This window comes from Pelecanus crispus, chromosome 1, assembly GCF_030463565.1.
Source record: "Pelecanus crispus isolate bPelCri1 chromosome 1, bPelCri1.pri, whole genome shotgun sequence".
Classification (NCBI taxonomy): Eukaryota; Metazoa; Chordata; class Aves; order Pelecaniformes; family Pelecanidae; genus Pelecanus; species Pelecanus crispus.
Genome location: NC_134643.1, coordinates 157,356,628 through 157,428,716, shown reverse-complemented (window position 1 = coordinate 157,428,716; position 72,089 = coordinate 157,356,628). Strand labels below are relative to the sequence as shown.

Sequence of the window (72,089 nt, the reverse complement as noted above, 5' to 3'; positions counted from 1 at the left end):
TTGTGGGTTGAGCTAAAGATAGTTCAATAAGTAAAGCAAAACCCACACATGCAAGCAAAGCAAAACAAGAAATTCATTCACTACTTCCCATTGGCAGGCAGGTGTTCTGCCATCTCTAGGAAAGCAGGGCTCCATCACACATAATGGTTACTTGGGAAGACAAAATGCCATAACTCCAAATGTCCCCCTTCCTTCTTCTTCCCCCCAGCTTTATATGCTGAGCATGACATCATATGGTATGGAATATGCCTTTGGTCAGTTGGGGTCAGCTGTCCCAGCTCTGTCCCCTCCCAGCTTTGTGTGCACCCCCAGCCGGCTCGCTGGGGTGGTGTGAGAAGCAGAAAAGGCCTTGACTCTGTGTAGGCACAGCTCAGCAGCAACAAAAACATCCCTGTATTATCAACACTGTTTCCAGCACAAATCCAAAACATAGCCCCATACAAGCTACTGTGAAAAAAATTAACTCTACCCCAACCAAAACTAGCACAGATTTCCTTTAACAGCCTCATATCCTTAAGCTTCTATATAAGCAAGAGTTGTTGTGGAAAAATGCAGGGCATCTGGACTCTGTCTGGCATAATGCAATTTTCTTTTTCTTCTAAGGTCAGATGAGTTCATTGCAGAAAGCCAGCCCAGCTATTAGCCGTTGGGAAGATTATTGTGTGACTCCGGGTCTTTCAGGAAAGCATGAAACCAGATGTCAGCTTCTGGAAATGTAATGGGTTAAAATTTAGTAACAACCTTTTCTTCCTCTCACTTTTTATAAAATAATAGAGCTTATAAGCAAAGAAAACATCTGCATTCTCAGAGAGGGCAGCAGCACAGTCACATTTATCATGTCAGTTTTCTCTGAGACGTGCGGCTTCCAATAAATTTCATGTGCTGTCAGTGTGGAGGATAATGTGTCCCTGAAAGAACAGGTATTGTAGAGCTGAAGAGCTTCTCCTCCAAGAAGCATAAAAACCACGCTGAGTTCAAGATAATATAAAGCTGTGTTTTCAAATGTACAAGTTCTCTTGAGGGTATTATTAGGCAGAAAAGGAAAAATGCCTTTAGTATTTTTTAAGTTACAAAATTTATTGAAATACAGAATTCCCTAGGCATAGAAGTCTAAGCTTGGTGGCTTGGGCAAATGCAGCTTTAGAAGTAACTCTGAACAAATGTTAAAGAGAGAGCTAGCAAAGATGACTACCCCCAATTTCCCTTTAAGACTTTAGATACATTATTAACACATTATTAAAAGACATTTAGATACATTATTAACACTGAATAGCATTACCTGGAAGTGGCAGATACATACAGCCTTTACACCAAAAGGGAGTATGTAAAGACTCAGGATTTTCATGTTCTTTTTAGGGTAAAAGCATAACACTTCCAAAACTCATCCAAAGGATCCCTTTTTGCAAGGGTGGAACTAGATTCAACCTGATAAGGTGGGAGTGGGCAAGAAAAGACTCTGTACATTTGATCAGGAACCTCCCCAGCTCATGTTAAAAAGTGGGGAGAACTGACATGACTTTGTCACCTCCTAATTCCTGCCTTCCCCAAATTAAGATGTTGACTCATGCTCCTGCCTATAAACTTGCTTTACCTTGCAACCATGTCATACTTCCTTCTTGTAGTCCTGTTGGTATGTGTCAGACCTCTGTGCCTGTGCTTATATCACAAATAATTTGAACCAGTGACTAATTCTTTATTCATACCTCTGAAAGCCATAGGTTAGTGTTTATTAAACTGTGTGAGACATTGTCAGGCAGTGTGCAGCATGACTGAAGCAATAGTAGTAAAAAGCTCTACATGTTTCCATATACGGAAACTTATACGCAGGTAAGCTAGCAGATGTAGGCAACATATGAACTTTAAAAATTAAATCTCATCTCCCTTTGGTTGTAAATAAAAACTACAGAGACATCACAGCATAAGATGGCCTATGCAATTTTCGTAAAGATCAGTTGTCCTTCTAATTAAAAGAGATTGAGAAGCACTGTGCTAGGTGATACTTAGGCAACCAGAATGAGTAAATCAGTTCTCTCAATGTAATTTATATTCTTAGTTAATGTGATTGTCTGTGAACTGCCTATTGTGTGTTTTAAGACATGTCGTTTGCATAGGCTCTTGCTGTAAAAAGATGCCCAGCCGTTAAAGCTGTGAGTAGAAGCTGAAGCAGTGGGAACACGCTGAGTGGCAGGATGCAAAGACTGGAGCTTTGAGACATTTGAGAACTCTAGCTTCAGAGGAAGATTTGCTGTATTTTGATTATTATGCAAAGTTTATTAAAATGGGGAATAAAGCAGTAGTCTCCTGTACTGCAAATGAACAGTGCCTATGGAGAGGTTTGAGGAGCTTGTGTTTTCAGCATGTGGTGGTTTGGTCCAGGTATTTTTGTGTTCAGTATGAATGAGTTTGCTTAAGCATCAGTTCCAAGGCCAACAGGTCATTATAAACCCTCCAAAACACTTGTGGCTCACTGCTGGAGAACTGACAAGTTGCTATATTACACTGCTCAGTATACCTTATTAGTAGTCCTTGGACTACCAGTTGTTCTCTGACCACGGTTTAGTCACCACTACTCATCACTTTCAGTTGGAGGCTTGAGAAATTTTTAGTTTAAATGGATGTTTTGAATGTTTCCACACACCCAAGGGCTAAAGGAGATGTGATATCAACAGGTGTAGATATTTGCTCTGTAATTTTCAAATCTAGAGTACATGGACTGTGTTTATGGGCTTGTAACTACCTGGTGGTAGTCATGAAACTGGTTGAGTTACCGAGGTGCTCAGTGCATTCAGACAGAGTGGGAATGTGTTCTTCCTGTTATATGTTTCTTATTTTAAGAAAACAGATATTTATTTCATTGAGAATAACTTCAGAAGTTTTTGATTCTTAGCAAAAAGCACAAGAATTAAGAAGTTAATAAAAGAGCTTCTTATAGGAAGCTTAGCAATCAAAAAATAACATTCTAGATACAGAACACTTGTTCACATCATCAGCCACGTAATTCCCTCCCAAAAGTCTGAACTGGAGTGGATATAAATAATGGGCTGCTGTAGATACCTTGATGAACAATCAATAGCAATTTTTTGCAGGAAGCAAAATCTTAAGAGCACAAGAAAATCACCACATTCACTTCTGCTGTTGTTATTGTCATTATCATCACAAGGCCTGTTTCAGCTGAAGAAGTGGAAAGCAAAATGAAGAATAAACAGAAGACAAGAAAATAAAGAACACTCCAGGAATCATCCCTAAGGAATGAGAAAGGAGAAATGGAGGAAAACAGACAGTTCTGTTATTATTTAGGGTAATAGGTTCTGGGAATTCCACTTTAATGATGAACCAGGACTGGATAAGGACTAGGCATTGCAGTTCTCAGGCACGTAACAAAAGCAGAAGGAAAATTAAGACAAGTCTCAAAGTCAGGCACATATATATGTGTCATATAATTTATGTGTATGTAGACCAAAGATGTCTGTGAAAACTGGCTCCAATGCACATGAAGCCAAATCAGGTAAACAACTGGCCATATACACAAACCATATAATGTGTGTGTACACATACACGTATATGTGTTCACATACTTCTGTAAACACAAAGATTTGCTTGCTTAGTCTGGACCCATGTAACCCCAAATTAGGTATGAAGTAATGTATGAGGGAAAACATGCAGCGCCACCTGAAAATCAGCCCAATATATGCTTTTTAAAGTATACCTGGAAACAGGCAATGACTGATGCAAAAAAAGTGGAGACCAAAGACTGTGAGAAGCACCTTGCTGCTAGTGCAAATGTGACTGTGTTGTGAAAACGATCAGCTGACTTGCAAGCTTTACATGGACATAGTGTGCAAAACATGCTCCCTAGGATTAAAAAAATGAGAACAGTATTAAGATAGGGTAGTAATATTAGGATAGAAGAAAGTGTTACGGGTGGCTCAGGTAAGACGGGAAGATCGCTTAAGCTGTGGTCTCTCTGCCTCTGTTATCATCTGTTAAACAGTAAGGTAGTACCTCTTTTGTTTTATTTGCCTATTTAGATTATCTTTCGCCTTTTGTTACTGTGGATTTGTAGAGCAGGGGCTGCTGTTAGCTATGCCGGTGTCCAGTGCTCCGTGCCTGGTGACAGCAGAGGGATAGCCCTGCGGCACTGCCCTGCTCTCCCCTCCCTGGTGCCTGCACCTTGCACAGCTCTGCGCTGGCCCAGGCAGCTGAATCCCCAGCCCACGCGGTGGTCTCTAATTAATCCTGAACTTCATCTACCGTGCAGTTCCTTCTCGTGTCACTTCTTAACTTCAGCTGTCACGTACAGCAGACCACTCCCTGCGCTGAAGTTTTTAAAGTCCAGTGAGAGCCCCAAATGTCGAAAGCAGAAAACACCCAGCTAAAGAAAAAAATGTTTCTGCTTTTTGCCGTTCAGGCCTCAGTCCATCTGCTGACAGAGACTTGCTGCCTTGTCTCACAGGACAGTGCCTTCACCATCTGAGAGAGACAGGTTTTGTTCCTCATGTTCACTGGAGTCACACCATAATACCAAACGCTGCAATGTGCGTATATTATACAAGCAAGGGACAACACCTATAATCACAGACACGAATCCAGAACTTAAGTACAGAATAAAGGCTCATAGAAGCATAGGGCTTCTGTTCAAGACCATTAACTCTAATGAAAATGCATATTTTTCATTAGGCTCTAATAGCCTGCTGCAAAGTAGGGCAACTGCTGTGCAGTGTTTGTAGAAACAAATTGCTAATCAGTCAATAAGGACCTTTACTGTGCACTCTGCTACAGCCAGCTTTTAAGCATTTTCAGCTACACTGACTTACTTTGACTCATTGAATTGTTACTTAGTGAAAACGAAAATATGTTTTATTTATAGAGTATTCAACGTGGCAATGCAGAGTGAATTTTGCATCTTGAGTCCATTTTGTTAACATTTATACAGGAGATTTATTATCACTTGGATTTGCCTCATGACTTTTTTTTTTGCTAGGGTTCGGCAGGTTTTTATTTTATACTGAAAGCTGGTAATGAATTGAATCAATCATTCTTTTAGAAATAGATTTTATAATTCCATTACATGTGCCCCTTGCACCCTAAATCTTAATGACAAGAGCTGTTGTTACTGGAGCACAAAAGCCCGCTGATCAGTGTTGAGTGAATTATTCACACAGAGAAAATTGCAGGACTAGGATCATATATATATATATATATATATATACGTGTGTGCATACATGCATGTATGTGCATACATATATGTGTGTGCATATATACGTACTATGTATGAAACCACATAGCTGGGTCTTTTTTTATTGGTAAGAAATAAAGTTTAATCGTTTACTTTCTACACCTGATCAGATTCACTCATGTTAATGGTACTAGACACAGAAAGCAGAAATTAATTGTACTTTTCCAATCTAGAATATGCAATAGTTGGCACATTTCTTTCAGCAAGAAAATAGAACAACTATAGCAGTCCTTGCTGGGTATGAATCGATGAAGCCCCAACATTTATGACAAGTGAGAATATGACATAATCTAAAACTGTGTGTTGTTTATGAATGGAATATGAAGAAATTCCTTATTTCTGTAACTAGTGGTAATATTAACAGTAGTGCCATTTCGGATCAAAATGCAGAAAGTAATATTTTAAAGGAAATGAAGTTTCTTGTTGGGGACAAGAAGTACTGAGTTTGAGGGAAAGCCAGAGATTTAAATATCAGTATCTTGGAAAGTAATGCTGGGACCTGGAGAAATAGGATATTGTCTACAAATATTTGAATATTATCAGGGTGAAGGATTGGTCTTATTGTTAGCGTCTGACCTTCAAAGAAGCTTATGTGAGAGACAAATTACTAGTAGGAAATGGGGTAAATCACTAAATATGAAAAATACCCTTGTAAGATAAATGCAAGAAATCTTAGACATGTTTATTTTCAAGGAACACTCCCAGCTGGATCTGTCAGTTATGTTTGATACTAAGGAATAATAGCCTCATGAGTATTTGGGAGACACATATTTGTTTATTAAATAATTTCACCATGATGACTGCAAAGCAACCTGAATTTCACCATGATAAACTTGAGAAATATTTGATTCTCTACATTATGATGGTGTCGTATGTTGATGTTGTGTATTGGATTAGACTGTTTATTACAAAGGTGCATTGTACATAGTTCTCTATAAAAGAGGGTATAAACCTTTGTGTAAAACAAATGGAAACCAGATTGCAAAAGCTAAAGATAAAATGCTTTTATGCATTTTTTCCTTGTGAGTTGTGACTGTGTATTTGTATTCTGAAGTAGTTCAGGAGCTTTGTATTACAGCATGATAAATGGCATTATTATATTGGCTGGATGAATACTATCAAATTAGTGTATCTAATATCTTCTGCTCAATCTGGCAGAGCTACAGGATACATGTAAACCCCATTTCAGTAAAGGTGGCTGATATGATAGGCTTTTGGAAAAGCATTTGACTTTTGAACACTGACAATGAAGTTAATCCTAGTATTCTGAGAAGCACACATGCTAAGAGGAATTGTGAAATACCTCCTTGTTTTGAAGTGAATGGTACAAGCAGGCCACTTAATGCTTCAGGGGTTTAAGACTGTGGGTAACAAGATAAGATGAAGTGAAAGCCTGATAGTTGGCACCTCATTATATTAAGGAGTCTGGAAAAGAATTACTAACACATGGCCTTTATAAACTACCCCCTTTTCCTTTCCTTTCCTTCATTCTCTCATACATATACAAGAGTGGACCCAGAAAAGGAAATCAGTCCAAGGAGTAACAAGTCAAAGATTACTCTAACCCTTGCTGTGCCCTATTTAATGTGTTTAAGAACAGTATCTGCCTGAAACACTCATTGGACCCCCTCAGATCAATATTCATATCACTCAGCCTTGTGTCTGTGGCAATGGTGCTGCCCGTTAGGTCTGTAAATGAATTTAGTGTGATGAACTGCAGATACCACATGTGAGGGTGGTAGTATCCATAGGTCATTAAACTAAGTGCACTTGTTCCAGTATAAATATCCCCACTGACCGACTGGTCACACCTGAACCTTTCTATGTTCTTAAATATATTTGCTTTACACTCAGTTTTATCATAAAGTTATCTTTGTAAGGACTCATTTTTCACTTTAACTTTTCCATCCTCCAGGGGTTTTAGTCTGAGCTGATGATCCTGAGGAGGTTGCACTATGTCTGTGTAATGACTAATGTACTGTGTCCAACAGAATGAATTAGGGAGAGAATAACATTTGGAGTTCCAGCCTTTGGGAGATGAGCTTTTGTGAGTTCAGGTTAATCCTCACCTTATTGGAACAGACTCTCCCTCAGCTGGATTTGAAAGAGACCCAAGGGACTAGATAGAAGGAAGAAATTTTTTACGATGAGGGTGCTGAAACACTGGAACAAGTTGCCCAGAGAGGTGGTAGTGGCCCCATCCCTGGAAACATTCAAGGTCAGGTTGGACAGGGCTCTGAGCAACCTGATCTATTTGAAGATGTCTCTGCTGGTTGTGGGAGGGTTGGACTAGATGACCTTTAAAGGTCCCTTCCAACCCAAACTATTCTATGATTCTATGATTCTATGACCTGACTGGTATGCCTGCATCTTACATCTCAATATTGCAGACAGACACTTGGAGCTCTCATGAGATTTTTTTTTTGCGCCTGTTGGAGGTGTGCAAGGTCTACTGTTCCACTCAACCATCTGGGCTGCTCCATCTCACTATTTCTCCCGTGGGTCCTTGTCCCCTGCCTAACCACAGTCTTGCTTCTTGGGTAATAGTCCTTCTTTAGGTCTGGGGATAACAGAGGGAGATTTAATTTAGAGGTAGCATGACTGCTGAAAGCAACCTTACCCCAGCAACAGGTTTCACTAGCTTGGGCAGTGGACTGTGCAGTTACACCTAGATTTCTTCCGTTACCATACCCATTTGCTTAGGCTATCTGAAGTATCTCTACATATCATCACATTGCTCAAAATAGGCTTATTCAAAGCAACAGGTGTTGGTGAAGTTTTGTTAGGGTTCTGAATTCATGAAGATGCTCTCATGTTCCCAACAATACAGTACAAATGAAGACCTATTGCCAGACCTATGTCTAGACTTCTGCTTGGGAGTGATGCCAACAGTTTGGAAGGTAGATGAATGGAGAAGTTTTGCCCAAGAATAGATTCTGTTTGTTTATTTGAGGCAGACATGGAAAAGTTTTAAGGCTCCCTTAGCTTGTGACTACCTGACAAACATAAATCCAGCCATAGAAATGCAAGTAAAAGAGAGAGCAACAATTCTGTCCCTCATTTTTCTCATGTATCTCACCTAATGGAGTTGCACCGAGGGGTGTCTGCTTTCCTCAGAGCTAATTGTGTTACTCCTTGGGAGCTGAGGCAGAACGTGCCTGCTGTAATGACACCGCTGTTCTTTGGAAACCTGTTGTGGTCAGTGCAGCATCTGTCGCTTTTTCTGGTTGTCTAGGGTGAATTATTGGGATGCTCCTCTCTGCTGGCACTGCTTCTGCTTCCACATGATCTCACACTCACCCTAAGACTCCCAGGACAGCATTTAGATCATAACAATAGAGAAGTTGTGCTGGTTTCTCTCACACTGAAAAAGCCTCTGGCTTGCTCCTTTAACTGTTTCCCCTTCACACTGGAAAATAACAGCTCTTCTAAGCTGCTCTCTTCATGCATACAGAGTGTCTCTGGAGCTCTGTACCACAGAGACCCAAATCTCCAACCACTCTCTTCCCCTCAGGTGTCTTCTCTTCTGTGGGACAGGCAATGTGGACAACAGACTCATGTTCTTTGAAGAGCCCTATATACTTCTAAAACAGCCTTGGGCTTCTTTAATTGCAAAAATTATACATGACAGCTTGTAGAGAAACTGTCAGCTTCTGCTGACAGGTGCTGTACTGTGGTAAAATACTGTCCCTGTTGGGTTTGACATGCCTAAGAGAAACCACAGTCCCTCAGCGTCACTAGGCCCAAACCACAGCTGCAAATTTCCAGGAAAATGCAAGTAGGCAGAGTTCTGGATATCTAGAAGGATATTTGCCCCAGCAGATGTGTGAGGTTTTATATACTTCTGTGTGAAATGCACAGATAAACTGTTAAACCAATAACTGAACACGCAGTAGAATGTATTAGACTCTTTTTTTTTTTTTTTGAGTAGAAAACAGGTTTTGTATTGGTAACTTTGGATTCCAGCTGCCGGGCAGCGGTATCCCACTATTTTGGACAGCAATATGCCAGTGCTTTGCTGCTCACCACACTGCCTGACTGGTTGGCAAGCTATGGGATAGTTCTGATATAGAGTGAATCTCATGGCTACGATGGTCAAGGAACCATGGCTGGCAGGGGGACAAGACAACAAGTGCAATGTTCATTTATTCTTTAGTTTGCTGAGAGGGGTTTTGCTAAGACCTGAGATACTAAGAGTTACTGGAGATACTTGGCACTTTCAGTTCAGTAAGAAGAAATGATTTAAAGAAGATAGAAGGCCTGGCACATGACCAGCTGGCTCTCCAAAAGCTTTGGGCAGCTGTAAAATGGCTACAGAAACCAAATTCCCCAGCCATTAAAGGACATATTGTTTAAGGATGTGCTGTTTGGGCTAAAGCCAACGAGCACATCCTTTTTCTCACCATGACTGAGTGCTGACTATGCACTGAGGTACATCCCAGGGCACGGGGTCCTCAGCTGTCTGGAATGGGATTTGAATGAGAGTATGCCATGGCACCTGCCTATCTTGAGCAATTTGCTTTTCTCTCTGTGGAAACTGGGTATGGTGGAGGGGAAGAAAGAAGGCTGTGTGCCTGAGTCTTGCTCTTATAGATATGCAGGAGCTGATAAGGGCACAGGCATCAGAGCACAGATGCTTGGAAGCGTTCCCAAGCCCGTTGGGTGAGACACAGCCAACAGGACCAGAAGCTTAAATATTAAGAATATTATGCTTTAATGGCTTATTAAACTATTAGTTATACATAGTAAAACATAAAACAAAAGGACAAATGAAAGATACAACCTTTTACGGTGAATGCTGTTTACAGGGGGAAAAATGAGTAAGAGGAATGAACACAGTGGAATAATGCTGTCCAGATGCTGTCTCCCTAGGCACAGCAGTGAGCTCAGTGCTAGATTTTTATTGAAAATACACATGCATACTTTTATCCCAAGGGAACCTCTAAACCAATAAAAATACAGTTTATTGCTTCTCTCCTCTCCCAATTTCTAGTGCTTTGAGCAATAAAGATTGCTCATAAAGCCAGTGCTGTTCCTTTGGCTCTTTCAGTCTGACCTTGGCATTGAGAGACAGTAAAATTTTAGGTGCTAGCTTTTGCATTTTTATTCCAAGTAAGCAAGTCAAAACTACTGTCTCCCATGCAATTTACTGCTGAAATAATGTTTTTGCTGTCAGGGAAAGAAAAAAACCCACCCAGACCATGCAGCATAAGATCAAAACTCCTTTAACTCAGTAGCCCAAGGAAGAACTCAAGTGAATCACTGCCACAAAACACTGTAAATGTATCAGGAAGTAATCTATCTCCACAGATCAGAGAGGTATCTAAAATCTTGCAGATCCAGTTTATCTCTGCTTTCCCTCTTTCCAGCTCTTGTATTAGCCAAAAGTCAAAGCAGACAGCACCTAACTCTTTTTATTCAGATACAATCACCAATTAAGACAAAGTCTTACTGTTTGCTTGATCTTCCAGCACTTGGGAATGTGAAAGATCTCTATACTGTTAGTGTCCCTTTGGATTCCTTACTCAAAGCTAGCTCTAGCAAACTCCATCACTTATGTTTTAGAAGTACTGCTGGGACCTCCTCTTTCTGTGGTCTTGCTCAATGGTTGCTCAGCATTCTTCTGGGATACCCGAAGATCCTGGCCTCTGTGCCTAAAATGGCAGCTCGCCAAAAGGAGAGCATGATGAAAGAGGGTGAATCCATAGTTTTATTCCTGTTTCCACAGTGAACAGTAATAGTAGTTGAGGTATCACATGCTCCCTCTGGTGTGGTTTCACACTTCCTAGTGGCTCCATTAGTAGAGGACAAACAGTAACATCTTAGGCCACCCAGAGTAGACCCTTCATATCAAAGCTTAATTCTTACTTTAGTATAAAGTCTCATAACATGCAGATCAAGAGACTGGGTCCCATTTGAGTTCTGGGGGTTTGATTTATGAGGGGAGATAATAATTGCCATTTTTAACCTCCTCCAGTATAGGTGCGGGGACTGCTCTCTCAGCTGATCTGTCCTCTCTAAGAGGAAGGAGAATTTCATCTTCAGGACTTGTTCCAAGCCCTCTGGAGCTTCTTGCATTGTAGACCTTTTTTTTTTTTCCAGCAGTGTTTCTTAACCCAGGCCAGACCCATTAGGTTCTGTTTTTCCAGACTAAAAAATATACACATACATATATGTACATGTATGCACGTAGGCACATACACACATGCAGAGTACTTAAAGGCACATCTGTTTCTGACGGTGAGCAGCAGGCTGCATGTTTTACAGTAGTGATGTCTCTGTTTCTCCAGCTGATTTCTTTGTGACTTCTTGGATTTCCAGCATGTAGGCACATTTTTTTTACACCAGTCTTTCCTACTCTCTTAGTTTTCAAACTCCTTTTATCACCAGCATGTTGATACGAAAGAGGCATAGAGATCCTTCCCCTGCCATAGACTGTCTGCACCATGATTAGTGGTGTAGGGACTGTCTGAAATGGACACTATGTTGAGATTTCTTTTTTCTTATTTTCCCTTCATGCCCTCCCTAGGAATAGTGAAGTTCTACCTTACCGTCAGCCTGAGCAGGGATTGTTTGAGCTGTACACACTGATGACTTACTGCGGTAAGCAACACTGTCGTTCATCTGCTTCAGTGTTTGCCCCAGGTCCACTTGAGAAACTAATTGGAGATATGCTGACTTGAGCAGTTAATTAAATTCAGGAGGCCATGCAATTTGCCCAGCAATATTTTAGGAAGATCTGTTAGCACTGGTTGTTGAGGGAACAGGCATCTTTATAGAACATAAAGCAGAGATAGAGTCAGAAGTAAACCAAGGTCCCTGGTGTATTATAGCACGATGTATTAGATCAGCAAACAGATATCAATAACTCATTCTGCAAAAGATAGCTGGGATTGCAAAGGTAATGGTCACATTTTTCTCAAAACTGTGAGAGGGATGTGTACCTTTGCTTAGGTAACAGAACTGTTATCCCTGTATCAGAAATGCAACACAGGAGGAAAGCAGGACAACCCTAAGGTTCATTTCATGGACCCATTTTGAGAAGCTGGGATTTCTCTCCCACTATAATCCTGAGAATTTCTTTATTTCAGTGGTCATTGTAATATCCTTCCACAGAAACGCAGAAGAAGAGAGAGGGAAACTAATGCTTTCTTCTCAGAGAGTTATCTGCTGTTTATGCTTCTTGCACAACTTCCTACTGAAATTACATGAAACCTGCAGATTGATTCAGACAGTCAGTAGTAGCAGAGGTCTCTTTGCAGTGACAGGACATGCTTTTGTGACAGCTGTGATGCCTCCATCTTTGCAACTGGGACTTCTGTCTTTAAAGGGGTACTTTGGCAAAAAGCTGAAGACCTTTAAGTGCACCCTTGTTGTCCAGAACTTTCAAAACTGGTGAAAGAGTGGGTTTCTGTTCTGGTGTATAGACAGTCTTCCTTATTACAATGAGCTGATGCATGAGATACAAAACATCTTAATAAAAGAAATCTAAGCTAATACTGCACTTCCAGTCACACTTTTTCCCTAATAATTGCGAGGCATGGATTTCGTTTGTACATGGCATACTCTAAGTCTGCACTAACGCTCTTCCACTGTGATGTTAGAAGAATGATTTAAAAAAACCCCTTGAATAAATGCTATAAAAATTGCCAGAAGTACTTTAAATCAGCTACTCACTGTTAGCCAAATTAACTAAATCAAAATAAATAAAAAAATAAACCAAAACCTCTCTGTATTGGAAAAAATAAAAAAAAACCCAACCAAATATTTTTGCACAGCTGAACAGGGAAAGTGTTTTATTGGATGGGGACAAGAGAAAATACATCACCAGTTTGCAGGATGCAGAAAGCTGAGCCATCCTAGCTGAACCACTTGAGAAAATCTCAGGTGTTCAGCACAATGGCTCAGCAAGATATGTTGCTAGTCCTATCTTGAAAGTGATAGGTACATGAAGCCAAGAGTTACTTAATCTCCTTTCCCAGAAGTCCATCACATTACAAGGGTCCAAGAAGACTTCCTCTACCACATGCTAAATCAGTCTTTATTCTGCTTATACTATTTTGCTTAGTTTTGCCATTACTGGAAGGTCTTCCGTGCTATGCTTCAGCCAGCATAGGTATGCTTGGCATCTTCACAGTGGGATTTTTGGCTCTGGGTACAGACAACAGAGGAGAGGGAGAACACAAGCTACCCTCTAGCTTTTTCAGACCTCTCACATATTGTGAGAATATGAAGACATAAGAGAGTACATTTTCACATCCAATATCCAGATTTGACACTTGGATGTTCCTGTGTCACAGCCCTGATAACATGGCAGGAATATTAATGTTTCTTTAGGCTCTGAATTTATGTGCCTGATTTTAGAAACCTGGACTTGGATGCTTTCATTGGGGAAGCTATCTCTGTATTTGCACCATATGTGCTGTGAAATATGTTATTTAAGCAGTTTATGTAGGAAGTGCTATTGTTGAGGAATGTAGCCACGGTATCCTTGTCTTTCATTGGGATCATAACATTCAACAAAATAGACGACATGTATATATCTTTGTTAGTCCCATTCCTTCACCAGAAAAGCAAAGCAGGCATTCATATCTAGGAAACTCTCGCCCTGAATATTCACTTGAATGTCCAACTATGAACATTGATAGCTCTGTATCCATAGTGTTCTTCTGTATTTCCCTTTTATCTTTATTGATATTGGTGTTAAATGGGTGGTTTGGGGATACTGAAACTGCAGAACTGATTTGTTACAGTGAATTCCTACCTCAGGCAGCAGCAGTTTGAATTTAAAGCCAATCTCTCCTCCAAGGCAGAATGCATACATGAAGACAGATCAATGTTCGCCTCTCCCATTTGCAATAATTCATTTAGTTACGTTAATAAGAGCTATCTATTTGATTTGTCAAATTGCATTACAGAGACTGCTGGAGCTGACAGGAATTATCTTGTCTCCTGCCCTAGTGCCTGGCTGCCAAATCAGGGGGGTGGAGGTTAAGATCAGTTTTGCCACGGCTCATTTACTCCTTCTGTGCTGGTTTATTCCATCTAGCTCTAAGTAGGATGAAGGGAGGCAAGCTGCAGACGATTTGCCCTGTACTGTAATGCCCTGTAATGACTGAAGAGCTATAGGTACAAGTCGCAGAGCCACAGTGAGCTCCTCCAGGTCATGAACTCCAGCACAATGACTACTTCTAAGTAGCATGCTGGACTTTTGCCTAGTTTATGTGAAATCAGCTCCTACAGTTGTTAGTCATTGATAGCTCAGGTCTCCAGCTGGAGCATATAATTGAAATGGTCATAAAAGGAGTTTGAAAACTAAGAGAGTAGGAAAGACTGGTGTAAAAAAATAAAAATGTGCCTACATGCTGGAAATCCAAGAAGTCAGAAAGAAATCAGCTGGAGAAACAGAGACATCACTACTGTAAAACAACACTTTTGTTGTCTTGCTATTCTTTCTCTCTGAAATGCATGTTTGTGCCTACAGTGGTGTTCATGTGACCATTTCGTAGATTGCTCCCTCCCATATATTTTCTTTCTTTTTTTTTTTTTTTTTTTTTTTTTTTATAATCTGACTTGGTTCTCTTTGTAGACAGAGCCTAGTTTGAAATTATACCATACAACCTACAGCTCTATTGTGAAAACCACAGTCTGTTTAAGCTCTTTGCAGGATACTTGACCATACCTACAGACTATAGCCTGGCCATCTCAACAGTGCTCCTGCATCACCTAGCAGGAAGCTGGGGAGCCAGTGACCATCTGCTTGCTCCTAGGTGCCTGAAGTGCCTGTGGGATGCTGACTGTATGGCGATTCAGCAAGATGAGACACCTGCTTTTTTGGCTGATGTCAGCCCCCAAGAAGGGTAGGTATCACGCAGTGAGGCTGAGCAGTGGTGAGATGCCTAAATGGGGCTTTACTATGCTAAGAGTCCAGTAGACAGCAGGAGAATGTGTAGCATGAAAATAAAAGGAAAAGGATTCCGGTCTCTGAATCTTGAGCTGTGGGTCTGTCCTGGCTTTGCTGTGTTATCCACAGATACGTGATGCTGAAGAAGAAAAAGAGCCAGGTGTAGAGTTAGGCTGCAATTTTACCATGCTGCTGGCCAGAAGAGGTCTTGTCAAAGACATATTCTGTGTAGCCACATTTCTTTCCTTAATGCATAGCAGCTTGGGCAAGGGCGAACCCCCTTTCTTGCACTGGCCTAAAGGCTACACACAGCTGGGATTTTGCATTGAAGCCCCAAGACCATCCTCTGTTTTCTGTAGGAGACAGTTTCCCCTTTCGCAAGTCCAGTTACTAGGAAAAAAGATTCCTTTCCCTGCATCTCAATTTAACAATTATCCAGGCTTAATGCACCATCCTGAACATCTCATGCAGCGAGTGACTCACTGAGTGCCTGGATTGCTGAGCAGAAATTAAAAAGAAAACAAAACAAAACCAACTTACGTCATACAGGCTAAACTGGCCCTCAAAGCAACTTCTCTCCAGGTCCTTGAAAGATGTTTAGCAGCATGCCTACAGGACAAGCTTTAAAACATATCCCATTTGTGAGGATAATGGGATTGGTAAGGAGAACTTAAGGACACCTGAAATATTCCAGATTAAAATAGTTTTTTGTCACAGACAAAAACTATGACAGTGACAGTGAGTTATTTAACAGAGACACACATGCAGACTTTTAGTTTTATATGTTTAAGGGCTTACAAATACTTCCCAGAAGCCAATAAGAAAAAAAAGCCAAAACTGTGTTTGATATGTTTTGCTTCCACAGGAAGAATCAAGCTCCAAAATGATAATATTGTGCTTTTATAGGGTTTGAGAGGTGATAAAAGTCAGTGGTTTAGTGGATGTTGTATTTCTGACCAGGCATGGTTAAATTTTACAAACCAAACACTACCCGCTTGCTTTGGTCCTGCAGAGGCACCCAAGATTTCTGAAAGCCATATTTGCAATTAAAGACCAAATAGGATAAACAACTGCAATAGAAGCAGAAAACTTACTGTGTTTGAAGAGTTTGCATTCTCATCCTTTACAGGAATGACTAGAAAACAAAATGTTTCTTTGGGTTAATATAATGTCTTGCTCAGTCTTGCTTTGGTGCACGTTGCATTGTGTGGCAGCAAACATCAGATGAGCTTAGCTGGATGCTAAGCTTGAAGAGAAACGTAACTGCGTGATTCCTCTACCATTCACATTGCCTGTCCCCAGGCAGGTATTCGGGTTTTATAAGTGATGAGCTCATTAAGATTTCTGCTTCTTAAAAGCCCCTCAGGGAGACATTTGTCTGTTTGCCATTCTGTATTTAAAGTCTGTAACTGCAAAAATTGTTGCAATGTCCTCATTCAGTTATCAGCATAGTATCAATACCTTGGATTTATAATGTGCACATCTTCCCATGGATGGTTAATGCTGGTTAACGAATCAGCTTTGGAAAACAAACAAATAATTACAGATCTTTCAACAATATAAACACTTTTGGTTGCACGACAGTTTATTTGCTTTAACAAAATTGCTCTTTTAGTTGCCCATTTGTGAAATTTGCTTGCAAGCCAAGGGCATGCTGAGTACAGTGTTTGCACATGCAGATCACCCATGAATAGCAGTTGTAAGGAGGGATGGAGAGTGGCTTAGAAAATTGGAGCCATGAAAATAAAATAACCAAAATCAGAAACCATCTTGGAAAATGTCTGCAACACAAGTCTTCAGCAAGAAACTTTTTAGGAGAAAACCACAATAGATTCTGGCTTCAATAGAATTTCTGGACACAATTCTGCCATTATTTTAAACCAGGGCACAAGACACATAAATGCCAAGTATATCTTTCTCATGGTATTGCATTTTGATAGTTAAACTGCCTGATTAGTGCAGCCTCCTGTATCAGATGACATTTTCAGCCAGAGAATAAAAGTTTTCCTAAGAAACATAGACAGAAAGCTAACTTAAAAAAAAAAGCCAACTTTATACAAGAAGCATTCCATCTTCCTGTTATTAGTAGTACAGTATGTGTCCAGGACTTTTTATGTTAAGGGATTTGAAAGCACAAAAAAAGGATTTAAAAGCATCCCAACCACAAACTTGGAACAGAACAGCTGTTTAAAGTGAGCAATATATCCAGGCTTGTAGAGCGCCAGAGGATGCAGATACAAGGACCTGTAATAAAGAAGGTTGTGAGAGTGTAACTTTCCCCTGGATGTGAATGAAGCACTTAGCTGGCACTAAAATGGCCTTCTCAAAGTTTTAGGCAGCTTGTCTTTGCTCCCTACAGGACTGGCCTGTAGGAAGGTACTTCTAGTGACATCCATTGATGGGAAAATGTAAACTGCAGGGTTTAGCCCTGCAGAAAACAAAGGCCTCGAGTACGTACCACAAATAACTTTTATGCAACATGACAACCCACATCTTAGAACTGAACTCACAATACCATGCATTCTCAATACCATGTTTTGCAGTTCTGCAGATGTGCTTCAGAGCATCTCCTTCATCAAGCTTTGTAACAGCTTGCTTTTGCAGCTCTGCCTGAGGTGAGCTGATGAAATCATTCCATCCCATTTTGCATGACAGTAGGTCTTTGGAAACAGAACTACCATTCATATTGCTCTCTGTCTAATTTTAGTGACTCTTTTAGAAGCCTTTTTCAAATCTGTGATGAATCTCTGTGTGAGCTATCTAAATGGCAGAGTATGTAAAGTAGGATGGACATATAAACTGCTTTATTTCTTCTGTGTACTGATATCTGAGCATTGTCTCAGCAACTCTTAGGGTCTTGCTAGTGCCTTAAAAAAACCTGATATTAAATATCTTTCCAACTTGAGCTAATAATCCATTTCTGGTTACCGCTAAGAAGCTGTCATAGCTTAGTGTATCTTGGATCAACCAGCCTGGCAAATGGCAAAATTTTAGCAGCATTGAATGATTTTTCTTTTGGTACAACAAGAAAAAGAACTTCAAAATATACTGGAAGCTGTAGGCTGGGAAAAGCTCAAGTGGCTATGGCAACTGTATTTTGTTCTCATGATTTATTACTACTTTGTTATATGAATGTGATGTGATGTGATCTTATACCTGTTTTGTTGTCCTACGTAAATACTGGCATTACAGTACTTTTATAATCTAGGACCTATAAAGGTACAGGGTGATATGATACCTGTGTCATGCCAGGCCTTAACCCTGACAGGCTCCATGTTCTTCACCTGTTCACTGCAGGGCAGCTCCAGAGCAGTAACATAGCTTCACCTTTACTCAATGCTTTATTCAAATAGACATTCCCATTTTCTTTAAAAGTGAGATTGCTGAATTGTTTTGATTTCCTTTTGATCTATTTCAAGTGCCACTGATTTGCTCAGAATTATTGTGGAATTGTTTTGCAGAAACAACCTTAACTTAGACCTGCCTGAGATGTTAGGGTTTGGCAGAGCTGGTTAATATTAGTATGGTCAGACAAAAGCACTGCAGAAACTAAACTAACCCTCCTCAAAACCCTTCATGGACTGGTGGTGACAGCAATGTAGTATGTCAATCAATTGAAGTAATAGTGGAAAGGGACCAATATGCATCTGGGAATTTTATTTATTGGAAGCAAGACCTTCAGCATCTAAGGTTTTTCATTTCCCCCTGCATTGACCTTGCATTGGAGATTTTGACTGCAACAAGATCAGAAATGATGGTGGTGATTTACACTTCACTCTCCCTCTTGATTTCACTTTGATGTCCAAACAAAATTATTGACTTGCAAACTATTTCTTCTTCAGTTGGGTCTTGGAGAGTGAAGACAAATAATCACTCTGTGGGAGCTTTTGCTCTAAGAGCTTTTGCTCTACGAAGAATATCTGTGTATCATCCATATCATTTCGGAGGAAGGGGATATTGCACAATGAAATAAAATGTTTTAACTGTGTGTATATTTACACACAGTATATTTACTATAGAATTCCTGATAGTTGTTGTGAAGGCCCCTCTGACTTTTCTCTTGCTTAACACGTATTGCTCTTCAGATAATTTAAAAAATCTACAAGACACGGAACTACAGCATGAGAAGGTTATGAATGAAATATTTTTGTTCTGTTATTATGAGTCAATATATTTCAAAGATTCCATGTTTCAAACCTTTATAAAAATGACTTAAAATAATGTAGGTTCTAATTGTTCTAATTAAGTTCTTTCTCTATATATATATTTACAAGCTTACATGTATGTATACAATTAATTTACCACTCTCTGCACTGCTTTTAGAATTGCTTCAGCGTTCTAGACATTATATTGCCATTCATCTGCAAAACTCAAGCCAAGGTCTACAAAAAGAAGGCATTAAATCTTAGCCAGTTGGGTAACTAATCTGGGAACCCTGTGAAAAATGCTACTGTATTTAGAGGGTTTTTTTTGTAAAAATACTTGGCTAAGCACAGGAGACAAGTATAAACATAAGTGCCGGTTTAAAGAGCTTACAGTTTAAAGCCCTTCAGAAAATTACTTACCTACATATGAAAAATCCAATTAACATTAAAGTTATGCACTATGAAACCCAATGAATTGTTGCTTTCTAACACAGGATTAGCGTTAACATATGATATTGGCAGCATATGTTTGACAGGCTGTCTAGGACACGTGCTGTTACTCCAGGGTTTCTTTAATAATTAGCTTCAAAGAGACATTTCAGTATTTGAAAGAGAGAACAGTTCTCTATTCCGAAAGTGCCAGCAATGGAACTCAAATATCTACCAGATCAGGTGTGCACAGTAAAACCCTGAGTCTTAGATAATGATACCACAGATAAATTATAAAGCAATAATGCAGACCTTAAAAACAGGCGGGAGAAATGAACAACTACAAAGTTCATTACCTGCTAATCCTGCAGGATTCACATTTCATTAAAGGGGATCATTTCAGGCATTGAGAGAGAGCACTGAATTTACAAGCCTCTAAGATGTTTCTAATTTCCTTATCAAATACAAGAGTGTTGGAAAAGGGTAGGCAGCTCATGTGAAATGAAATGCCTCTTTAAACAAAAATATTATCATAACCAATTAGCAATTGCTAATTTAGTGGTAAATACCGTGCCAAATACAGCATTTGACTGGAAGGCGGGTGTCTTTGCACAGCAACATGACACTTTTATGAATCCTCTACTACAAGAAATTCTTCCACACATTGAGTTGTTAACACAGCATTACATTCACAAGATCATATCAAACCTGCCAGACATTACTCAGAACAAATGAGAGACAAAGAACAGCCAGCTTTTGAATTAATATTGCTAATGGTATTGTACTGGGGAAATGGCTGTCAAAACAGAAGGCTAGGGATGTATTTATTATTTCTATTATTATTTATATTAAACAGTACGCGGGTATTTTAGACAAATTTAGGCCTCCTTAAGCACATTGTAGACACGTAGGAAGAGATGTTGTCTCAGAGAGCTGAAATCAAAACAAGGTAGACAAGATGAGGAAAAGTGAAAGCAAAGAGAGATGCAGTGTCTTACTTCTAGCCAGGCAACAAGTGAGTGATAGGACAGGTCAGGTCCGTTCCCCTTGCATTCCCCCAACTTCACTTGCTCCTACTCTGGCTGCTTGCCCAGCTGGCCTGATCAGTAGCATCAAACACTGATTTTGTAAAAGTGCCCAAGATGGTCTGAGACCCCCAAGAAGACAATTTTGGATGGATCTGCCACCTGTTCTGTTCCCTGGTACTGCAGACAATGACATTCCCTTCCTGGTCCCACTGCTCCTGTTATGTCTATAAGACAGGATACTTAAGAGGCATGTATCCTAAGTTGACATTTATTATTTTATTTTTAAAAGCAAAAATATAAGCTGAACCTCAGAAGTTGTGTGCTTAGCTAGTCTGTATGAATGTTTGCCCTTGTCCTGCCATTTTATCCCTTTTAGCTTTATGTATATTCTCTTCCTCGGGTGTATGTGAGTAACTCTCTGGGATGGGGGCTTTGTCTCCCTACACATTTGTGTTGTGCTTCAGTGCAGTGAAACTGCAGCCATTTGGCCTTTGCAATAATTGTAAAAATCAACATAAAAGCATAAGAAATTATATAAACTATAGAAATGACACAAAACCACTAGAACAACAGTCTGGTGCAAATCTTCAATATGGTAGAACAAATACATATATGTGATCCAAACCCTTCCATTATCTCCTGTCCTTAGTGACAGCTTGGGAGGACAAATATGGGGTAGAGGCTGTGTGAAGATTTGAAAGAAGGCATATGCTTCCACGGACTGCTGCAGCCCGCTGTAATGCATCTTCTAGTGCAATCCAAATGACACTGGCTATGTGAGTCCTATTCTTTTCCTTGTCACAGATCCTCCATTCCTGCTACGTATATATGACCTGCTGGACCTGCATTTAGAAAACCAATTTCCTAATGCCTTAGTGACTGTCAATTACAAGGACTCCACTACCGATCTAGAAGTTGAGTACCTATCCATATGAAATATTTATATACAGACCACTGCTGACTACTGCATAGGTGAGATGGAGTGCAGGACAAGCACATCTAATGTATCTGCTGCTGTCTTCATTTTTTGGAAGTGCCTTGATTTAGAAATCAAAGTTAACTTGTTATTAATGGCTATCATTACTCCCTCCTTGCTCAAGGTTTCTGGATATTTATCGTTTAGTAAGGCACAATATTTTTTGTTTGCTCTTGGTACAGACATTTGTTACCCTACAATGTTCTGTGTGGCTGAAAACCTTCCCAGACCATGCATTTCAAATGGGTTGGTAAATCAGATGTTCGGCACTGATAACATCTGTCACATTGTCTCATTATATGATTAACAAGAATATATTATTAATGTGACTTTTATTTTTGAATATTCAGTTACAGTTTGTACCTTTTTAATTGCATCCCCACTATTTGTTTTCAGGACTACTCTGGCATACAGTGACAGCAGAGACAGGACCATTAGCCTTCATTTCTAAACTGAGTAATGGAAACACTCAGCATAGCCCTAATATTGCCATTCAGTGTCGTATTGCCAAATGCCTATTTTCCTGACATTTCTGCTCATAACTGCAGATACTGTAATTGCTATGAGACCTCTGCATTTTTAGTGTGCTTATTTTTAAATGACAATGTTGTGAAATAAATCTGTTTACTGACAGTTTCTCTAGTCTCATTAAAAACCTTTCCAGTATTCCTTAGGTTGTTGGAAAGCAACATGTCTACAGGAGATGACATGTTGGGAGGGAAATGGGTGAGTGGTGCAACTGTAAATGCTTTACTAGGTTAGGTAAAAGGGAATGACGTACGAAGTCCCTCAGACAAAGCCTTTCCTTCTGAACATATGGGCTACAACACATCTCATTTTTGCTTTTGCCTTGCCCATGGTGCATGTATTTTTCTCATAGTGTATCTGAATAGAAACTGCTTATGAATGAAACTTAGTTATAAAAAGGCAGTGCCAAGTATCCCAGGTTTTGATACAAACATTCATGCAAGATGAGTTAAGCATACATTGTAGTCTGCTGACTGGGCATAGGACTGAACTCTTTGTACAGATGAGATTTTCTTAAGTTTGTATTCTGCTTTGAAGTAGCTTAAGCAGATTCAGTATTCAAGGAGCTAACGTTCAGCTCTTTAAAAATGGGGTCTCCTTAAAATGTTAGCATTGAGATCCTGTGAGAGGTCCTGTTCAGGAATGAAGGCTCCATCTTTCCTTTTTAGAAGGGAAATAAGCTCCTTATGAAAATATATCTTATTTATTCTCTGATTCAAATATTATGTTATGCTGCTAAAAAGACATTTCCATTATGTTATGAGCAATTTTGATGAAGTGAAATCCTTGAGGACCCTTCACCAGAAGTAGAAAAATGGATTTTAGACTGATGGAAAATACAATGTTGTTTTTCAGACCTAAAATTAGGTAACTATACTGGCTCCTCAACATGGACTCATTACATGGATAGCTGCTGTAATGAGTGCATAAACAAATATCAGACACTGCAAATATCACACTAATTTTTGCAGTAGAGGAATACCAATCAGCCTTTGGCAGTAACCACTACAACATCTCTGGATGACTAGAGTTTTAACTTGCTGGGCCCAAATCTTTCTTTCCTTTTCTCCTGAGATAAGTGTTCCTACAACTTTTGCCTCCACAAGTGCAGCTGATCCTGCTCGACGGCATATTTCACATGTGTGGTACCAGGAAGGATGTTCATGGTCTCATGGCTACAATCTTATACATGGCTGTATCAGATGACTTTCCAGACATTTGCAGACGTTATTGGCAGTTGTCTTGACAATATTTGGAGTGAAAAAAATCTCCCATCTTAAGTAGGATTCATAGTTATTTTTCTTTCCTGTTACCATAAGCCAGAACCTGGTGTTCTGTGTAGCTTTATACAGATGGAATAATGCATTTTAATCACTTACCTTAAAACTTAAGGAATAGAAGGTGTCCTGTTTAGGCTGGCTAACTTACATCTAGTTACTGAAGTTTATCACTAATCTGCAATTAGTATATAGTTTTGAGAGTATAATTAAAGTGTACATTTAACAATATCCTGCAGAGAACAGATAACTGATATAAAAGAATATAATCTCTTCAAATATTACTTTCCCGATGGGCAGGAAACAAGAATGAAGCAGAAGAACTTACCAGATCGTTGCTCTGCTGGAACATAATATTTTTTCACAGTCACACAGAATAATAAAGTTTACATAGCTCTCTAGCATACTAGCCATGAACAATTATATTACCTCTGGTATTCAGTTTACTTCTCTGTCATATTTCTGTCACCTCATCTTTGTGTGTAAGAAACAAAGAGGCTAGAAATCTTTTTTATTGTTAATTACTTATATTCTTCTTATATGCTGAGCAACTAGGCTTGCACTTTGTGCGATCACAACAGTAGCTGTTTATCATTACTGGAGTGGGAAAACCTCACTGTGGAGGAAGGCAAATTAAGATACTCTGGATTTCAAAGGTGCTGGTATATAGGACAGAAAAAAAGAAAACCTTAAATTTGTTAAAAGCATAGCTTGTGGAACACCTCACTGTAGCATGCAATTGAACCCAGCAAAACTTCACTGATTTTTTTGTGATTCTGTGGGATCATATGATCTTTTAAAGACGGCTCTCTCCCATTATTCACTGACTGTTGGTATGTAGGCTATATGCAAGTTCATATCCAGACAACCCACTGTGGTGCTGAGGACAGGCTTAATCACTATGCTTGACCATAGACCAGAACAACACAAGCACTAAAGGAGGGAGAGAGAGAGGCAAGACCTAGAAGCTGGTGGGTAGCAGGCACCATTTCATTCCTCTCACCATGGCCATGCTCCTGCCCAAACTTGAAGGAGGACAAAACTTTTGCAGTCATGGCTCTGCAGTGGTTATTGGCATAGCTAACATAAAGTGGACATCTCTGTTGTCAAAATATCATCAATCAAAGATAATCTGTGTCTTACCTAATCATGCTGAAATCACAAGAAGCCAAATAACTGGAGCTGCCCCATTCCTTGAATGGCATGCCCGCAGTGACCCATCATTTTTGGGACCATATTTCCCTTTAAGTCCTGAAAATTGTGTCCAATGCTTTGACTGATATGAACTGCTGACTAACACAAAGTGCAGTGCAGCACTCTAATCTCTGTTATTAATAAGCAGATAATAATTATATTCCATTAGTGAATTGGCAGGATATATTAAATTCCTTTTTCTTGCAGTGAAATTCATTAGTAGCTTGGCAAAAAATTGGCCTTGTCCATTTCCAAATAATTAAGTGAATTTTAGTGCTTCAGTCATAACCACAGAAAACTCTTACTTGTAAGAATTAACAAATGGCTAAGAATTGATTTACTACTGCCATTTTACATTGAAGGATGCCACTTAAACTTACTTCAAGTGTGCTTAGACTCCTAGGATGATGTATATTAGGATCAGGAGCAACAAGGGACTATGACACATCCAGGACCTGACCATCATTGCTGTTTCATTCACAGGATCTATTTTAGCACTACTTCTGCTTTTTGTCTTCAATATTTCAACTATTTCAGAAATTCAATCATGTGATGAGGAATTTGTCTCTAATTCCCATTACAAATCTATTCTATGGTATTGTATACCCATTTTATATTTGAGTTAATATATTTTCAGCTTAAATATCTCCTCTTGCTGCTCTTTGTATATGAAGATAATCTAATCACTCTTGGCTTTCAATACAAGGTTATTTTCTATCACCAATGTGATGTATGTAATGCTGTATTTATGCACTAGGCTCAAAGTTCAAATAGCACTCCTTGTCCATGCATTGACTGTTTGAGGAAGTAATCTATTATCCACAGGACTAAAACTACTTATTTTCTGAGATTATAACAGCCTTTTCCCCCCAGTCTTTACCAAATTTCAAATGTTTACATGATCATGCAGTTTGAAGTAGTATTCCTTTCATTAATAATATTAAAAGTGTGTCTGTCCACATTCAAGGTAAATTCTTTACGCCTATATAACCCCATGTATAACCTCATCAAATGCTCTTTTCAAATACTTTTCCATCTTGAGAGCTATTCTATCATCTTCCCCCTACTCTGTACGAGAGGTTTTCACATCTTGCTTCGGTAGTTCTAGTTCTTCCACCTCCTTCCTCAGGTTTCCTGCATTAGTCCACAAACAACTACATTGTTCCCTTCTGACCTCACAATGTTTCCTAAATCAATGAAATACAGCCAACCTGATAATTTCTTTCACCCACAGAAGTACTTTCTTTTTCTACCCCCCTGCTCTCCACTACCTTATTCTCTAGCATAGCCTTATTCCTGACTACAGTCTCATTTACATTGTTTTTCACCTGTTATTTATTAACATCAGTTGTGGAGACAGCATGTGTCTCTCGGGGTCACAAAACACCCTTTGCAACCTGGACTGATGTTTTCCTTTATCTGTTTTTGTAGTCTTGGTTGCAGAAGGTCAGTGCTCCAGTCAGTCAGGTGCAAACCCTCCCCTGAGAACCATGCTTTTTCTGTGAATGCTTACTAAAAGTTAAATGCCCCAAAGTCCCCCTCCTAGGACTAATTCCTCAGCTATTTGTTTGGCATGATCATATTCATGGCTTCAGCCTCCTTCTCGAGGAGCAAGAGAAAGGAGTGGCCCACATCTCACCAATATTTAAACATCTGTATGGGCATTTCTATGGTGTGACCCATCTCATGGCAGTGTGCGCATTAGGATGAGTATCATGTTTGATAAATGTCAGCTGCTCTCCTTTGACCCCAAAAGAAGCCTAAAAGGCCAGGTCAGGAGTGGAGAACTGCTTTGTTTCTCTCTGAGGCTGTATCCTCACCACTAAACTGAAGATGCTCAGGCACGTTTCTGGGCACTGAACCCATCCGGCGTGAGGCTGCACTTGCAATCTCTGACAGCCTTGCAAAGGGGAGGCTGCTTGCAAAGCTCCTGTTGGGAAAGGCCCTCTGCAGCCCTTGGAGCAGTCTAGCCCCCAAGCTGTGGCTGGGCGCCTGTTTGGGAGATTGACACTTGGCTTGAGCCAAAAGCGGGCTGGAGACCACCTTAATGGCCTGGGAACAATTCTGTGTATTGTTTCATGTATTAACATTGCCTTCTTTAAACCTCTTTGAAGTGTCTCCCAAGCCTGGTGTAATGGTTGCCCAACCTTTTCGGGGCAAGTCTGATACTGTCCCAGCTGGGAAGATTTCAAGGCATTTGGGTCTACCCAAGTTCACTCTTTTCAAGTGGAAAACTACTCAGTATTTGTGGTCTTTTTTGTGGATTTGAAACTGCACTTGGCAACTAAATGTAATTTAAAGAGAGGGACACTTCATACATTCCATGTAATTGCTTGATATTCACCTGCCATCAGTCCTTGCGTGGCTTTGGTGGCAAGTGATTGGTTCAGTATTCAATATTGACTAAAAATGCTTACATCAAAGACCTTAACTTCCTTCTCTACCCGTTTACTTCTCCACTGTTTGTTTTTATGCCTACTGTCCCTTTTGGGAATTTAACAGAAAAATATGGAAAAAATTTCCCTAAGTTATTCTTTACAAAAAATAAGTTATTATAGTTAAAAAAAAAGTTTCAAGTGATTCCTAAATGGAGTCTTCTAAGTAGGGATTTGCTGTGGTTTTGGCCACAGCTGGCCTGCACGTGGCGTTTTTACCTATGATGTCGTGTGGCAAAACTGTTCATTAATGCTTCCAAAGCAATCATCAGTGCACCCTTACTTTGTGCTTTTTCTTGCCTTTTTGAGTCTGCAGGGTTATGGACTTGCTTTCATTCTGAGATACAAGTTACAAGATATCAGGGCTCTTGTCTTAAAACATGCTTCAGTTTTTCAAAGGTGCCAGTGGGGATCAAACTCCTGAATTGCAAGGGAGATGAGAGCATTATGGCCTCGAGGAAATGTCTATGCTATGCAACGTTGCTTGAAAATCCCAGCCTGTGCTTCACTCCATGAGTGAACAACAACTCAGTGCACTGGAAAACAAGCCAGTGTGCCTTATTTTCCCCATCCATGAGTGGACAGTATTGCCCACATATTTTTGCAAAGCATCTGGGGGATAAATACACTGTATATTCGGCATGTGTCATTATAGCAGCATTTGGTTAGACACCCATTTGTGTCTTTCCTTTGGCTTCAATGGACATTAGATCAAACTCTTATTAGGAGGATAAAAGCACAGATTTAGTTTTCAGTCAGCTAAAATTTTTATTTCTAAATGATTGTATTTCTACTCATGCAATGCCCAGGATGACTTTATGTCCCACTGCAAAAGGAAAAAATATCAAACCCTTGCTCCAGCCTGCTCACACAAAAGGTGGAACCCAGCTGCAATCTCTAGGCGTGTGCATTCCTACTCCCGAAGCACATTTTGTTCTCCTTGCCAGCTCTGCAGCCCAAACCACAGCCCCTGTCCCAGTGCAACACCCCAAAGAGAAAGGTCCCTGGCAAGGGGTCTGCAGGAGGGAGTCCCACTGGATGTAGATTCCCCTGGAGCCCAGGGGCCCCTGCTCTTCTTTGTGGCTGTGAGGACAAGGAGGAGATGACTGAAATGAGAGCTCTGTTTCCAACATGGGAGCCAGGTTTTGGGGCAGGGCAGTAGCCACGGTCGCCCTGCTGATCCCCCAGGTGAGGGCCAGCTCCTGCTCTGCCAGGGCCACCTGCCCTGCGGGCCTCCTGCGGGGCTGTGCCCGTGACACAAAACTTCAGGTGACACTGAGTGGTAATAAAATAAACATCTTTATTTTTAATAGATGGACAAAACAGACCCAAAACCAGACAGTACTTTCCTGAATTGCATGGGTACTATTGAATACAATACAAATGAGGTTAAAACATATATATCTATATTATGCTTCCTATCTGCTTTGTTAGGTATAGTCTTAATATAACATTTCTGACACAGACAAAAATATACTTTTTTTTTTTTTATTTTTAACAACAGCCACAAATACTGCCCTGATTAATAGCAAACTTACAATAACTTACTGTCTAACTGCACATGGTACTTGATCAAATATGCTTGAAGGGCAGAAGGAAAAATGAATTAACAGGTTTTTTCCTATGATATTTGTATTTGAAATCCTAAATTGTTTTACTATATGAAAATAAAAGACTAAATCTTTGACTTTATTTGATCCACTTAATGTTTACATTCAGTTCAGGTTCACAAAAGTATGTTTTATTTATAATACATATACCATCCCATATGGACAAATATAGATGACATTGTAACTTTTTTGACATCTCAGCTATGTTATTAACCTTGATTTTATGAACACATCTCATGCAAAGGAGGTAAAAAACCCTGCCAAATAAGTGTTATTCACAAATGTTAAGAATATGAAAGTAAAATGTATGATTGTGATATGAATATTTTACCTGGAAATTGTAGGCTCAGAAACAGTAACCTCAGTGTCTGAAAATGAGCTGTTTGCTTCACTGATTATAGATCCAATTTAGTGCACAGTACTACTGTCTACAAATGGCAAAAGTGGAGAAGGAGCATCTGATGATTCCCATGAAAATAAAGTCTACTTGAAGAATCACGTCCTGTTGGCATTTTGCTTGTGGAATTAACTCATTTGTATTTTGTTCTCTTCTTTCTTTTCTTTTCTTTTTTTCCCCAGCTGTCAATCATAGATATGGCCTTTGGTTATATGAACAGCTTTGTAGAAATTTAATGGTAGGATAGCTGAACTAAGGCAAGAAAACTTGTAAACAGACTTTGCACGGGGTTGTTTAGTTCGGCTCTTGGAGCTGTCCTGTCCGCTATGCAGCCCACCACCGCAAACACTGCAGCTGTTGTTGGACTTGCGCGAAGACACACACAGAGACTTGGTATGTGGAAAGCAGAGTTAAAGTCACACGATGAACAGTCTTCAGTGCCACTTCTCTCCTTCGCATGATAAAGCTTCCATGGCGTGCTAGTTGTAAAAGCGCAATAACCTTTCAGTCTCCACAGACTGGAAAACTTTGCTGGAACTATTTTCCACCAGACAATGGATAGTTCCATCTAAACAGCAATACTTTGTGAAATTACAGTGATTTCACAAAAATATTCGATAGGATAAACAGTATAAAATACTCTGATAATGCTGAAAGCGTCTGGCTTGAAATTTTTGGACTACGCATTTTAATTTTTCACATAACTTTTTCATTTTGAGCATTTTAAAAGCCTTTATGTTTTTTATGGCAACAAGGAAATACAAGGGAAAAGAAAAGATTTTTATTTTTCAATCAAAATGTCTTGAACGATTCCAGCTGAATCCCCTTCTCCTTCCTTTCTCCTCCCACTATTGGGAATTTTGAAATAAATAATACAGAAATGCTGCTGTATTCAAAACATCTGGTCACTATGCAGCTTCTCATAGTGAAATTCTAGCAATACCTAGACAAAACTAAAGTAAGAGAATATTTTCAGAAGACCTACAGTGGCTGTAAGATGGGATCCCCTCACTTAATTTGGAACTGCAGTGTAAGGCATTGGTTATGTAAGCAGACAAAACCATGGCTTGATATTTTCTCATAAGAAGGTATTCAGGCTAATGGATTTGGGCCAGAAATGGATAAGAATTCAGCAGTGGCTCTGTTCTCCCCTCTCTTTCTTCCATACGATCTCTTTCCTCTCTTCTTTTCCATGGTTCATGGGGGAATGAATACCGCTGGGCTTGCGTCCAGTTTGTGAGATCCTCAGCACCCTGAATTTCATTGGTGGCTCATTCACTCACCCCACAGGAATTTTTCATTTCTTTGCTATATTGGCTTTTCTGGGTTTTTAGTACAGATCCTGATTTTGGTTCCCTCCACCCAGAGCACACTCAATATTTGTTAGCACAGTAGTACTGCAGCTCACAATGCGTATTCAGAACTGAGATGCAGTGTTATTTTTAAATGCAGTGTATGGAGAAAAAAAATTAACATCTCTAAAATCAATTTTCTCTACGTATAAAATATATATGCTGTTAAAACTCCACAAAAGGAGTAAAAACATAGCTAAGGATTCAACCTTGTGAAAGTTTATGTCAACAGTGAATGCACAAGTTGATGGCTTCTTCCTTTAGCAGCAAAACCTATTCTTACATCTCCTATCCTCCAGTATAGCTCCTTGTGCTGTGAACGTTAAAGAAGAAATTTCACCAGTGACCAGCAACAGGAGGATATCTGGATTTCAGTTGAACATTTTGCGTCATGCGTAGATATTAAAAAGAATTATTGGAGCATAACTTTTAATTGTACAGAAATCTAGCTATTAGATCTCCCACTGTGAAAGGCACGTACCAATGGGGACAGACAGAATCATCTCGGCCGTGGGCAAATCGAAACGACATTGCGTGTTCCCTGCTGGCCAGGGCAAATTCGGAAGAGGCCTCATCTCCCTGCTTTTCTGCTTCTGGCCAGTGTTGCCAGTCATGAGTGAAGTTTCGCCTGTGCCCGGCTGCTACCGGTGCTCCGCAGAGTCACAGTGACAGCCCCGGAGGATGGCTCTTAACAGAGGAGTCCAGCGTTTAGTGGAAGACACTGCTGTGCCTTTCACTACACTTGTGGTTTTGGCTTTCCTTTCAGTTCCCCTCCAAGCTGCTGCTGCTTTCGGAGGTAGACACTTACAGACGTGGAAAGCTGTCCAGCAAGCCTGTTTTTCCCGTGGGAAATCCATGGAAAATCTACACTGTCCACTGAGTAATCCCAGCAAGTCCTACCCAAAAGAATTTTTGATGTCTTAGAGAATACTTTTTTTATTAAGTGAAAAATGGGAATTTTCCCCATGGAAAACCCTCTCATCTGTTTTTTTCAAGCCTTCTTAACTCTCCTTACTTTTTAGTATTTGTTCAATTGCTGCAGTTGCTTGGTGTCAGACTGCTTTGCTCAGTGTTCATTTTGATGATAAGTCAAGATAAGGCTTCTTTTCTCAACATTGAAAAGTTCTATTTAGTTTATAAGAGTTCTGCAATTTTTCACAAGCCGAGTTTCAACTCCAATTATTGCTTTAAAAATTTTGTTATCCTCCATTGGTGACAGCCACTAAACACAGGAAAAAAAGAACACCTATAGTAACATACTTTGCTTAAGGTCATCTTGCATTAGGTATAGCATCATTTTAAACTGGTGAATTAATTTTAACTTTTTAAATTAAATATGATGTTTAGCACTCCTATAAGGAATTTATTACTATTTGCGCATTTTTCTGTCTTATACAACTAATAAAATACTAGATTTGTATTATTTGAATTTCTTTATGAGGAAAAAAAATGACCAGACCAAAAACCCAGGGAAGTTATCTATCTGTCTTTGCTCAAGCAACTAGCTCTTTAGTAATAAATCACTTATAGCTGTGACAATATATTTTCACTTAATGCCAATAAAATGTCAGCTGATAGTATTTCAGAGTGACTGTATCATAATCTCTTCATACAATGTCCTAGCTAAATAACTTGCACTTTTCCTGCTACATATATTTTCAACTGTAAATATTTTTTTAATTACACAGTATATAGTTCTGGGTGGAAAGAATGGGATCTGAGTATATCTTTTGGTAAACACTCTATGATCTAATCCAACATGTTAGATAATAACAGAAAAGAGTTCCTCCCATGGGATGCTCCTGCTCCTGGAAACAACTTAAAGAATTGTGCAGTGGCATTTTATTCCCAGTTCTTGCTTTTCTTCTGATAAAATGCCTCTTACTATTCTTTGTAGAATATCCTGCTTTGCATGGCTTTGCCTGTGGATACCAGATTTTTTAATTATCTTCAGTGTTGGACAGCTCTGGACTTGAATCAACATAACTGAAAGCTTCCTTGTTCGTGAAAGTTGAGCTCAAAGTTAGACTGTGTCGTGGATTCACAGGTGCAAGTTCGTTTAATACAATATTGTCACTTTTTACAAGAGTTGCTTTGTCCATGTGTTCTCTACTGTACCTGGCAACAACAGCATCAAGGAAGTCCAGCTTTGGTGGCAAAGTCCCACTCTCAAATAAGTATTTGGCTAAGTAGGAGACTATAATGTTAGTAAAGAAGGAGGTAAGCATAGCAAGTGTTTTAAATGGGAATCGCTGGATATAGATATTATTTTCATCTGGATAGCAGCCAGGATAGTAGATCAAGGGCTGAAGGTAGAGGTATGGTTCTCCTCCAGTTATTCTGAGAACAAGGCCAAATAAGTATCCTGCAATGGCACCGTAGGTGTTGGTTCCTTTAATAAATAACACACACAGGAGCTGGGGGAATATGATGATATAAACAAGGTCAGAGCTGAGGTACCACAGGCCGTACACTGAAGAAGCCAGCAGTGCCATTGCTGTTGCTGATGCTCCAAACAGAAAAACAGTAATTCTCATGACCCACACGATTTCTCTGTCTGAAGCCTGAAAAAAAAAGGCACTGTCAGGTGTTTTTTTCATGGCAATATTTGTAACCCTACATTTATGCACACAGTTGATATAAAATACTGCATTGTAAAAGGAAATTTTGCATGACATATTCAATAATATTTACAAACGAATATCTCTGTCTCTATCTCCATCTCAAACGCAGAGAAAAAAACCCAAGGTTGCCATTCTCAAAGTCGTTAATCTTTGAGCATAAGGAAAAGTCTGATAAAGTGGCAAATTAAAAAAACAACAGCAGAGTGTTAGAAATAACTTTTAAATACAAGCACAATATGGCTCAACCAGAAAAACTGTCAGCATCAGAATTTCTTCTCCATTTCCAAAGAAAAACTCCAACTCACTAGCCCATTCTGTTGTCAAATGATTTCCTGATAAATCAATCATTCAGAAAGATGTCTCATTTTGTTGAGGATTTAAGTAAAACTTATGGTTGCAGCAATAATTAGGAGCTGCTTGGATAAACTGCAGTGTCATGAGAACTCTTGAAACCTGCCTCCCCTGAACTAGCTTTTTCACCCCTGTTGTCAGCCACAACCATAAATATTTTTATGACTTTCAGTTTATTCAATATACTGTTAGGAGTGAAATGCTATACTTTTTCTAGTCATAGGCAGGAACGTGAAAGCTATGCATCACCTAGTTAAGGTCTGACCTAATATTTTCTCTAAAAGTAAAGATGAAAATGTAGTCTCACGTTTTGCCGAAAGGAAAGCTGGTAAATGTTCCGAGCAAACATAGAACTTGCTGATAAAATTGAAGAGTCAGCTGACGACATCACGGCAGCAGATACAGCCCCGAGGCCAAAGAATGAGATATAGACTGGGCAAAGGTACTGGAGCACAATCGGTAAGATCATATCTGCTTCTTTTTTAGTCATGGGGTCAGGGACACCATACTCCGTCTCGTTCCAGGCTGCAATATGGACACCAGTATGTTATTAGTAACATTAATAATCATCAGCTACAGTATGCCTTGACTTCATGTGTAGTGAGCTATTTGTATTGCCACATTTTCATTCACATTTAATGACCAAACCATTACTAGGGCCAGACCAATGGCATTTCAGAGAGGCAGTGTCCCACTTATTTCTGTCAGGCAGATTTAATTCTGATCAGCATTTTTCCTTACTTCTTAGTGTCCTGGTTTCAGCTGGGATAGAGTTAATTTTCTTCATAGCAGCTGACATAGTGCTGTGTTTTGGATTTAGGATGAGAATAATGCTGATAACACACTGATGTTTTAGTTGCTGATAAGTAGTGCTTTCTCTAGTCAAGGACTTTTCAGCTTCCCATGCTCTGCCAGGTGCACAAGAAGCTCAGTGGGGGCACAGCCAAGACAGTTGATCCAAACTGACCAAAGGGCTATTCCATACCATATGATGTCATGCTCAGTATATAAGCTGGGGTGAATTGCCCAGGGGGCAGCGATCGCTGCTCAGCAAATGGCTGGGTATCTTTTGTTGGGTGGTGAGAAATTGCATTGTGCATCACTTATTTTGTGTATTATTATTATTACTATTATTATTCTTTACCTTTCCTTTTCTGTCCTATTAAACTGTCTTTACCTCAACCCATGAATTTTACTCTTTTTTTCTGATTCTCTCCCCCATCCCACTGGGGAGGGGAGGGAGTGAGCAAATGGCTGTGTGGTGTTTAGCTGCCTACCAGGTTAAACCACAACACTTAGCTAAGTCTGACCACAGCCTGTGGTTATCCAGGAGGAAGTTTAATATTAAAACTTTGCATCGCTTATAAATGTCATTTTCCTCAATAAAACAAGTCTGGGATCCATGTTTGTTTAACTATTCTCTTGGATTACAGACTCAGAGCTCAAAGCCATGTGTTAAATATTTCTAACAGAACATTTCTAACAGTTTAGCTACATGGTGACTGTGATGGGGATCACTCTCACTATAGCAAAGACCTTGACAAGGATGTTGTGGTCAAGACAAGAAATTCCTGATAAATCATAGAATCATTTAGAATAATTTAGAATCATTTAGGTCGGAAAAGACCTTTAAGATCATTGACTCCAACCGTTAACCTAACACTGGCAAGTCCACCACTAAACCATGTTCCTAAATGCCACATCTACACGTCTTTTAAATACCTCCAGGGATGGGCACTCAACCACCTCTCTGGGCAGCTTGTTCCAATGCTTGACTACCCTTTCAGTGAAGAAATTTTTTCTAATATCCAACCTAAACCTCCCCTGGCACAACTTGAGGCTCTTTCCTCTCATCCAATTGCTTGTTACCTGGGAGAAGAGACCAACACCCACCTCGCTACAACCTCCTTTCACATAGTTGTAGAGGGTGGTAAGGTGTCCCCTGAGCCTCCTTTTCTCCAGACTAAACAACCACAGTTCCCTCAGCCGCTCCTCATTATTACTGTTAGGAGCACATAAAAGTACCAGAATCCAACGCAAACATGAAATAGAAATATTATGTCCCCAGATACCTAGAATGTGCAACATGAGTTAACCTCAGCCACAGGGATAGGAGCAATTTCCCCTGGGAGAAATATTCTGTAATATTATTTTCCAGTGTAGTCTCCTGTTGAAGAAGTCATGAGTTGATTAATGATGTCACCTGGCTAGATTATATCTAACATAAGCTTTGTAGGGTTTTCACAGATTTATTGTACTATTCATTTTACATTTATTGAACTAGTCATTTTTAATCATTTACCTGTAGAAGCTCCAATTGCACCAATGAGTACTGCAGGAAGAGCCATCACAAGACAGCCAAAAGCAGCCAGAAATGACAGAACTTGAGCATATGTAGCAGAAGATGAGGAAAGAACTCGCTGGAAATATGCTTGCCATGGGATTCCTCCTAATGTCTGCAAATACAATGGGCAGCATCCCGTCACTGGGGGCTAACTGGATTTTTTTTCTATCACCATGTAGAGAGCACATATATGCATTACTTGAATGCTGAATGCCGTGTTGGTGCTCTTTCATTCATTTATTGAATATCAGTCAGTCAGTAATAGCTGTAACTTTCATTCTCACAAGTAACGTCAAACCTTTGTAAATCCACTTAAATCCCATTCTTTTAGACAAGTTATTCCTTTGTATAATTAGCAACAACACTTTGCACTTACATAGTCTCTGTAATCCCCAAGTATTTTGAGCTGTATAAATACTTAATAAAGCCTTATGAAAGGTTATAAAATACTATTGTCATATCTCATATTTGAAGAATTTGGCCTCCAATACCCTCCCCTTGCCAAAATTAAATTACACTCTGATAGGATTTGAAAGCAAGATTTTATCTTCCTTTATGAATGTGTGTGGCCATCAAAACAAGGCAGCATGTTCTGTATACATTGAACTCAAGAATCTGAAAAATTATTCTCCCACTGTCTTAAGCAAGTATGACACTAATACAAATTAAGGACAAAGCAGTAAAAGAAAGTTTTATTTTATGGTGGCAACCCTTCTCTTTCTTTGGGTATATAATAGTGAAGATCCTGACTAGACTTAAAATTATGTCTGCAAAATACAACACAAAAGAGTATTATCAAATGCTAAAAAGCCAAGTGCTAACAATTCTGTCTTGAGAGCAGGATTTGAATAGTCTCCACTAAGTAAATAAGTGCATATGACTAAACAGCATGGAAAGAAAACACAGCAAATTGCTCACTAAACGTGCACTGCCCAGTTCTACACACTAAAAGAGGCTGGAGTCATTTGGACCAAATAGTGTGTATACAGGTGTTTCATATATGTTTCATGCACACACAGGGACCGAATGAATGTTTCACAGGCAACTCTGATTTTGACTTGCTGTTTATGACTGTTTTCCTTTGCAGCCTTAATAATGTTCTTTTAACAAAGCTTTCCAAGCATGTGTAAATTTCTTGAGCTACAGTGAAACAAACAAGATGAAAAGAAAATGTGTCACAATTTAGCAACATCAGAGCTTTCCTTTGGTCATCAGCAGAGGTAAAACCTTCAGGCTTACCACACAGAATACAGCCACTTGAGCTAATGTCATACTTGGGCTCTCTGAGAATCTCTAAAAAATTGAAGCTGGGTAAAACAATATATTTTAATAGCCCCATTATCAGAAAACTCTGAAGATTTTTGGTTGAGATTATTTAAAAAAAAAACCAAACCCAAAAACAAGCCAGAGAAAGGAATCCCAAAGTACAACACAACAATAAAAACAGTGTAGAGTTGCTCAGGGACACTGAGAATGGAAAATATTAGTATGTGTTGCTAGATATTCTAATGGAAAGTCCTTAATAACCACCAATCCCATGTGTAATACATGGGTATTAAATAACGAAAGCCCTCAGTTCATTCTGGCATGTGTGCACGTATAAATTCATCCATCCATCCATCTCTGCAAAGCTTTTTCTACATCACCTATACCTAAGGCATATTTAATCATTTGTATAACATATTTATTGCCTTCTGCAATATATAAATTCCTCTGCCAAGAATGACATAGTTAAGTATTAGCTGCATACTTTTAATTAATTTTAGCATAAGTCAACTCTTTCGTCCTGATGATATTTAAATTGCATTCCTGGCAATGCTGACTTTGACAGCTGTGCTACAATATTCTACTGATATTTCACTGAAATCATTCAACTGTGCAGAAATATTGAGCAGGAGTCAAGAGGGTAAAAGTTTTCAGTTTGCTGGAAACTCTTAACTGGAGTGTCTGTTATTTTCAGCTGTTACAGTAACACAGTGTGAGTGCTGAAATGCTTCATTCCTTCATCCAAGCCATCACTTACCAGTAAAAGGAAATTGTCCAGCCATGTGTAAATGTCAAGTGAGCTGATAGATCCAAGCCAAGGTGCTTGGTGCACCTGGTGCACAGCCGTGAGCCCAATGTCTGTCACTGCAGGATGGGACATTGCAAAGGGTACGCTGATCCACTGTAACCAAAGAGTAACACTTTGTTCAGGTCTAAAGAAGGCATTCTAAACCCAGGAAGTTTTCATATTAACACTGATCTGGTTTTCTTCTTCTTGCTACAGATCTAAAGCCAAGTTGCTGAGCTGACTTGCAAAAAAGTCAGGTTATGCGCCAGTGGAACATCTCCAAAATCCAGAGAGCTTGGTAGTGGATAGCTTACCTCTATTCTGGAGAGTGTGAGTATGAGCAGAGAATTAATCAGTGTAAATCACAAAATCAGCAGGAAAGACACATTTATACATATTCATTTTATTTTTCCTAAACTGCACATATATTCTTTACACCCTTTCCTGGACCACACTGTAGAGAAACATCTACATATAAACTTGTGTGCAACAGGATCAGGAGTCGCCAGTATACAGGCATGAGACATCACGAACACACCTGAAGGCTTGGGAATTTGTTTTTAATTCAACACAAAATTATAACATGACAAAAGAGGGGTGCTGTTGGTGAACCCCCATCTCTCTTGCTCCAGAACACCCAGTAGCGTAGTGTTACAGCACTTTTCTACCTTGAGGGCAATTTCACTCTGGGATCTTGACGATTTTCAGTCTCTCTGCTTTTGATCTAGGCCAAAAAAAGAGTTGAGAAATGCTTCCCAGAGACAGTTTTGGCCAGAAGGTTTGTTTCCTTCACAAACTGGCTTTTTGTGCATTTACTTGCCAACTCATTTTGCCACGATGTAACTCACTAACTCTCTATGAGGAGAAGCTCAGTAGCTGCTACTGAGATGAAAACCAGGCTTTGTGCTATATGAAATAGACCATTGCAAGCATGACATCCTTAAGGCTCCAGTGATATCCAAACCACGCAGATTACCACAATCCAACTGATCACATTTAACTGTATGGGGTAACAGGAGCAAGGAGGGGAGAAATCAAACATCTTCCTCTACTTCGTTGTACAATTATTGCAATAGTGTGGAAGAATATATGAATTATTGCTATGTTTTGCTATGCTGCCTATTATTCAGGGTGTTTATCACATTCCATGGTATTCTGTTCTCAGTTACATATTAAACTTTGCCCATTTAAGCACTTAGGCAAAAAGATTCCCTTCTCACTGTCTGCTTAGGCTTTTCTGGGAAAGATCACCAAAATGCTTCAACTGTCTCTAAGATATTTTGAGGGAAAAATAAACATGTTGTCAAAATTAATGGATGTTAATACTCTTCTCTTGGGAGATTCATGGGGAACAAGGATGTCAAATGGATTTTTTTGTTCTTGCTTGTGAATCTTAAATCTCAAATATGTCCAAGTGATGAGCCTCTGAAGAGACGTAGTTTGCCCACAGGCAGCTGAGATTTTCAGTAGGGTAAATTCCTAAAGGTCCACCTGCAGCTTGCATGCCACAGCCCAGGATTTAATAGGGACTGTACTGCAAATGCATTATAAGCTTTTGTAATGCATTCCAGTTCTTGACAGTCACCTAGCATATCAGTAGATAAAACAAGTCAAGACACTTTCTCTGGCCCTACAGTTCACTGACATGTCATGATTTACATCCATACATCTAGACTCCTTTCCCTGCCAAAAAGGACAGCCCTCAGCTGTTCCTGGGAACTATCCGGAAAAGTACTCGTTGGCATGGGCCAAAACAGTGCCAGGACTGTGTTAACAATTAAGCACTACAGATGATCCTGTGTTTTCACCTTGACACTGTTTAACTTGCTTAATATAGACATAGACCCAATTTCTTCATTGAGTCCTTTCTAACCAGAGTAGAAAATTCGCTGGTTTGAATGGAGGGCAAATAAAACCAAGGCTTATGGAAATGAAGTGGAAACTGGGACTTTATGTTGGGACTTGAAGCTCTGGGATGGAAGTAGCAGATAGCTAGAAGGAACTGGATCTCATGGGATTGGAAACCAGAAACAAAAGGACTTCTACACAGTGGCAAAGAGTTTAGAATGGGGGATCAATAATACAGCTGAGATGAAGAGTCAGTAAATAGTGGGGATACAGTGCAGGATCAGGGAAAGACTCACCAGGCAAGATAAAGAGCTAAGGATTGCAGATGTGGGTACAGAAGAGTCAGGAGGGAAGGAAAGAGACTACATGGGATTGTAAGGAGAAAACCAGGGAAGTACATGGAGTGGCTACAGAAGCCTAAGGAAGAAGCTGTGGCTGAACTGAGAACAGAAGTGATTACAACAAGCATCTCTTCTTGGATAAGGAGCAGGAGAGGAACAGACATTAGAGGAATGAGCAGTAAAGCTCTGTGCCAGTAGGAATACAAATTGTTCCAGAGCCTGCAGGAGAAGCTGGGATACCTGAGCCTGTGACATCTTCTGCTGTGACACCTACTGCGAAAGTGTCCCATCTTATCTAAAACTGCCTCACCTAGAGCATGACCATTTAGACACTATCTGATGTTTCCAGCCCCACTGGTGACTCCTGAGGTTATGAATATGGTTCTTGACACCTGACATTATTGCTGTTTATTTTAAATGGGAAATTACATAAAAAGCCCAACCTGAATTAAAAGAACACTATTAAAGCTATAGATCCAACCATTTAGAACACTGCTATACAACCTTCATTTGCTTTCCCTTCTCTGTCAGGTTCATGCTGCCTTTAATACTGGATCACAAGTTGTTATTCCCACAGGATCAGGGTCTATAGCAGTGCATGAGTTGTTCTTGTTGGAAAAGCATTTCTCTATTTTGATTTGGCTACAGTTTCGGGAATTTCCGTACTACACACCATCTGTAGAAACTGCATGATTCACAAATATTAACACGCATGTTAGGGAAGGAGACAGTATTTTCCCCACTGTGCAGGTGAAGAACAAAAGTGTGAGAGAAGAAGATCTGGAATAACTTCTCATTTGAGGTGGGCAGCTGGAACTTGGATTTACTTTTTCAGGGTATTTAGCACCATTCCCATGAAGTCAGTTACAACAGGTAATGCTTAGCACTTCTGCAGATAAGGCCATAGGCCTCGCGGTAGGATGCCACAGAGTGAGAACACACACAGGGTTGGTTAGTGACCACCTGTGTGAGCTCTGGCTGAAGCAATTTCCCTAGAGCTGCACAAGAATGCCGGTGAAAGCAGAGAAACAACTCTGGGTCCCCAAGGTGCCATTCAGTACCTTTACCTTGAGCCACCCCATTTATTTCAGCCTGTCTCAGACCTCTGCACACCTGTGACCATCTATTATTGCCACTGGCAAACAAAGACAGCAGCTTCTTTGCTCTGTGATCTGAGCCCTGTTGCACTGATGTTTTTCAGAGCAGGGCTTAAAGAACAGCAGTAAATAAAAGAAAAGGCTACCCACTAGCATATCATTGATAGGTGATGAGGGGATATTCATACCACTATATTCAAACAGCAAGGTCATCTGGTGAGACTTCCTATACTATGGTCTCCAAGGACAATGGAGGGAAATGAGGGTAAAACCAAGAAGGTGATTTAAAGCAGGAGATTAACTAAGTTGTGTGAGTAGGTGACAGCTACAGGAAAGAGAAGCAGGAGAGTATCAGCTCTGCAGGTTCAATGCCAGAGTTTCTGGACTGCTCTACTGACTGCTTTTTACATCTGATGCCTCCTTCCAGTGCCTCTGTCACATTTCTATGGATGGATAGGGAAGGAGTCAGCTCCAGTCCTATCCTGAGTTAGATATATGCTCAGAAGGAAAATTACAAAAGTGTTTGCACTATCTAACTGGTTGGAAAAAAGCCAAAGAATTGGCCATCTCGGTCAGCATTGTCATCAAAGCACAAGCTGCACGTTGATGTAAATGCAGACTCTCTAAGGTCAGAGCTCTGTGAGTGGGGATATTCCTTTGCCGCGCTTTCAGTGAAGACACAGTTCCAAAACTTAGGGTGGGCAATAGGTCTCAGTAATCATCATAATGCTCAGGGCAAAATCCTCAACAAAGAAGGGGAAAAAAGCCAAACTTACCAGTCCCAGGAAGATGCAGAAGAGCTGAACTACGTCAGTGTAGGCCACAGAATAAAGCCCACCCACAAGCGTGTACAACGTTGCAATCAGGGCAGAAATAATGACTGAAATATTGACATTAATGTCAATGATCACACTTATAGTGGCACCTATGGGGAAAAACAAAGCACTGCGTGTTAGCATATATCACAGTACGTCTGATGAGAAGGCTCACCTTTGTTAAGTTGCATATACAGGTGGTGGTCTGACACTTAGCAACAGCATGAAGATATTCCCCCCCCCCTCTATCTTCTGCACCTTTGAAGGGAGTGGGAAAAGGAAGACTCCTGTTGGTCTGAGTTTAGCATCTGTCATTTTGCAGGTTCTCATGAAATGCAGGAGGGAAGGGTACCAACAGCCTTTCCTTACGTTGCTCAAGCTCTGGAAGGACTACGCTCTGTTCTGTCTGGGGAAAAGCAGCCACGCACAGACAGCTGAAGCCTCCCTGGGTGACTTGCAGCTGCGTGAGAACAAGTGTATCACTGCAATAAAGGCTGTGCCTAGAGGAGGTCTGCTGCAACATATCACACCCTTTTGTGTCTCACTTATGCTCTGAGCTAGCCCCTTTTGACCAAGGAAGGAATGGTAGAGGAGGCATCAGCTACAGAGGCGGTTGTCCACCCACCCTTCTAAAGTGCCCTTGAATTGTTTACATGGGACAGAGTTGGGTTTCTTTGCAAACTGGAGAATCCATCCTCCATTGTCAACCTAGAAACCAAGAACTTTTCCAAGCACCATCAAGCAGATTTCATTTGTAGAAAACAAACCACAATGTTGAGCTGACCAGTCAGTCTCCACAAAACAGGTCATAGAATCAGTTGCTGAGACTGAAAGGCACCTCTAAAGATTTTCTAGTCCAAGTTCCCGCTCAAGCAGTGTCAGCTGGAGCAAGTTGCTCAGGATCATGTTCAGTCAGGTCTTGAATATCTGCAAGGGTGGAGACTCTACAACTTCTCTGGGCAACCTGTGCCAGTGTTTGACCTCTCCCACTGTAAAAAAAAAGGTTCTTCTTAAGTTTGAATGGAATTTCCTGTAGTTCTGCTTGTGCTCATTGCCTCTTGTCCTGTCACTGGGCAACACAGAGGTGAGCCTGGCTCTGTCTTCTTTATTCCATGCCCCTACTGCAAAATCAGATATTTATGCACATGGATAAGAACCCCCTGAGCCTTCTCTTCTCCAGGCTGAACAGTCCCAGCTCTGTCAGCTTCTTCTTATATGCCAGATACCCCAGCCCCTTAATCATCTTTGTGGCTCTTCACTGGACTCTCTCCAGTATGTCCATGTCCCTTGTATTGAGGAGCACTGGATCCAGCACTCCAAATGTGTCTCACCAGTGCTGAGTGGAGGGGAAGGATCCCCTCCCTCAACCTGCTGGCAATGGTCCTTCTAATGCAGCTAAGGATGCCATTGGCTTTCCTTGGCACAAGAACATATTGCTGTCTCATGGTCAACTTCATTGACTTCTAAGACTCCCAGGTCCTTTTCTGCAAACCTGCTTTCAAACTGATCAGCTCCCAGCCTGTACTGGGACATCATGTTGTACCTCCCCAGGTGCAGGACTTAGCACTTCCCTTTGTTGAATTTTGTCAAGTTTCTGTTGGCCCATTTCTGCAGCTTGTTGAGGTCCTGAATGGCAATACAACCATCTGGTCTATCTGCAAATCCTCACAGTTTTTATTTTCTGCAAACTAGCTGAAGGTGCACTTGGTCCCAATCAGCCAGGTCATTAATGAAGACATTACACAACACAGGACGCAGTATTGACTCCTGGGGTACACAGCTGGTGACTGGCCACCCAGTGGCTTACATGCAGCTGGTCACAGCCCTTTAAGTCCAGCAGTTCAGCCAGTTTTCTATCCGCTCACTGTCCACTTATCTAGTCTATATTTCATCTGTTTGTCTACAAGGATATTACAGGAGATGGTGTAAAGAGCCCTTTCTGAAATCGACAACATGCCCTGCTCTCCCTTTGTGAACCAAGCCAGTCAGCTCATCATGGAAGATGTCAGGTTGGTCAGGAATTGTTTCCTCTCCATAAATCCATATTGATTCCTCCTAATCCCCTTCTTGACCTTCATTTGTTTGGAAGTAGTTTCCAGGAGTATTTGCACCATCTCCTTCCCAGGGACTGAGGTAAGGCTGACCAGCCTTTGGTTCCTGGTATCCTCCTTCTTGCACTTCTTGATGATGGGAGTGACATTTGTTTTCTTCAAGAAACATTTCTTCAGGAACATCCCTGATCACCACAGTTTTCGGAAGATTACTGAGAGTGTCCTTGCAATGCTATCAGCCAGCTCCCACAGCACTCACAGGATGCATCCAATGAAGTCCTATGAAACTGTCTGTCCAATCTATTTAAAATATTCCTAACCTGATACTCTTCTAGCAAGCCTTCCTTGCCCTGGACTTCCCTAGGGTTCTCAGGGTCCTGGGAATCCTGAAGGCTAGTCTTATCAGCAAAGAATGAAGCAGAGAATGCACTGAGTACCTCAGCATTTTTTGTATCCTTTGCCACCAGGTCCCCTGTCCCATTCAACAGCAGTCCACATTTTCCCTAGTTTATGTACTCGTAGAAGCCTTTCTTGCTGCCTTTCACGGCCAGATTCAAATCTGGGTGGACTTCGGCTTTTCTAACCCCATCTCTGCATGCTTGGACAGTATCTCTGTATTCCTTCCGGGTCACCTGTTCCTGCTTCCACCTCTTGAATTCTTCATTTTTACATCTGAGTCTAGTCATGAGCTCCTTTTTCATCTATGCAGGTCTCCTGCCAGCTTTGCTTTTTTTCCTGGTTGTCAGGGTGGACTCTTCTTGAGCTTGGAGGAGGAAATCCCTGAGTATCAGCAAGCTCTCCTGGACTCCTCTCCAGGGCTGTCTTCCATGGGATTCCTCCAAGCAGATCCCTGGAGACACCGAACTCTACACTCCTGAAGTCCTGATTTTTGGACCCTGAGCTCCACCATCTCATGAGCACTGCAGCCAAGTCTGCCTCTGACCTTCGCATCCCTAACTAGTTCTTCCTTGTTTGTAAGTAACAGGTTCAACAGAGCACTTCTCTTCATCAGCTCCTTGATCATTTGTTTCAGGAAGTTGTTGTCAGTGCACTCAAGAAACCTCCTGAATTGCTTGTGCCCTCCTGCACTGCCCTTCCAGCAGCTATCAGGATGATTAAACATTTCCCTCAGATGTATTAGCTATTTCAAGTGATTGCAGTGTTTTAAAATCATGTTTAAAAAAAAATTCCTCTCCTCCTAATTAGGATAATTTAAATGAAACATGTTGAAATAACTTTTAGTCCTTGAAGGCATTGTAAATGGATATTCTTGACCACATAGGTGGAAACGTTCTGGCAGTAGAACACAACACAATGCGTGGTATATAATTGCTGCTGGGAGCTGCCAGGTGGCTTTTTGTTGTACAGTGAGCCTTCAAAGTTCATGTGCTTAAGGATTACAAGCTCAGACCACTTTCACAAGCTGGAATCCCTGTCTTCCCCTTCTATAACCCTGCCAAGCAAGAAATCATGAGGAAGATCAAGAAGTGAATAGTACTGGTATTAAATATTCATCAGTGAGGATAGGTGTGCAAATTAGAAGGTATAATATAACCAGATTATTCACAGAACAGTTAAAATCAAAACCCTCAATGACCTTTATAGTCATTGACAGTCTTTAACTGTCAGCTGTTAATATAAACCTACTAGAGAGGTATTCACAGTACTTGCTTTGAAATATCACAGATTAGCTTGTCCTCAATCAAAAAGAAAGTATATTCCTAATACTAAGAGTGTTCAAGTTATTCAACTCCTATCACCTCAGCATGTATTTTGTTCTTAGTCCTTTAAGGATTTTGTGATGGAATCATGGTAAACAAGCTCCCCATTGCTTTGCAGTTCATCAGAGCACAGTTGGAGAGTACTTTCAAAGTTTATTTTCTGCTTAAAATAGCTTGTGCTAGAAAGCATTACCACATGCATGTGCACTATGAGTATGATTAGCTGGTAAAAGTCAACTACTGGTGCTTCAACTCAAGGGCTTTCTCAGTTCTTGAAGGGATTGCTAAATTCAAGCCTGAAATATAATTAAAAACCCTAGAAACTGGTTTTTTTTCAGGACTGAGTAGCGGGGTGATTTTCTATTGAGTCATAGTTCCACTAATTCTCTGAGTCCTTTCTTGAATCCTAAGTATTTTCTTCATTTTGTCAAGTAGAAAGCCATTTAGAATTGAGTAATACTTCAATTTATTGATAGCATCTGTTTTACTTCTATTATTTGTGCTATGGGAAGTTCTGTATATGTAGCTCTCCTATATGCAGGGGATTATTTTGTTTAGATTCATTGGCAATAATCTTTCATATCTTTAAGTGAAATTTTGACTGGCTTGTGTGATCTCAGTGGTGTAAAAGAGAAGCTGGGTCAGTCTTGACATAAAAGGGACACTTGCAATCACTCATGTCACCCTCAAAATTAAAAGAAATTTGTTGCTAAATCTTTCATGCTCTTTGAAAAGGGACAACTTAAAGGTACCTGAAAATGAATAGATACTTTGTGTGTCTTTCCATTACCAAAATAATTAATGGGGTACCATTACCGGGTTTAATTACTAGTTAGCACGGGTCTGAGAACTGTCACACTCTGAATCCTTTGGCCAGGATAGTTAGCATTTGAAGCCAGAACTTTAATGTAGTTCTGATTTTCTTAATCCTTTCCACCTGTGATAAATTAATATTTATACTGCTTATTCCTTACCTAAGGCAGAGAAGATGGCAGCAGCCCAAAACATTTCTCCCATTAAAGCCGGAATAAACAGTAGCCCTCCCATCCTTTTTCCATAAAGCTGCTGAAAAGGGTCTAGCATTGTCACATAGCCTTTAGATCGCATGGGTTTTGCAAAAAAAAGGCCACCTACAAAGAAAAGTAGCATGAGACACCAGCTGCAGTGGAGAAATGCAGTACCATTAAGGGCTAAAATACTGATTGTCAGTTAAGCGTACAAAAATATCAGTATTACTGGGTTTTTTTTTAAAAGAAATACGTACAGTTAAAATATTCTCTAAGAACTCTTACCTTATATCTGTCCACAGAGTTACATAAACACATCCACACCATTAATATCTATGGTCTGATAATGCAAAACAGGTTTGTCTTATTTTGTCTGGTTCAGTTTACTTACTCTGCTACTATGGAGGCTATCAGAGTTTTGTCTAATTTTGGATCAACCTAAGGGAATGGCTTTTCTACCTAATCCTGTTCATTCTTAGAGCAGAATCCAGCATGAATTTTCACATGGCCCTACCCTAAAAATAAAACTGTCTGGGATTCCTGGATCAGAAATACGAGTTCACACATGGTTTATTGTACACACAGCAAATCTGATTCCTTCAGGACAATTCAGATTTATTATGTGTGCTTAAATCAACCTTACTACACCTGCAGGGTAGGTCAGATGCCTTCTTGGCTCTGCAGGTGTCAGGCTCCCCGAACATTTGTCATACACTTATTTCACTTATTCAGCAAATTTTGATGTATCACAATTCTGCTCTGCCTGGCTGGCATAGGGCCTGGATATGTACATAAATGTGCAAAGGCCTCACCTTTCTAATGTACAGTACTCAAATTCTTTCTGGCTGCGGGAAAAAAAGGACATATCTCAGGAAAGCTGGAAGGGACCTTCTGTGGAAACCTGTGTAGCTGAGACCTGCACATGACTATAGCTAACTAGACTGCTACCACAGTAAAACTGCTGAAATGCAATGTATGAGGCACAATAAAAGACCTGGAAAACCAGTCAGTTCCCCAAAAAATCTACTGTACAGTATTTGGTGACCCTTAGTAGGTTCTTCATCACAAGATATGTAATGTATTCATCCTATTGTACAGAAGATTTTCTACATTTCTATGTATTGCCTTATATCACTCATATTTCTTCATTTCATTAAGTTCCGTGAACAGAAGGTACTGGCTTACAAATCACAATTTATTTATGCTGTTTATGTGAACACTGTCTTTAGGCAGGTTTTCTGGATGCAAAAATCCTCCAGCATTTTTTCACCATTCTTGAATTGGTCATGGATCCTGTTCCTATTCTACTTGTTATGTCATCATTACAAAAGACAACTAAAAGAAGAAAAAAAGAGTCACTAGTATTATAATCTATCAGGATGTTCAAACATCTGTCAGAGAAAACAGGGGATATTCTAACCTTTAAAACTAAATTGCTTGAAATATTAGGAAAAGTGGTATGCAGCACAACATTGAAATAACAGGGAGATTATACCAATCTTAAATCCTTCCAGTCTGAAGCAATATTATTTCTTCTAGACTTGCATTTATATTTTTTATTTTTTTTTATTAAAAGAAGGATAAACAACTCCTCCCCCCAAACCTGCCTGTACTGATCACTCCTACAGAAATGCTTTCCTCTCTGTGCTCTGCAGAGTGATGTATAGTCACATGATACAGACCTCTTTTCTCTGCAGTGGCCATTATAATTTCCAGGAAAAAAAGTCTGGATATCTAAAAACAGCTGGAAAGGAGGGGAGAGGCTAACTCAACCCTTTTTGGGCTATCATTAATTTGTGTCAATTCTACAGAGTCTAAGAGTCAGGAAGATCCTTGTGACTACGATCCTAATGACTGCTTAATGACATTGGTGGATCATGACCTTCATGACCTCATAATGACATCGACTGATCTCCAGGCAGACATCTACTGTTATTGTTTTCCTTACAGGAAATAGAGCTGCTCTCAGGGATGGGAACTACTACTGGAACTGGAGCTGGCCCGCATGTTCCAGAGAGGAGCATCTGTGATGGAGATGGTTTCTGCCTGGGAAGAGAGCAGAACCAGGACAGGCCATAGGAAAGCATTTCCAAGGGGAAAAAAAGAGTCAGGAGGGAAACGGAGTTGTATAGGAAGCAATAAAAGGGGCAAGAAGACCTGGATAAGCAACCAAAGGAAACAAGGGGACAGACTAGGTGGGAGGACCATGAGAAAAGACTCAAAATAGACTGAGAGGTCAAGTATTATTAGAAAGGCTAATATACCAGTCACATTAATGAAAGATGAAAAACACAGTATCTTTTATGATGCCTTAGGGACATGATCTGTTCACAAACTGAGAGGATGTAGTTGACAACTTTGTGGTATATTCATCATGGCTCACAAGGCAGTACTTTTGTTGTGAGCTGCTCCATGATGAGACATGGTGAGAAATTTTTTATTGCTATTATTTTTAAGAAAAGTAAGGAAGTTCTGAGACTACATTTCAGGAATTAGAGGCCAGAGCATTAAAAATTGTAATGCTGTCTGTATTTTACACTCTGACCCTGCATATAGCAGGACTGTGTATCTGCATTTTGACATGTGATTTGGAGTTTTGTACTGCTTTTAAGAGGATGCTTGGTCCAATTTTAAGGAAATAGATTGGTTCTACTACACATTTCCTACACAAAATTTGACAAGTTACTTAGACATTTGGTGAAGATCTGTAAGGTGTAAGCACTTCCCTAACCTGAAAGGTTATTTGCCATTTTTGAATTCCAAGATTTATAGGTGCCCTGATACTATCATGTTCCAGAGCATACAGGCACTTAAAGAAAACCTGAATATGTAAAACTTAGTATATATAATTAAAAAAAAATCCCATAACAAAATCTTTCTTATTGTGACCTCCACAGATCACTATGGTTGTAATAATCAAATAGGTCTTGCCAAGGCATTGAGGAGACTTAAGATACCAAACTATTTGTCATGATTTTCTGTTTTTCTTTTTAATAGCCAAACCTATCAACAAAAGGCATCCAGTTTACCTCGGTATCCTTTTATCAGACCCTAGCTGTTTCATTTCAAAGGATGGACTTGTCATCAGAACTGTTTAAAATGAGAGACTAGTAGCTTTAGTTCTTTGCTTACCTAAAACCAGACTAAGGGAATATCCGATAGGTGCCTGAGCCCAAGCTAAACCATAGCCTGGGACGTACACAGCTTCTGCTGTCCCGTTGATGTAACCTCCTCCAACCCATGTGGCTGTAAACAGAAGAGGTGGAAAAGTCTTTAATGTGCACAAAGAAAGAAAACCTCCCATGTTGTGGAATGAAATTGTCATCACTTATAATATTGCCGTTTTTTATTATATGTACTATACAAGTGCCAGACATGGCATCCTTCTACAAAAGATAGTCAAGAAACTTAAAACCTAAGCATGCAAAAAAAGAAGTCAGAAGGACTGAGACAATCATCAAGGTGTCTAAGCATCTGTATAGTCAGTGAAGATGTGAGAGCTGAGTCCCCCACTACTTGTTTACAATGAATGAAGCACATCAACTCATTAACCACTACCATTTTCTTTGTGTTAGTCCAAATGAAGGAGAGATGTAAGGGGGGATCTGAAGAAGAATAAACATACAGTTTTAAAATCATCCCAGCTGGGAAAACTCAAAGCATTTAAATGAGACAAGAGTTTAATGAATGCATCATTTACTAGGACCTTCATGAAAAAAAAAAAAAAAAAAAGCAGCCCTTAAAACCTTGCTAAATTTTAAATTGTGGCTACACAAAGCACATTTTGTAAACTCTGACTTCCCTAAATGCTATATTTCTGCATAGGACTGTGGTGGTTTTGTGTTGCTATTTAAGTTCTAAACTTTGACTCATTTATTTTTGTGCTTCCTGAAGACATATTCCAGAAGTAAATTGTGCTATCTGTAATATTTCTGATTTTATCTCTCTAAAAACCAGCGGTATTTTTAATATACCAACCTCAGATCCTTAATGAATTGATTCTCTGCCTTGAAGGGAAGTTTCTACATTTGAGAACTTGGGACCTTACTGTATGTGTAAAAGAAAATCTCCAATACAGAAATGTATTGTGATTACATTTACAAAAATAATTCATAAAAAATTATGTAATAAAGTTTATCTCTTCCTGTTTGTAGAGTCCATGCAAAAAGTTCTTGATTTTCTCTAATGTATAATGAATAAGTTTTATGAATCTGGATCTGTAGTTTGAACAAGGGCAGGCAGATCATTACAAGTACTCGATTTTTGTAATGCTATTTTGATTTGCCTCAGAAGCCTTTGCCTTCTTATATAAGAATAGTTCAGGCTTTCTGTGTAAAAATTCACGATTGTAAGAAATTTATTTTCCTTAAGCATTCTTCAGAATATTCCCAACATCTGCCATCATACAAGCAAATCTGATTTTAAGACAAACAGTTGGAGATAAACACAAATTAAGAAAATCTAATTAAAATGCCTAAAGAAATTCCATGAAAATCTGAATGACCAGTCTTTCTCACTTAACTGTGATATCTCTCAAAAACTACCAGAGGGGATTTTTTTTAACTCAATGCTAAATTACACTGTGGATTTAGAATCAAAGGTCTCTGGCAATCAGAGCATTACAATTGCCCCCCTTTCAGCATTTTGAAGCACAGGAATAGACCATTCTGTTGTTGGAAATAGTATAATGGGCTTGTATGAGGGATGTGCATGCAGAGAAAGTCTGCAACAAAAGAAGTGAACCAAGGAACCCTGTTATTGGTAGACTTTTGGGTGAGTGATGCCCATGTGGGACCACATGGAGAAGATGGGTGAACACTGATCCTTGATGGGAAGAGCAGAGATACAGAATCTACATAAAAAGTTGTCAGACATTTTGGATTTTGTACCTCTTGACGGTGTGAATTAATGTAGGTGGGAATATGATACTTTGGTTACCAGAGTCCTAGAATCATAGCATCATAGAATGGTTTGGGTTGGAAGGGACCTTAAAGATCATCTGGTTCCAGCCCCCCTGCCATGGGCAGGGACACCTTCCACTAGACCAGGTTGCTCAAAGCCTCATCCAGCCTGCCCTTAACACTTCCAGGGATGGGGCATCCACAACTTCTCTGGGCAACCTGTTCCGGTGTCTCACCGCCCTCACAGTAAAGAATTTCTTCCTAATATCTAATCTAAATCTACTCTCTTCCAGTTTAAAACTTTCACTACATTCCCTCAGAAAGAGTCCCTCCCCATCTTTCCAGTAGGCCCCCTTTAAGTACTGGAAGGCTGCTATAAGGTCTCCCTGGAGCCTTTTCTTCTCTTGGCTAAACAGCCCCAGCTCTCTCAGCCTGTCATATGGGAGGTGCTCCAGCCCCCTGATCATCTTTGTGGCCCTCCTCTGGACCCGCTTGAGCAGGTCCAGGTCCTTCTTATGTTGGGAGCCCCAGAGCTGAACACAGGACTCCAGATGGAGTCTCACGAGAGCAGAGTAGAGGGGGAGAATCACCTCCCTAGACCTGCTGGCCACATTTCTTTTGATGCAGTCCAGGATGAGATTGGCTTTCTGGGCTGCTAGCACACTTTGTTGGTTCATATGCAGTTTTTCATCCACTGATACCCTCAAGTCCTTGTCCACAGGGCTGCTCTCAACCCACTCATTGCCCAGCCTGTATCCATGTTTGGGATTGCCCTGACTCAGGTGCAGGACCTTGCACTTGGTCTTGTTGAACTTCATGAGGTTCACACAGACCCACCGAGAGGGCCTGTGAAGGTCCCTCTGGATGGCATCCCTTCCCTCTAAGTGTCAACCACACCACTCAGCTGGGTGTCATCCACATCCCACTGTCCATGTCCCTGACAAAGACGTTAAGTAATACTGGTCCCAATACTGGCCCCCTTGAAGGACACCTTGTCACTGATCTCCACCCAGACTTTGAGCCGTTGACTGTTGAGTCCATGACTACCTGGGATGTGTGTTGCCTATTGTGTCTCAAGCAGCATAGACTTATGGAATAGGTTGTGAGCACCTGTATACAATAACAAAAATAAATATGTAGAAAGGGAATTGTATTTGTCTCCTTCCCTGGAAAAAGCATGAGAATGAATTCTGCATGAATGATACCCATTTCCGGATAGGGAATAATATCCCATAGCCAAGGACAGATGTCCAGCATTGCTGCAGCTGTGGTGCAAGGAGACTTCAATGTCCAGCATCAATTTGCCTGGGGTTGCTACTGAGATGACGGGTGTTCTCCAGGGGGCACCGGGATGCTACGCCTAGCTCCCTTATTTTCTTCTGGAGGGGCAGAGGTCACTTCCCCTTCTGTGTGATGTTGCAGGGGCCATTTCTCTCCCCTGGCTGGGGACAAGAACAATGAATGCCCTACGGACAAGTATTGCTGTGCAGGGTGGCACAGAGGATTTAGCACTTAATTTCCATTTTATTTCTTGATTTCTGGATTGGGGATTGAAAAATAGCTGCTGATCAATTTTTCTGTGCACATGACTCTTCTGGAACATCTGCCAAGGACCCCAGAGCTCGAGGAAGGTGCTATATGGCTTTTTCTGAGGGGGTGAATGGGTAGTCAGCATGTACATTGACATCAGTAAATACATTTCTTAATAATGGGATATGATAGGATGGGATTTCAACCTTAGATATTAATTTTCTGATCCTCAGTTTGCTAAGCCACAATTTAAAGTTAGTTTAATACCTTTTTTGGTGAAATTATTTTTTATTTTTCCTAAATCAGACAAAAGGAATATAAAATGTCATAATCTATAGAAACACTCATGTGGTAATCTATTTTAATCCTTTTAAGCCTGCTGTCTGAAGGACCAAAGAATGCAGCAAATACCAATATCCATTTAAAACATGCACCCTAAAAAATGATCAGACAAATACTGGGGCTATGGAGAGCAATTCTGCTTCTAGTTCATATGAGGAACACAGAAATTAATCTTGGAGTTCTTTATATATATTGATACATATTAGAAAACCAGTTTTTTTGGCAATTCTTTGTGAATGATCCCTTGTCTGACCACTCAAACTATTGAATCAGCTCATCAAGTTCTGTAAAACTAGAATCCGGACCTAAGGATTACAGAAAAATAGAATTTTGTAATATTTCTGTTTTTCTTGTGGAAAGATACATAGCTCCATCCAACTAAAATGAAAAAATGACATCAGTAGCTTATTATCTTTTTGGTCATGTTTGTAACCATTTGATTATGTCATCTCAAATATTTCCTTTGGGGTTTAAAATCAGGCACCAAAATCAGAATAGACTCAAGTTTATCACAGATACCACTATGTAAGAATTTCACTCGGAAATTAAGGAACACTAATATTTAATGCAACATTTTAACTATAACTATGTAAAAATGATACACAAATTAAAGGTGTGTCTACTATGGTACTACGTTAGCTCATTTTAATATGAGCTGCTGTGATCCATCCCCAATTCAAGCTTCTCACTCTTTCTATGTTGATAATTGCAGACACACTCAGCCTTCAACAGGCTTTGCGTTCAGGCGTTTCAGTAGGTAGTTGATACAACTGCTTCTTTAGGATCACAGTATACATCCAAATATGTCCACAGCCACTATTCGTAGGTAGTGCATTTGCTGTAAGGCTTTTAAATGCCATTTAGAAAATCAGCTATAATTACTCGGGAATCTTGAGTCCATCCTTATGATGTCACAATGTTTATGCTCTGAATTTGATTTTAAATTTATAGGATGAGTTCTGTCATCCTCCCCACTGAGCAGCCCTAGAAACTGCTACTGTTTTTTTAGCCAATATCCATGGAAGATGGTAGTGTTTGTCTTGGGCAAGAAAGACAGAATTAGGCCTTATCCCATAACCCAGAGTACTTCATGCCCATACTAACAATATTCTTTCTGGAGATCTTTAAAAATGTCTCGTTTTCCTTTTACGGGATAGGTTTTGCTTTTTAATTTATATTTAGACAATTAAAGCTGTGAAATTTAAAGACTATGTTGGAACAGCCATATATCTCTGGAGGCATGGTTACGGTTACGAGGTGCAAAATCTGCAACTGTCATTTTTAAAGAAGCAAATATGTCCTTGAATAATGTGACCGTTTAGTAAAAATTATTGTGGATTTTGATCAGCTTGCTTTCGCAATTATTTTGTTATGGCTTTACAAACTAATTATCCCAATCACCCTCACAGAGAAAAAACTTGGACCATCCCCTGATTCAGTAGACTTGTGCCCACACTTTGTGCCCTAACTTTGTGTGCTAGGCTTGGTTCCCCAAAACTGAAAGTGTAACTTACTTGCCATCTCAAGCTTTAATTGCCATATTTGTGGAAGGCAGAGGTGAGAAAGTATGTGAAACCTGATAGTATAAAATCCATGACTCTTTTAGCTGCGCAAAGGCTTTAGGATCAGCTTGATATTCTACTGCAGAGACAATACACTACGCCATCTCTAGAGCTTGCGTGAAACAGGATGAGCATACATGGGCGTGAATTGTGGTGGTTATAGAAATTGCCTGTAATATAGGAAAGTCCAGTTCAAGACCCATCTCTGCTTCAGCTGTTATGAAAAATATTCCTGTAAAATAGGATTAAGGAGACCAGAATTTGTGTCTTCTTCCACAGGCAAAGCTGTTTGTCATAATCATTTGCGTGGGGAATGTCTTGTTTCGCCTCCACTCCCCCAACCTAATGATTACAGTTTTGTGGCAAGCAATATCTCTGTGCAATATTCTGGTTTCAGTGCTCTTGAAAACATTTAATTCAGCAGAAAGCAGTCAAACCAGCTCTTGCTATGAGCAGAATCTTGTCATATCTGATGATTCAGTAGCCAATGGATACATGATACAGTAAATTATAGCAAAGTGCGAAAAGTAGAACATCTGCCTGTATTCAAACTTTATTGACTTTTACATTCTTCACTCAATACCCAAATATTCAGTCTTTGAATGAGCAAAATGCCCCTGCAAGGGGATGGGATTTTCTCTTGATTAAAGAACACACAATTTTGGCCCAAGTTTTTATGTGTCTCTTCCTTATTAAATAATTGTGAAATCAGAACAGGCAAAACAGCAAAACATATATATAGCCTGATAAATCAAATCTGGCAATTGAAAGGGCTTTGCCTGAATAGGATTTAGAATAAATAAATAAATAAGCAGCATGCTTAAAAATTGAGTGGCTTAAATAAAAATCGTGGGCCAACTCACTCTTCTTATAATGCACTTTTGTTCCAATCCCATATGTTAGCTGTAAGAATTGAGATTTTGGACCATATTGTGAATATCTTATTTACCCAGGTAAGACACCTGGTTTGACTGTCCCTGGGAGTCAGGCAGCACTGCTTACAAAATTAGTGAAGAACTCTTCCTTCACCCAGACTTTCCCTACTGATATTACTATTCACAGTAATGTATTATTTTGTCAAACTTCTGCAAAAGAAGCTAAAAGAATCCACAAAGTAAGTTTGCTGAAATCAGTGGAATTACAACTTTGGATTTATGCCAATTTTCTTTTAGAAACTTATTCTTAATTAATGATACACCACCACCCCCCCCCATCTTTTTGCATATAAACTTCGTTTTTCTCAGGTGAAACAAAAATAATTCACAAATTTGGATGGCTTTAACAACAATAACAGCTATTTTAAAACTGGATTTCTTACTTACTATATAAATTCTACACTTCTCTCCCAAACATATCTGATCTACAGATGAATATGAAAGCAATGAATAAGAAATATATGAAATTCTTCCTGTATGATTTTAAAATATTTGTTGTTTTTATATAGATGCTACATTTGTCTGTTCAATAAACAATGTTAGCAGCATTTGGGAAAAAAAGTATATATATTTTGTCCATTTTGCATTATTCAACATGCAGATTACACTTCTTCATTCAGATGGAAAACTGACAAGTTATACACTGCTTAGGAAAACAATAAAAGACGATTTTTTTACATACCGGTCATTGTAAATCCACCAACTAGCAAGCCAATGTCTCTTCCACCAACTATAATAGCTTCACTGCGATCTCCTTCGCTGCCAGTGTTCTTGGTTTTCCAAGCAGCCCATATCCCGACTGCCAGGATAGCCAGGTAGAATACAACTATGGCCACCAGCCCCTCCGCATGGAAAGCCATGTTGAAGTCCCGGCTGTTTCTTTGATCGCTATTTCATTAAGACGTCTGGAGAGAATGCAATAATACGTCTGCTTTTAACAAACCTGGTAAGATGCTTTTTAGAATCAGTGCACAAAGAAAACTCAGATGGTTATTAAAGAGACTGTTCTGGTGAATTTATGAAATGAGTATTTCAGATCTAATTGAAATTGAGTTTACATGCCAATTAAAATGCCTGTGGAGCAACAACCAACAATCGCACCCTGCGATTACAACGGGAAACGTAGGATGTGACTGAAAGCTACGCAATTCTTAGAAATCAGTTACTGAGGGCTGAATTATTTTAGAGTCACCAAGACCCCAGCGTCTGGGAACTCTTCAGTCAAGAAATAGTTTGGTACATGGAACAGGAGAGAAGATCTTTGCCACATGGGCTATTATAAAAGTCTCTAGTTAGTTAGAAGACAAGCTACGAAACTGTTTTAAGTTATATAAGAACTACGGATAAGTAGTAGCTATAACAGCAAGACATCTTTTGAGCCTTGTGTCGGAATGCTGAGCCTTTCCCCCCCTCTATCCTCTCCTGTATTTAAAAATCTGCGCTTTCTTTTTTGTAACATTTAATTGTCCAGCATTAAAAGTCTCAGGCTACCCTCGCTCGCAATTTGAGAGGCAAACGGAAAGCTGTCGAACGGCAGGAATTTTAAGCTGTACGAACTGCAGCGCGGGGAAAACTCCCCGGGCGACGCCAGCAGCGGCTGCCCCGTACCCAGCCCTTCCCGGAGCCCCCTCCCAGCCCTCGCCCCGCCGCTCCGCGACCGCCGCCACGCAGCCGCGCCGCCAGAGACCCGTCCGCCCTCCCGACGGCTCCGCGGAGCCCAGCGCGGAGCCAGCCCTCCCTACCGCGCTCCGCCGAGGCGCCGCGCCGCCCTGCGCGGCCGCGCACCCTCGCCCGCCGCCCCACCCGCGCCCCGCCGGCCCCACCTGCGCCCCCGCCGCCCCACCCGCGCCCCGCCGGCCCCACCTGCGCCCCCGCCGCCCCACCCGCGCCCCGCCGGCCCCACCTGCGCCCCCGCCGCCCCACCTGCGCCCCCGCCGCCCCACCTGCGCTCCGCCGCCGCGCTGCCCCGCAGCCCACGGGGCGCGGCCGCCCATCCCGCGGGGCGGCGTCGGGGCTGAGCCGCGGGGGGCTTTGCCCCCGCCCGGGTTTTTTGCCGCTCGGGGGGAGGGCGTGGGGGCGCCAAGGCTGAAAGGCGGCGGGATCGGCTCTTCCCCCCCGCGCGGTGCACCGAGTGCGGAGGCTGCGACTGGGGGGCTCGTGGATTAAAAAGAGGAAAATCCCTTTATAAAGGAGGAGGGTTGAGTGGGGTGAGAGGACCGTGTCCGTCAGAGCTGGGGGGAGGAAGGGGGGAAAGACGTCAGAGTGCTAGGGGACGTTGGGGGGAAGTCAGGATGACTCAAGGGAGAGCGATTGTCGTGTCTCGGCAGGGAAACAGGGTTAGGAAGTAATATTGGGGTGAGAGAACAGGAGGGAATGAGGGGGGAGAAAGGAAGGAACAGGATCATGCCAAAGCTACAAGAAAGAGAAGGGGAGGAAAGAAAGCTCTGATCAAAGGAGGCATGCTGAAAGGAGGGCTGGAGGAAGGAGGGAGAGCTGAGGTAGGGAGAGGGAAGGTGAGCTCTCTGCTCTCATTGCCCTCCATGGCACCCTTTCCATGCCACCCTTGGGCCTAGCACTGGGCAAGCACCAAGCCAAGGCATGGCTGTGTGGGGCTGGTCAGGACCATCTTTCCCCACAGCTCCCTTCCAAACCTGGTTGAAGGCGCAGCCGCGTTTGCCAGCTGCAGGGAAGCTAGTTGTTGGGGTCTCCCTTTTTGCCATGCCTCTTGCAAACCTCACTTGCAGAGCTATGGTAGTATCAGCTTTCCCGTGAAAGGACTCTTGCTCTTTGTCTCCAAATGATGCTCTAACAATGAGCCTCTAAGCGCTGAGAATATGGGTACACATGCAAAGAGGACCCACACGTGCCCTTGCCCCAGTTTTTACAAAGGGAAGATCATGCTGAACTGTAGCAGTCACTGTCAGCTCTTGAGAGACAAGGTAACATGGGCCATTGGCTCATGCAGGATAGAAAAGTAGAAATAAAAAGTCCACGGGAGTACGGAGCTGAGACTGGTAAAAGAACTAATTTAAAGCAGAAAATATAAAATCATCCTAGACTCAAGTGGAAAACGCAATGTGGGAAGATTGTGTAAAAACAGAGACGAGGAAGGCGGCAAATCAGCAAAGCTCAGGCCACTGCAAGGAGCGACCCAAGGGCTGGCACTTTCCTGCCTGTTTGCCAACTGCGGCTGCCTGCTCAGACAGCTGAGCATATCACGCCAAGTAGCATGTTAGCCTCAGCCATTTATTATGTACATTATGTGCAATAAATGATGATTGCATACTCATAAATTGTGTGCATAATACTGCTTTCAAGTCCCTGGGCTTCGTTGAAGAAGCCCAGATAAAGGTGGCCAAAGAATTAAAGTTAGAAATGTTACTATTTTTGTCGTCCAATCTCATGGGTTGTCGGGTGACGCTAGTAATGCAACATTTGCTTTGGGATTCTGCAGTAAAAACCTCATCCCAATAAAAGGCAGCAGGGACACATTTTAGACACATGGGAACATCAAGGTGCCTTCTAAACAGAAATCCCGTCACAAGGAAACACAGTATAAATAATAAGTAGAAGTCAGAGAGCTTGGAAACAATGTTGAGGGTGTCTCAGTTAGAAATAAATAAAGAAGTTCCAGCAATTAAAATGTGATAGAAAATGCCTGGATGCTAAAATGGATGTTAAATTAAATTCACAGAAAGTTTTAGTTACATTTTAGTTTGTTTTTCTCCAGCTTAATACAGAGAAAGAAGTCATGACAACACAAAATATAGAAAATTCTGGGAAAAAGTGTTAGCCAAAGTCTGCCTGAGGCAAATACAAAAAATGCTAACCAATGAAAGAAAAAAATCCTTTCTTATATTAAATCCTACCTTCAGTCTTCACTGAAGACTGTAACGAATTCCTGTTGTCCTTAGTGGGCCTAATTAACACCTGCTTATGGCACTGGAGTGGGGAAATTATTTTTTTTCATTTCTAGAAATTAATTAATTCTAAATTAATGATATTTTAATGAAATTCATTTATATGAATCCTGAAAATGTATTATTTTTTATTTGTGCAACCTCTTTTGACAAGTTTTGTCTCTTTGACAGTCAGGAATGGTTTGCAACCTTCCACCCAATGAATCAACCGCGCTGGCCAAGTTTTACCTTACACGTGTATCTGCTTCTGTAGTTACTTAACCACAAATAAGTTAAATCATACATTCTCTCATGAGATGTTCATTTAAGCTATAGGTTCCTTGAGCTGATATGGCTTTGTGTTTTGAAGCTGCCTCCACCTGGATGTAGCTGGGAAAGACTGAGACAATGATTTTAGTGAGGTGTGAACATTAGTTGATTTAATAATTTACTATCCCTTCTTTGCTCATCTGCTATTACTATTTCAGGTAGTTTTCTGGTGCTTTCTCTTGGGAAAGGACCCCGCTACACTGGATCCCTGTGTGCATTCTGTCAGCTGCACCCCAACAACATCCATCAACTACAGCTGTACACAAAGCTCATTTCTCATGATATCTGAGGGTGTGCACAAATGAGTACCAGTAAACTTTACAGCTCTTGGGAAAAGATGCACTATGGTGCTAGAGATACTAACTGCAACTGCAAGGCAGATCCCGTACTAGACCTGACCACATTTCCAAAGAGAATTACTTCTGCTGTTGAAATGCTTAGAACTGAGGTCATCTTTTCCAGGAAAGAGGCAGTCCATTGGCAGTTTGTGGCTTCTAAAACAATTATTCTTCATTTGAACATAATTTTCTTTTTTTTAAAGAACACAGCTTGAAAACATGCTGTTCAAAACAGAAATCTTAAAACTTAGTTTTTGTATTTAAGAAGGATGGCACAGAGGTTTGCATTTACTCACCCTGAGTATACGTTCAATTTTTTCTATTCTTCTTAGTGGTTTGTGGCCGCCCATCACCAAGGGCTGCCTCTGCTCCTTGTGAAAGTCTTGCTCTGAACAGTGACAGTAGTAACCCCATAGTGGGGCAGTTCAAAGTTGACAGGTAGGGTGGGTCGACAGAAGATCCCTTACTGCTCTTTCATTTTAGGTTAAGTTAGCTGAATCAGTATGAATCAATAAAGAGTAATCTGATGAATACTTGTACCTTGGTAAATAAAGTTTTACAAATAACCCTACATCTTCACTCCTGCCTGCTGCAGGCTTCCAAGGGCTTATCCTGCACTGGGCTATCCAGCTCTTAATTTTACCTTATAGGTTTTATGAAACACTGATGAAGCGCTAGGTTTTACTTTAATTAGCCGCAGTGCAAACCTGGAACAGTTCAAACTAAGTTACTGAATGCACTTGAGATTTACTCCACTAACGGAAAATGGCCTCAAGTCCTCCTTTTTTTTGTGGCAATCTTTCAAATACTAAAATGAATGTTTATTTCAGTGACAGTCAAATCCTTTGAATATTTTTGTGGAGAGTTTGTGCAGAGGCAGGATACCTATCAAGGAGCAGAAGGCTAAAGGTACAGGTCCCTACTCAGATTGTTTCAGAACAGAGTTTTTCATCCCAAATTAGATGGCTTAACTTGAGCTTCTGCTTTTCAAGCCAGTCCTTGCTACTCAGCTGTATCTGGTACTCCTTCCTCCTTCACTTCTTTACAAAGCTATTGAGGAATGTTTTGTGGAAATAATGGAAGTTAGCTTCCATGTACAATATCTGTCATTTTTTAAGCAAAGATATTACAAAAGCCTGCATATAGTTATTTGAACTCCCTCTTGGTAACAGTAAAGATTTTTGCATTTCAAACCTATATCCGTCACTGAGACTTTGCTTAGAAAAAGGTCACCCTGGATACAACTCATGGAGCTGATCAAAATACAAACATTTGCTTAGGGCCAGTCAGCCTAAACTGCCACCCAGTTTCTTTTTCTTAATGCTTCCTGCCAGTTGGTCTTTCAGAGGAGTCTGAACAATAGGAAATGTGAGGGACAGAAACTGAAGTCTAACCCCAGTGAACATCTATGTTAAGGACTGTAATTCACAGTATTTGAGAAACCACAGGTTTAAGTCATGATGTAAAACTTCTAAGGAATAAATATCTATCTGGCTAAATATACCTTTGAGGTAAATTTCTATTTTCTGATAGATTTCTATGTTTAAAATTTGCATGGTGTAATTATGCATTTTATAAGATTGGATTACAGAGTTACTTAAAAAACCACTAGCTTCCTTGAAAAAAAACAACAGGGTTGTTTTTATGAGTTTTTAGTAAGTAAAATGAGTTTTTAGTAAGAAAGCTTTTACTACAGCTTAGTTTAAGGCCTGTAGTAAAAGCTTTCCTGAGACAGATGCTACAGAAAGTTTTATGGTAGAAATATTCTAAGAAAGGGCCTCTCGATCAGTTTGTGGTTTTTGGGATAGTATCCATCTTAGATTCCCCCTGTTGTTTCTTTATTAACCACGGAGTCCCCAAAGAAATTATCCATCCATTTGCTCAACAGCTCAGAAAAAACACCTGGATGAGAACTCTTTTGGAAGATATATTTGAAAGGTATTAACGGTCCCCGGTTACCTTGCAGGAAGATACAGATACAGCTGTGGTTTTGAGCTCTCAGGATTCCAGACAGTGTAGATCATTGATGTGACCCTTTTGATGGTAAACTGCTTAAAATGTCAGAGAAAGAGCTCTTTTTTCCTACTGTGCCAAATATGTGACATACTGTTTAAAACTGTGTGGCATAGTTTCTGTCCATCTATAATATATATAAAAAAAAGAATAAAGAATGATTAAGACGGGTAAGACAGAGTTAAAACTGTGTGTCCATGTACCTTTTATGATAGTCTTTAACTGCATGATCATATACTACCTTTTCCCTGAGATGCCTGTCTCTTTCAATAAGAGTAAATCTTCACTATTTCTATTTATCTTCCTCATTAATCATGTGGCCTTTCACATTACACTTCATTCTAAGTCTGCAATGAAAACGAAACTGGTGATTTTCTCCGTGTGTTTCTGCAGTGCAGAGTATTAGTCCTTCACAAATACGGATAATTTTATCTGTAGAACACACTAGGAGAATGGGTAGCATTTTTGTACAGATTTATATATTTAAAATATAGCTCCAGTCAATTTCTGTTGCTGCTTTATTCAATGTTTACGCAAATCTCAGAAGCAACTAATATTGTTTTTGCTGAAATGCTGAGGCAAAGAAAATCAATATTCAATCTAAGTCAGACATCGGGTGTGAAAATTTTCAGCTGGTATCCTGATGCCCAGCAAAGTTGTAGGCAATCAAATGTAAGGTTTTTATTGTGAGAAATTTCAGGCAACCTGAACTGAACTAGCTTTTCAACACCTGTTATAAGAAAGCTGTCATAAAAAATTTGAAATTAAGGGATTGAAAGAGAAAAAAGAATGCATTCAATTTTTCATTCTCTTACACCAGCTGTATTGTATTATTCCTGTTTTACTTGGGAGTAAATAAGAGTGAATCAGATGGAAGATATACACTGCCTTATGGTGAACCGTTATAGCTGAACTGTACTGAGCATATGATTAAAATGAAACAAGCAAGGAAGTTGTGTATTATTACCATTATTTAATATTGATATTGCCGGTCGTTCCCAGAAGCCAGTCCATCAAAGCTCCATTGCAATGAGTGCTATATAAATGTATTGTAAAGGGAAGACCCTAATGCAGAAACTACATATTTTGCTTTAGGCTCTTCTGCATTGTTGATCAGCATCACTGAACAACATGAGGATTAAGCAAAACAAAGTAACTGTAAAAAAATAAAACTATAATGCAAATTAGTGATTCTTAATATAGGACATAATACAATATAGCTATTTGGTAAGCTACTCGGAAGTAATGCTTGTCATTCTCCTTTTGATTTTTAAAAAAGATGGCAAGTTAGGACCAGCAAAGGGGATAGATAGACAAACCAAGGATCCACCTTTCTTTGGCGTGCCTTGAACTAAACAAGATCAAGCTGATTGAATGCTTATTGGATTTCGGGGGAAATCTATCCCTGAGCAATAAATCTGTCTGAATGGAGACCAACCATTTATCAACCTTACAGCAAAAGGCCTTTGAACTGGTGGACAGTTGGCATAGGAATGGCTAGCATTTCTGCCATTTATAATTTGCATTGTATGATGACTTACAGTGTGTCAGTGGCCAATCACATACCCAAGAAGGCAAGGAACATGCCTACGTGGGCATTATGCTCTTGAAACCACATTAGTACCTCACACATCCACATGGGAAGCAGAAAGCCAAACATAACCAAAACTGAAAAAAGGAGTGTGATGAATGGAGGGTGCCAGAGCTCTACCCCAGTGAATAAAGTCACAAAGTCATGTGTGAACTGATGCAGAAGTGGGCCACAGATCTGTCTGCAAACCTTGATGACAACCACGTGCTGTATCACAGCAAAGAGAGCGTGGAACAAAGAGAGAGCAAAGGAGGGAGAGCGTTCAGAAGTGTTTCTGAAACACTTTTGGAGCTATTACTGACTATATGAATATTCTTAACTCATGCTGAAGATGGCTTGTAGTCCTGAATTTGGCCTTGAACTGAAAGGGATGCAAGAAAAAAAAGTATTATTTCAGATGCAAAGGCTAGCAGATGAGTTTAAGCCACCTTCAGTTGTTTAAACTCTGCTACTTTGTCCTGCAGTGCCAGTCATGAGGGCTTTACGTTAATCTGTCTGAATTCAAATTGTCCATTATTTACTAGCCAATTTTCTGTTGCTGTCTTGGGAAAAAAAGGAAAAAAGTAGGAATTGAGAAAGGATTTCAAGAACATTAGGTTTTCAAATTTCAGTTTAGGAAGGATTTAATCTTTTTGGTGATAGCATGGAGGAGATCTTTAGAAATGCAGTTTTAGGACAATGTAGAAAAAAAGCGCTTCTGTACCTTCACTAAAAATACCCACCCAACTTCATGTAGTTTCAATCTTTGCTCTGATAGGACTTCAGTCTTTGGAGGAAATCTGTGAAAAGTTTTGGTAAAGCCTCTGATGACCAGTTCTTTCTCATTATGAACTTCACATGAGCAATATACCTTTTATAGATCTATGGGTACCACCTTCCTAAGAAATCCGGAAGCAAACTGAATTAAAAGCAAAAAATATAATTAAAATATTAAGCACTAAATGAAACCACACAGAAATTATATTTGCTTAACTATGATCCAAAGATACTGTATAAACTTTACTTTAAATGCTACTATTATTAATAGGTATGCTGTTCATGTTCTTACTATAGACATGTTTAAATAAACCCTCTGATCATTTCCAGTGCATAATTTTGACCAAGTAGGAACTGGCAAAAAAGTTTGAAGAAAATCCCATTGAGATTTAACCATGGGAATTTCCTTGGAAACATCTAGTGAGGGCAATGTGACAAACTGGCCTTCCAGGCATCACTACCAGTAATTGATCCTAAACAGTATAAAATAATTTTCTCTATGGCATTGGGTAGACTGATATATCAAAAAGTAGTGCTGTTTGGACTCGATTTCTCTTCACTCATGTCCATATGTTTTGGCTAAAGAATCAATGATTTCTTGAGGGAAACCCTGAAAATATTGATTGGATTCCGTGAGGATTTTAGGATTATATAAAACAAACTTTTTTTTTTTTTAACAGCAGTAGCTTTTAAGTAGTATAGCTGAAATATCCACACAGCACAAGTCAGATGATCCTATCTGTGCAATGATTTCACCAGTTGCTATGTGCATGGTCCGTAATAATGAAAAAGTTGAAACTAGTGTCAGCCAATTGCAAAATACTGAGAGAGAAAAAATGTGTATCAGCTTTAAATTAGTTTTTAATGGAACACTTGCCAGAACAATTTATGGATCTCTTGTATAATAGTTACAGAAATCTAATTAAAGTCTATACCTGCTTAACTTGTTGTGAAAGTCACATAAAATGTGGTTTAAGCTAGCATGTTTTGTTTCACAATGAAAGTGAGGCCATGAAAGCAAGCCATATGTAGATGGTCAGTCATTGACAGGCAGCAACCCTGCCATAATATGTCCGTACTTGTTTACACTTCTAAAGCTTTCAGACTAAGCATGAGACCTGTCTTCTGCAGAGGTTTGAAATTTATTCTATCTTGAAAGTTATCTAGTATCTCTTCAAACATCCATATCAGTTCACTTGCTCCACTGCTCTATTCCTTCAGGAAATCAAAGTATGTACTTACTTACTGATGTCTTAAAAAACACACACAAGACAAATTGCATGGGTGGACAGAGGAGAACCAAAATGGTAATCCTTACTGTAAAAGCCACTTATGCTAAAATAAAAAGTGTCAGTTTCTCAGTGGCCAATGAGCTGCATACAGCTATCAGGGCACAATTCAGAGCTGTTTTCTGAATTCTGTGGTCTAATTTGTAAGTGATCTATGAGAAATGCAATTTGGTCTTTTCAAATTAAATCATCTGTCTAAATAAAAATGGAAAGTGTATCATTTCACTACTGTTGAGCCAGAGGATTTAAAATAGTATTTGCAGCCAAAATGAAAACAAAAAGTAAAATTAGTCTGATTTTATCCCCTTTGAAGTAATTCTTCTCATCAACTTCAACTGATAAGAGATGATTTTATAAGCACATCTACTTCTACCAGGAATTTGTAAACAGGGTTCATAATTAGTGTGGGAAAAGGATATCATAGTGGATATATCCTTGGAGGAATGTGAAGGAAATGAGCGTGAAAGGGTTTGCGTAGCAATAATCTCAGACAGAATATACAGGAGTTTATAGAGATGCTGTTTAACTGCAAGCTCTACAGTAGTTAAACCATATTAAAGATATCCGGAATATATGTAAAATTGTCAAATTGGAAAACTTGTGCATTTAATGACAAAGTTCACAAATCCAATACTTCTGGCTTGAAATACTATCTAGTTGCACCAGGACAGTCCTTTTTAGCCACAAGTTATTATTTTATGACTGCTGAGTGACCTCCAACTTCACAGGAGTACATTGTGGCCCTCCTCTGGACCCGCTCCAACAGCTCCATGTCCTTCTTGTGCTGAAGGACCCAGAGCTGGACGCAGATTACCACAGCACTTGGTTGAAGTTGACTGGAGTATTTCTGCTTGTTTTAGAACAAGTTGGTTGAAATTGATGGGATTAAAAAACCACCTCTAAATTCAAGAAAAGAGTCTTCCTTTTGAAATCATACAGTAATTTCAAAGGGTTTGGAATGGAATGGGAAGACAATTGGATTAGCATGGTAACCTTGGCTTTTTTAAAGATAGAATATAAAGATATTTATCTCAGTTTAAGGGCTTCACTAAAATTTAGACACTGCCTGAGCATTGTGTAGGCCTTTGTACACAGATTTTTTTTGACAGAAAACATAGTTCTTTCTTTTGTGTTTATCACTTTGTCATTTGTTTCAGTTGTTGCTGCTTACATACAAATATCTTGTTTACTGTATCTGTGATGAAATCTATTTAAAACAAATATTATTTCTGTGTTTTGATATCCATTGCCACTATTTAGTAACTGGGCTCTACTTTCAGCAGTTCAGGTCTTCCCATGGATAACTAATTGCTAAGCAGACTAATCTCTAGATTTCAGTGTTTCCACTACCAGGTTTACAAACTTCTTTAAATCAGAACCTCAGTGCCTGCAGGTATCTTGAAACTGGTAAGCCAAAGCTAAAAAATACTTTCAGTAAAAAGTTCTTAACTGTGGGCAAAAATGTCTCAGTTCCTCTTTCTTTGAGGATGTTTTTATCCAAAAAGCACTGTTTATTTCTGTGCTTCTCTGATTTCAGTGTTAATACTTTAAATGCAGTCAGAAAGCATTTGGCACACAAATCCGTCCTGATAAAATTCTGAATAACGTCTTGATGTAACTCCTATGTATCAGTAAATGCATAATCCCAATTCAAGGGGACTTCTCCAGTGCCTGGCAGAATTACTGTGACTGACTTCAGTGAAATTTGGATCAGGGTGTAACAAAATGGTGAACTAGAGAAATAAAATTGAGTCCCAAAATGCCATAGACTTATTACAGGAGCCTTGGTCTGCAAAACAGAGTGTAAATGACAAAAAATATTCCAGGTTGTGAGACTGGGATACTTGATAAAGGAGCATCTGATCACAGCAAGAAGGATTTTGAATGAAGACTTTGGGATTGGAATGGCCAATGTTGGCCAGAAAACCTTGCACCTACAGCTATTTATTGCTTTGGGCTCTTGGTACTTTTTGCAAGGCATTCTGGGTTCTCTGTATGTCAAAAACCACACTTCATAGTGATAATTGCTGTCAGTTGTTAATCTGGATGTACTCAAGGAAAGGAGCAGGAGACCTTTAAAAATCTGTGGTTCCTGCAGACCTGGGTCATAGCAGAACAAGAAAGGAAGCTTGCATAGCATTGCTAAACTTGTTTGTGGATCTGTAAGAAGCTTAATTATCTAGTTTAAAATATGCAATTGTTACTAAAGCACTGGTGGAACTGACACTGTCAGAACAACTTTCTCGACAGTTTTGATTAATTAATTTTTTAATTAGAATAATTACTTCTATTGCTTTATTTATGAAAAAATGTAAGTAACTGAGTTCACATTTGTGAACTAATCCTTAAGGTATTAGCGCTTTGACACATTTGGGAGGCAAATGCAAATAGCATGAAAGCTGGTATTTTTCTATGATTTGTTGTTCATTGAACTTGAAGCTGGGAAAAGTGATATTAAAAAATGAAATGAACCTGGTGACAATTTCATAGAGGCATTTCACTTGGGGAATTTGCTAAAAATGTGCTTTGGAGCATGATTTTAGAAAGGGCTCATAAATTAACTGAGGTGAAAAATTAAAAAAAATAAGAAAAGAAAAGAAGCTAGGCTCCATTACCCAGTACTCTAGCAGATTTATTGGGAAGTCACCCTTTCAGCTAGTGTTTTTATAACTTAAACAAATTACAAGTAAACATCATATTTGTATGTGACTTTTCATGAAACCAATGTTTCAAAGTGATTCATTATTTATTACATGCTCTGTGGTAATACAGGCTATCCATCCTGCAGCTGTTAGACATAATGAGAACAAGAAAAAAACCTTGTGTGCTTTAGCAGAAGACAGCAAATCTGAAGTAACTTTCAAACAATATAAAAGGAAGTTTTTAACATACAAAACTTGCGAAACTTATCTCAACAAATGAGAGGCTCTTCTGAAACTTGGTAGCCCTTCCCACTTGCCTCCTGACTCTGACTTAGAGCTTCAATATATGTGCTTTATGGTTATATACTGGTTTAAAATGCATTTGGATATACATATTCAAAATGGAATGTCTCCCTCTCTGCTTAGAGTAATCAAAAATATCAGCGTATGGAAGAAAACTGAAAGGCATATATTCATCTTCATTTATGAATTTTATTGATTTTGTTAGCTTCTTTTTGTCAGTTGTAGGTGGGTTTTGCGCTGTAATTTCAAGACTTATAAATTGGTACAAGGAATTATGTTAATATTCATGCAACTATATTAATTATTAATTGCCATATTTAGAACATAATTAGTAGAAATTATTTTAAAATTAATGTAGACATTTTTAAACCCCATAATTTACCTGACTTTGCACTAAAACTATGATTTTTGCTTCCCACCCCACCTCCTGTTAGATGTGGGAGCGGGTCTAAAGGAGGGCCACAAAAATGATGCGAGGGCTGGAGCACCTCTCCTACGAGGCCAGGCTGAGAGAGTTGGGGTTGTTCAGCCTGGAGAAGAGAAGGCTGCGGGGAGACCTTAATTGCAACCTTTCCGTACTTAAAGGGGGCCTACAGGAAGGATGGGGAGAATCTTTTTAGCAAGGCCTGTTGTGACAGGACAAGGAATAATGGATTTAAACTAAAGAAGAATAGATTTAGACTAGACATAAGGAAGAAATTTTTTACAATGAGGGTGGTGAAGCTCTGGAACAGGTTGCCCAGAGAGGCAGTGGAGGCCCCATCCCTGGCAACATTCAAGGCCAGGCTGGACGGGGCTCTGAGCAACCTGATCTGGTTAAAGCTGTCCCTGGTCCCTGCAGGGGGGTTGGGCTGGATGGCCTCTAAAGGTCCCTTCCAACTCAAAGCATTCTATCAGTCTATGCTCCTTACGGCAGCAGCACCAGGCAAGCGTCCGAGGTGATCAGCACCATGGACAGAAACCGCGGTGAGGGGCGGCGCTCAGCCGGCACCTGAGACACCCACCCATGCAAACGTCAAAAGCCTCCCGAAGGACTGATGGCCTGAAACAAATCTTAGCCTGCCGCAGAGCCTATCGCTGGCATCATTGATCGGCTTCAGCCACCCAAATAACCCGTGTGCTGGGAGCAAGGAGAGAAAGATTACTGCGTATGGAGGTCTCATGAGTTCTAAGACCTCAGAATATACACTGCAATGACAAATGAAGTAAATCTTGCTTTACTGGATAAATAAACTACTTTGATGCTGTTGACTCTTTGAAGTAAGGACTGTATTTTCCTTCGTTTTTTAGAAAATGTCTGGCCTATTTCAGATACTCTGGAGCCATCTTTGAAAATAATGGTCTGAGCAAGTAATAATAGTTATGAACCCCCCACTTGTTAAGTAACAACGATTAAATTATTATGGACTTGATAGCTACTAGGTGACTGAACTGCAAATTTTCCTGAGCAACATCAGACAGCAACAGCAGTCAAATTAACAGACCATTTTGTTCTCTTCATCCCTTCCCATGGAGAACACCGCTGCTGGACAGTCTCACTGGAAGGTGGGCTAAACTTCCACACAACAGAAATATCAAAGCATATGTGGTATGTGACACTGCAGTTATCAAAACAAAACAAAACATAACAAAAGAAAACCAACAAAAACCTGTCAATGGCATTAATTTGGCATTAATTTCTCATGATTCCAATCCAAGAATGACTTGGGAAATTATTAAATTATCCATTAGGTGAGTTAAAACCCTGTATCAAACCCAGGTACTATGGTGGCAGTAGATAGTGTCTGTGTTTAATCTGTGGCAATCTTAACCAAAAAAGAAGCCTTTTTACCAAACTTCAGACACCACCACCATATACCTCTCCATGTGAGCTAGTCACTCCAGACTCCCTTTATGGTCAGTGAAGCATGTGTTCCCTGAAGTGAAGGGTGCAGGTTACCCAAATCTTTGAAGGCATCTGTAAGTATAAGATACTCTGATTCCTTCCAGTGCTTAAAAAGGGACACTGGGGTAACTGCTTCAGAAGTAGACACATCCACTACAGATGCCTGTTTTTATCCGGACAGACCCCTTGAACACTGACAATAAGCAGTATGCAAGTAACTGGGCGAGCATCCAGAATTGCCAATGTCTTTGGGAGGATTAAGTTTCTAGGGGTGGCAAGGCAATACTGGCAGTTTTTCCTCTGGCAAGAGGACAGTTTCTCTGATGCAGTCAATCAGCTTTTCTGATGCCATCAGATTTTGATTGCCCACCCACTACCAAAACCTTGCTATGTGAACCCAATACAAACAAATTTCTCGGTGCAGAAAGTATCGAATCATGTGTTGCCATGAGCAGGTTTTGTCATATTGCCATCGACAGGAACACTCATTTATAGTGCCAGAGTGCTAGACATTTTACTGATGTCTACGGTATGCTTAGAACTGGAAATCTGATAATGACCCAAAGTACAAGAAACATTGGTTTGGGTTTTTTTTCCCCCCAAATGGAAGAAGCCCACTGTTCCACTTGATCCATTCAGAAGTCTCACATTTAGTACTGGAAAGTATTACTACTTTATCACAAGGAAGTCACTGTGGCATTTCGAGTCTGTTACCCAGAGCACTTCCACAATTCTTGCCACAGATTTTAGACCCACCTGGGGCCATCAGGGATCATGGAGCAGGTCCCCTCTCCTCTCCTCTCCTCTCCTCTCCTCTCCTCTCCTCTCCTCTCCTCTCCTCTCCTCTCCTCTCCTCTCCTCTCCTCTCCTCTCCTCTCCTCTCCTCTCCTCTCCTCTCCTCTCCTCTCCTCTCCTCTCCTCTCCTCCTCTTTATGTGATTCTCCTCCTAACAATATTATTTCCTCTCATTACAGAGTAGGGCATAGCTGTGCTGTGGTAAAAGCATATCA

General features: G+C 40.1%; 1 protein-coding gene across 1 annotated transcript; it reads right to left on the bottom strand.

Annotated features, from left to right (window-relative positions):
- Positions 1-32,451: 32,451 nt before the first annotated feature.
- On the bottom strand, positions 32,452-56,893 carry SLC5A7 (solute carrier family 5 member 7). The gene is made up of 8 exons (XM_009479490.2): positions 56,716-56,893; positions 49,896-50,009; positions 46,731-46,886; positions 41,946-42,094; positions 37,854-37,997; positions 35,789-35,942; positions 33,794-34,011; positions 32,452-33,075 (listed from the first exon to the last, which is right to left on the bottom strand). The coding sequence occupies exons 1-8, from the start codon at positions 56,891-56,893 to the stop codon at positions 32,452-32,454; spliced, it is 1,737 nt and encodes a 578-aa protein (XP_009477765.1).
- Positions 56,894-72,089: the final 15,196 nt, after the last annotated feature.

Bases quoted from the DNA above. Each gene is read 5' to 3' on its own strand.
- SLC5A7 (XM_009479490.2), bottom strand. From the start codon at position 56,893: ATGGCTTTCCATGCGGAGGGGCTGGTGGCCATAGTTGTATTCTACCTG. The intron at 50,010-56,715 runs GTATGTAAAAAA...TTCTGTTTACAG, and splicing joins TGGTGGATTTACAATGACCG to CCACATGGGTTGGAGGAGGT. The intron at 42,095-46,730 runs GTAAGGAATAAG...TTTTCCCCATAG, and splicing joins TGCCATCTTCTCTGCCTTAG to GTGCCACTATAAGTGTGATC.